The 65,543-nt window shown below is 47.9% G+C and overlaps 3 protein-coding genes across 5 annotated transcripts; all 3 read left to right on the forward strand.

The window, feature by feature from the left end:
- The first annotated feature begins 6,825 nt into the window (after positions 1 to 6,825).
- Positions 6,826 to 19,191, forward strand: ATP6AP1 (ATPase H+ transporting accessory protein 1). Its single transcript, XM_074199553.1, has 10 exons — positions 6,826 to 7,006; positions 7,152 to 7,278; positions 8,373 to 8,447; positions 9,007 to 9,200; positions 9,822 to 9,862; positions 10,424 to 10,509; positions 12,241 to 12,497; positions 17,002 to 17,049; positions 17,157 to 17,385; positions 18,407 to 19,191. Exons 1-10 carry the CDS (start codon positions 6,879 to 6,881, stop codon positions 18,614 to 18,616), a joined length of 1,395 nt encoding a protein of 464 aa, XP_074055654.1. The 5' UTR covers positions 6,826 to 6,878; the 3' UTR covers positions 18,617 to 19,191.
- Positions 19,192 to 20,288: 1,097 nt separating this feature from the next.
- GDI1 (GDP dissociation inhibitor 1) lies at positions 20,289 to 27,596 on the forward strand. Its single transcript, XM_074200746.1, has 11 exons — positions 20,289 to 20,506; positions 21,450 to 21,557; positions 21,709 to 21,808; positions 21,911 to 22,045; positions 23,510 to 23,708; positions 23,843 to 23,974; positions 24,480 to 24,579; positions 25,275 to 25,446; positions 25,923 to 26,067; positions 26,222 to 26,276; positions 26,438 to 27,596. The coding sequence occupies exons 1-11, from the start codon at positions 20,462 to 20,464 to the stop codon at positions 26,588 to 26,590; spliced, it is 1,344 nt and encodes a 447-aa protein (XP_074056847.1). The 5' UTR covers positions 20,289 to 20,461; the 3' UTR covers positions 26,591 to 27,596.
- A 246-nt stretch (positions 27,597 to 27,842) lies between these two features.
- FAM50A (family with sequence similarity 50 member A) lies at positions 27,843 to 40,457 on the forward strand. 3 transcript variants are annotated; one of them, XM_074208730.1, is made up of 15 exons: positions 27,889 to 27,976; positions 31,356 to 31,579; positions 34,119 to 34,202; positions 34,731 to 34,815; positions 34,934 to 35,033; positions 35,909 to 36,051; positions 36,798 to 36,874; positions 37,163 to 37,229; positions 37,441 to 37,502; positions 37,795 to 37,871; positions 38,259 to 38,313; positions 38,931 to 38,979; positions 39,199 to 39,269; positions 39,438 to 39,548; positions 40,144 to 40,457. In XM_074208730.1, exons 4-15 carry the CDS (start codon positions 34,740 to 34,742, stop codon positions 40,150 to 40,152), a joined length of 897 nt encoding a protein of 298 aa, XP_074064831.1. In that variant the 5' UTR covers positions 27,889 to 27,976; positions 31,356 to 31,579; positions 34,119 to 34,202; positions 34,731 to 34,739; the 3' UTR covers positions 40,153 to 40,457. The 3 variants fall into 3 exon arrangements, with proteins under 3 accessions (XP_074064829.1, XP_074064831.1, XP_074064830.1); XM_074208729.1 differs by lacking the exon at positions 34,119 to 34,202; XM_074208728.1 differs by lacking the exons at positions 31,356 to 31,579; positions 34,119 to 34,202 and having other exon boundaries at positions 27,843 to 27,976.
- Positions 40,458 to 65,543: the final 25,086 nt, after the last annotated feature.

The raw sequence follows: 65,543 nt of genomic DNA on the forward strand, positions 1-65,543 counted from the left end.
TCTTTCCTTCACATGCTTCCCAAGCAAATACAATAGGGCATTTCATTTTCCCTGTATGTGACAGAAATGGGTTGGAAAATGGAGTCCTCCATTGTAGAAGCTCTCCAAAGTGTATACTAGATAGGGTTTGCCTAGGGAAGTCCTCCCCCCCCCCCCCGCCCCCCTGGGGGAATAAAACCTGATGACCCGTAAGGATTGTTGTCACTTCTAGTAAATCACAGAGAGGAAGTGGGTCTACGTGTTGCGTATAGTTGTGTGTGTGTTGTTCTGTATTGTCACTGTGTCTCTGGCACTTGAAAAATCAATTCGGCATAAACTCTTGAATTCTGGAGGACTCGGCCTGGCAACCAACCACAGGTCCTGATAAATGTGGCACTGTGATTCAAGTGTCTAAAGCAATGGTTTGACTGAGAAACTCTAAGATCTTAGGAGAGAATAGGGATTTTTCCTTTTCCTTCCCTTTCCCACAGGCAAATGTTTGGTGGCTTCTTGTCCTTCCTTATAGAAGACCAAAATGACATCAGTATGTTCGAGACAAATGCCAGGGTGTCCGACTGTGACTGATCAGGCTCATTACAAGCTCAGAATGTTCTACCACAGGTTGGGCAAAAAGAATCCATGTGAACACCTGGGCTGGGTACTGTAAACTTAGGTATCTTACGCCTCCTTTGAGCTGCTTCAGTTCTGCCTTCCTCATGGAGTGCAGCCCCCTCTCTGATCAGGGCACATCATGCTGGCTGGTTCTGTGCCAGGGCCTCCCATGCTGTACAATCCATTCTAAAGTTCTTCAATGAGACCTTCAGAGTGTCTCTGTATCCCTTTTTCCAATCCCCTTGTGAGCACTTGCCCTGTGGAAGTTCTCTATGAAATTGTCTCTTTGGCAAGTGTACATTTGGCAAATAAGCAAGAGACTTTTATCATTGTTTCTTATCTGGCCACTATCTTGGTAGCCCTAGTCTGGTTCTGCTTAAAATTTCCTTAGTTCTTGGGGCGGCTAGGTGGCACAGTGGATAAAGCACCGGCCCTGGAGTCAGGAGTACCTGGGTTCAAATTCGGTCTCAGGCACTTAATAATTACCTAGCTGTGTGGCCTTGGGCAAGCCACTTAACCCCATTTGCCTTGCCAAAATCTAAAAAAAAAAAAAAATTCCTTAGTTCTTGTGTGGCCTTGGTCTGCTTCTGATGAATGAATATGGTCTTGGTGTGGCTAAAAAAATTGTCATGAAATTCTGATGTGAGTGTTTGTGGCTAATTACAGGGACTTCCTTTTTCACTCAGGTTTGATTACAAGAATACACATCTGGCACAAGGCTCAATCCTATATTGGAGGGAGGTCAGATATCATTTTTTTTTAGGTTTTTTGCAAGGCAAATGGGGTTAAGTGGCTTGCCCAAGGCCACACAGCTAGGTAATTATTAAGTGCCTGAGACCGAATTTGAACCCAGGTACTCCTGACTCCAGGGCCGGTGCTTTATCCACTGCGCCACCTAGCCGCCCCAGATATCATTTTTCTTTAGACATCTCTCGGGTTACTGTACTACTGCTTGCACTTTTCAATTTAATTGAATTCAAAAATCATTCATTAAGTGCCTATTATGTTTCAGACAATTTACTAAGCACTGAGGATACAAGAAGTGGCAAAAGATAGTTACTGTGATCACAAACAAATATTTTTTTTATTGGTCTGGTTTACGATTGACACAAACATTTTCTGATCAACAATCTTTTTTGGAGGGATTTCTCAAACTCTAGAGAGTCTGATCCCTCCAGTTCTGGCTTGAGAATTCTGGGTTAAATATATTCCCTAGGAAGGGATCTGGTTAGTCTGCTCCTACTTAAAGGCAGTCCTTTGGGTTGTCTCTTGGATGTCTACTATTCTGGTATGTGGTAATTACCTAGAGATTCCGAAATTCTGAATTTCTGTCAATCTCCTCTTGGTATGGAAGCTCCTGGTGGATTAAGTTCAAAGAAAGAAATATCCTTGTTAAACTGTGAGAAAAGACAAAATAGGACTTTCTTGATACCTGGAAGGATCTCTCAAAATCAAAATCTTGAGTATGCTCATTGTTGAAGCTTCGTATTTAAATTAACTGGGACTATGGTTACTTTGGATCTAATAACAACCATACTTTCCCCTTGTTTAATTTTTTTAAAGTGAGGTTTCAAGAACCTGAGGAATTTTTGGAGAAGGATGGAAATGAAGTAAGAGGAAGGGTTCCCTTCTGCAGAAAGTATCTGAAAGAAAACTGGTTCACCATGCCTTGATTATTTTTGAAAATATGGTTTGAAATCTTTCAAATGTCCCAGAGGGTTTGGGGATCAAAGGGAACCCTTTATTAAATGAAATCCTCACTGTCACACTCTTTATGCCCTAGAATCATCTTCAAAGGGGACTCTTCTGAGAAAAGGTAGGAAAAAATATTTTTAATCCATATCTGGTAAATGTTAAATTTGATTCTTGGAGGTATATTCTTTTGGGGGTGGGAATGGAGGGAGGCTGGTGTAAGTGATTTCACCAATTTGAAAAAGTGCATTTCTAAAAAGGTGGTCTAAAAATTTTGTCTTAAGTAGTTTCAAAAGCCAAAGGGAAAAGCAGCTTTACAGTTTGAAGTTTCAAAGTTTTATCAGGTGTTTAAGAATGGTCCAAAACAGGTAGTAACAAATCTCTGACAGAGATTTATTGTAAGTAAAAGGCAAATTTAGAAAAATGGGAAAATTGTGAAAGTAGACAGTTGTGATCTTTTGTGAATAATGTGGATTTAATTGCCTTGGTAAATTAGGTCACTTTGAAATTAAAATAGAAATTAAAGAAATTAAAATAATCTATTCATTTGCTGGTGCTTTCATAAGAAACCAAATTGGAAGCATTTTACCTGGGAATATAAGAAAGTGTCTCTAAATCTTAAAGTTCCAGAACAAGTAAAGCAAGAGTACAAGTTTTTGCAATAAATTTCACTTGTGTAATAAAACTAGTTCTGAAGTTGACTTAAGACATGAAGGAGGGGCAGCTAGGTAGCAGGGTAGATAGAGCAGCTGCCATGAAGTCAGGAGCACCAGAGTCCAAATTCCTCTTTGGGACCTTGAGCAAGTCACTTAATCCCATGGCCTTGCAAAAAAAAAAAAAAGACTTGAGGGATCAAGAAAGTAAAAGCAAAGAAAAAGACAGCATAGAATCAGTGTACAGAGAGGTGCAAAATCTATAGGAATGGTATGGACTATTTTTAACTGTTATGAGTCCTTTTTTTCCTTTTATTAAATTTTACTATTTGGAACTCTCTTAGATATTTGGTTAACTGCAAACTGTTCCCTTTTAATATTAAACTCACTTGGGTAAAACTCAACTCAAAGAATGATAGCATTAAGGGAAAATTTTTTGACATTCCTGAGATAAGAAGTCAAAAGGGAGTTAAGACTTCCCAAACTTGCTTTATTTGTGGAAGAATTCCCTCTGACTCCACCCTTTGGTTATCTTTCTGATAGGTAAATATTCCCTTCTCAAATTAGAGCATTGTAAAACTATTGCTATGTGTCAAAAATTATTCCTGTTTTTGATTTTTCACTTTGTCAAAAATCTCAATCTCTTTCCAGGGTTATTTTTCCTAATCTTAAACCTATGCCTCAATATAATTAAACATAATAAAAAAATTTAACCCCTAGAATGTCTGTGTTTTAATAGAGTTATTCAGCAGCAGCTATCTATGATATGAACTCAGTAGGAAATATGTTTCCTACCCATTTACAATGATACAACACGGACATGAAACTCAATTAGAGGGTAATAGGAAGAGCTGAATTTCCCCAAAAGGGCGAAAAGATAGGGGATAATAAAAAGTACCTATCTTAATCAATTATCAAAATAGGCCAAATGAAAAGCCTGGGAACTGAAGACATTTTACAGAAAGTTTGAAGAGTTTTAGATCTCAGGAAGACAAGAAAAAGATTTCTAGGTCTGCATATTTGTGAGGTTCATTTCATTTCTCTACAGCTAATTAAAGTTAGTTTTCTGATCTCTCATGATTTCGCTCTACGACATCAAGACATCAATTTTGATATTCTTGTTGATGTAGAAAAGTACTCAGAATCATGTAACAATATTTAAATTGAGGTTTTTAAAATGTGGACGCATGTTGAGTTTGCAGAATTCATAGCGTGGTCTGACTGATGCCATTCTTGTAATCCTAAGAGTAAAAACTCTACACAGGTATGCTCCTTTGTAAAATGAGGATATAGCACCTACCTTTCATGTTGTTGGGAGCAAATAAGGTAAGATTGATAAAGTACTTGGTACAGGGTCTGTCACATGCTAGGCACTTAGTGCTTTCCCTTACCCTCCTGGTCACTGAATGCAAGGAGTATAGAATGCCCCCAATTGGTAGTTGAATTCAATATTTCTGATGCATGCAACTGGATTGATGTCATTGAACTGGCAATACATCTGTTTTGTGTTGTGTCTGAAATCCATGATTCTGTTAGTATTGCATTTGTGAATTTGTGGCATTGTGATGTGTTTGTCCAAGAGTGCTGTTGAATTGTGGGGGTATTTTTATTTTGACAAATGCAGCATTAAGAGCATTTTGCCTTAAGTTAGCCAAATCTGAATGTTGTGATTTGACTAACTTAAGGCAAAATGCTCTTAATGACTATATTCAGTATTTAAAATGATTATACTCTGGTTTGTTAAAATTGACTTAGCACCTTGGAAAATCCTTGTCATTTAGAAGCTTAGTTCAACTTTGCCAGATTCCCTAGGTTTTTGCATTCTTACTAAGATAATAAACCTTCCCCAGCTCTGGAAAAAAAGCTACAGGAAGGGGGTCATATAAATGAGTCTTGTAAAATCTATTCTAAAGACCACAGATAAATTTGAGAATTTAGATTTAGCTCACCAAGGAAGTCAAAGCTCCCTAACAAACACTCACAGTCTGAGGGGACTGCTTCAAAATGATCTGATTATTGATTGTTATGAAATCTATGGAATCTCATTGGAGAAATTGTAACTCAATATATCAGCAATATAGGGAATAGTCCTTGGTCTTTGTTCAAACTCTACGGTTCTTTATCTGGATACAGATGGCACTCTCCTTTGCAGACAGCCCAAAATTGTTCCCGATTGTTGCAATGATGGAAGAGTGATTCCATCAAGGTTGAACATCACCCCCATGTTGCTGTTAGGGTATACAGTGTTTTCCTGGTTCTGCTCATCTCCCTCAGCATCAGTTCATGCAAATCCCTCCAAGTTTCCCTGAATTCCCCTCCCTCCTGGTTTCTAATAGAACAATAGTGTTCCATGACATACATAGACGACAGTTTGCTAAGCCATTCCCCAATTGAAGGACATTGACTTGATTTCCAATTCTTTGCCACCACAACCAGGGCTGCTATGAATATTTTTGTACAAGTGATGTTTTTACCCTTTTTCATCATCTCTTCAGGGTATAGACCCAGTAGTGGCATTGCTGGATCCAAGGGGATGCACTTTTTTGTTGCCCTTTGGACGTAGTTCCAAATTGCTCTCCAGAAGGCTGAATGAGTTCACAGTTTCAGGAACAATGTATCAGTGTCTCAGATTTGTCACATCCCTTTCAGCATGTTACTTCTTTAAGTGTTTTTGTTCCATCTGCTTATTGATAGTGTTACCATCGTAGCTAGCTAGTTACTTTGTTGGACCGGACTTGTACTTTTGATTTATAGCTGCGTACTATGGCTATGCGTGTGCCTGTCAAACTGGACCTGCTCTAAGTCCCATTTGTAGTTTAGGCATGCTGCAGCTCACATCCTTCCAGATGGTGCTCCTTACAGTGCCTCGGCTCCCGTGTATACTCTTTTTTTTGGGGGGGGTGCCTATACTCTGATCCTGCCTCTGGTTTATTTCAAAGTCGATGGTACCGAAGGTATCTGAGAGGCCAATAAAATCACACTATGTCGTAAACGTTCCAGCTTTTGGGTTTGCTCAGCTGAGGTTTGCAAAAGATGACAAAGAACCTTGGCCAGGGAGAGGATGGTATAGGATGGTCTGCTCTTTGGGGGCAGTGATTCCATAGTCAGAGCCTCTCGGCCTTGCAAGAGGAGAGTGGAGTTGCTAAGGGCTAGAGAGAGGAGACATGGAAGGTCTAAAGGCTTCCAACTGTTCTTCGGGTTGCTGAAAGGAGCGAGGAGGAGGCGAGGCTCGTCTCGTCCCTCTCCCCAGCTGGCTGCACTGGGGCTCTGTTGCCTTCTCTCCCAGTCTAAAAGAGGGGATGTGCCAGCGGGCTTCCGCGGGCCTCGGTGCTTGGGGAACTGCATCCGGGGCACTTGGATATCCACAAAGGAGGGGAACCCTAGGGCAGGGAAGGGTCGGGGAGGGTGGTGGCGCCAGACCCTCGGGGTCCAGCTGGTTCGGTCTGTCTCCCCCCCCACCCCCTTCCTTCCCTTCCCAGCAAGTTTGCGGGGGGGGGGGGGGGAGGGGGCCGCGCCCCAGGAGCCTGCCGCGCCCTGGCAGCGCGCGCGCATGCGTGAGCCGAGGGGCGCGGCCGGCGAACAAACCAAAGGTGGCGAGCAGCTCCCGGCGGGCCGTGCCCCGGAAGGGGATGTCGCGAGGGGCGCAGGGAGGGGGGAGCGGCGCGGCCGCCCGCGAGGCCTTTTCCTGTTTTCCTTTGGCGGCTGTTCGCTCCCGAGCTCCCCCTGCCGGGCTGAGGCGCTAGGGGCGGGGCGGGCCCGGGCGGCGGGCCTCAGCCAATGGGCGCGGGCCGGCGGGCGGTGGCGGGCGGGCCTGACCAACGGGCGGGCGCGGCGGCGGTAGCGGGGCGGGGCCGAGGCGGGGCGGCCCGGGAGTCATCTGAGCAGCCGCGGCAGCGGAGGAGGCCCAGCTGTCGCGCTCTCTCGGCCAGCCTGCCCGACGCCATGGCCCGGCCGCGGCCGCCTCTGGCACCGCTGCCGCCGCCGCTGCTGTTCCTCCTGCTGCTAGCGGCGGGCGCCGCGCCAGCTGCCTCGCAGCAGCAGGTGCCGCTGGTGCTCTGGTCCAGCGCTGGGTGAGCGGGGCCGGGGCTCCGGGGGGGGGGGGGGCGGGCGGGGGCGCGGGGGGGAGAGGGGCCGGGGGGGAGGGGGAGCGCTCCCGGGAGCCCCCCCCCCAAGCTCTGATGGCCGCCCTTTCGTCCTTCCCCGTCCTCTGGCCAGCGATCTGTGGGCTGCCGAGACCCAGGCTCACGAAGGTCACATCACCCCGGATTTGCAGCTCGCCTCCTATCTGGAGGCGGCCCTGCGGAAGGGCCCCCGCACCGTGCTTCTCTTCCTGCAGGACAAGGTAAGAGGAGGCCGCGGCAGCTGGCCCTAGAGGACTGGGGCTCTGTGACCCCGGGGGGGGGGAGCCAAGGGCAAGCCAGGCAGGCTGGGGGGAGCCCCCCACACACACACACACGATGATGATCGGCAGCTGCGCTGGGGGAAGGGAGAGGTGTGCCGACCGGCCTGGTTTGTATAGCAAACAGAGGAGCTTGGGAAAGTCACCCCTGGGCTAGCCTGGAAAAACCCCAAGCGGAGCCGGCTGGACAGGATAGGCTTGGGTGTCGGGATGACTTTGGGGCCGGGCCGCATTGGCCCACTGCACGGGTCTCATGGAGTAAAAACCAAGAAATGCTTGGGTAGGGAACACCCGCCCTGCTCGCTTGAAGCCTGCCTTTCCAGGCCTTATTAAATGGGATCTAGCCTCCTTCACAGAAACCCATTTCTGGCTCCCTCCTGAGAGAGTCCTTCCTCTGCCACACCTGGAATGTTCTCTGGTCTCACTTCTCCATCCCAGGAATTGGGGGGTGTGATGGGATCCCATCAGGAGTCTTAAGTGAGTGATGAACTTGGCAGAGCACACCACAGTAGGAGTCCAGAGCACCTTGGATGGGCTTAGCTAATAAAATGTGAGTTGCTCAACAGGGAGGCTTGCTTGACCTTCCTTTGAGTTACTCAAGACCCTCCCCTGATGGGTCTGCATTTGTCTCCCAACCCCTGGGCAGTCACTGAGCAAACTCAGACCTTCCGAGCAGAGCTCCCAGGGAGCAAAGATCAGTAGGCTTTCCACTGTCCTTCCATTTTAATTCAAACTTTGGGCACTTTCAAGGCCTCCCCAAAAGAAGTAAATTCCTGAGGAGCTCCCTTCCTCTTGGGTTTTCTTCCTCTCTCCCCTCCCCCCTCTTTCTCTTGCCTAGTCACATGCTCTACTGGATGATGCTTTGTGGTTGCCACAGCTCAGCTTGCTGCTCATTTCTTCCTGTTCTGATGACTGAAGCTCAGCCCCCTTCTTCCCAGGAATCTTTGCTTTGCAGGCTAAATAGGTTCTCCCTTCAGGACCCATACCTCATTGGCCTCTCCAGTCTGAAGGGGCTTCTTTCTCTGCCTCTCTTGTAGCTAAGCATCGAGGATTTCACGGCCTATGGTGGTGTGTTTGGCAACAAGCAAGACAGTGCTTTCTCTAACCTGGAGGTAAGACACCTGCCCCTTCCCTCTTATGGTCCTTTGTTCACATGATAGCAAGAATTCACATGATAGCAAGGACTCACATGATAGCAAGGACTCAGTCCTTATCTTTTCTTTTGTTGGTCTTTGTAAGGCAGTGAGGTTAAGTGACTTGCCCAGGGTCACACCCCCAGGTAATTATTAAGTGTCTGACACCTCATTTGAACTCAGGTCCTCCTGACTCCAGGGCTGGTACTCTATCCATTGCACCACTTAGCTGCCTCCTGTTTCTTCCTTATCTTTCAGCCCTCCAAGGACACCCCTCAGAACTACTGTAAAATGGCTTCCTGGATGACTGGGATTTGGGAATAGTGAGTCTGGAATGTGGAGTGTAGCTCCTAGCTAGCAATTCCTGCTAGAGTTTAAAGAGTGCTTTGAATTCTACACAGAGTTGTTGGAGAATCAAATGGTAGAGAGAGTGGGTGAAAGGAGGAAAAGCTAGGCTTTTAAAGGGAAATATTGAGGAAGTATATGAACGAACCAGGAAAGAAATTGGCCCTTTCTTACCTGACTTCTCAATCCTCAGACTGCTCTTCAAATGGCTCCCTCTTCCTTGATCCTGCCTTCAGTGGACTGGTATGCAGCCAGCACCTTGACTTCTTACCTGAAGGAGAAGTTGGGAGCTAGTCCCCTACATGTAGACCAGGCCACCCTCAGGGAGCTGAAGCTCAACGATACCCTCCCTGCTCTACTCCTCCTGAGACTGCCATACACCACCAGGTACTAAGGCCAGGGAACTATGCCCACGGCCCAGGCCAATATTTGTAGGTAAGCAAGGCTCCCCCTCCTCTAGGATCAGGATAACTGATCTCGGCCATCTCGTGCCCCACATCAAGTATCAGAGGAGAGCTCTCTTGGGCTGTGAACAGACCTTCCTTGTAGAATTGAGCTTTACCTTGAGGTAGATTGAAGAAAAAGTTGTATTCATCTCTAGTCTTAGTTCTACCTCCTCTTGCCTTCTCTATCCATCCAGTCAGCCCTCCATAGAATGGATGTTTCAAAACATGGTTGAAATGGAAATTCTCCCTTGATTTGTATACCTTTAGGGATCCTAGAACTTTTCTCAAAGAAACCTGAGGTGGATAGGATGAGAAATGGGGCCTTCCACTTGGAAGCAACAGGAAGCCAAGCTAGGATTGGGCCTGCCTGGAACCACTGTTGGAGTAGTGGGAGATGCAGCTGAAAAGGGAGACTGGACCAGTTTGGGGAGATTTCAGGCAAATGGTTTTTAAGGAAGTTTCCAGGGAGTCACCTCTGGCTGCTGAGAGCTGTTATCCAGAGTACCTTCAGCTCTGGGTGGTACCAGGCAAGTAAGAATGTCTCCATCTTTGTCTCTGACAGTTCTGGCTTGATGGCTCCCAAAGAAGTACTCACAGGCAATGGTAAGTTGGGGTAGAAGCCCCTTGCTCAGGTCCTCCACACATCCTGGTGGAGTTCTTCTATCTTCCCATCCCCCCAAGGTCTTCCTGCAGCCTGCCTGCCACTGGAAATGGAGAATATGAACTAGTAGAAAGAGGGCTGGGTTGGTGACCTTGAGGAGCTGCTATGAACCCCAGTTCTGCTTGCCTTTGTGGCTTTAGCCAAATGACTCCTTAATCTGAGCCTGAGTTTGCTTTGAAGGATGAGGGAGCTGGACTCAGTGTCCTCTGAAGGCCCTTCAGTTCAAAATCTAAGGACCTGTGAGATGCCCACCCAAGTGCCCCAATATAATTCCAGTGGCTTAAATCATGGTGAAATTCTCCAAGCAATCTGTCAGACTTGGGGATCAGGTCAGGGTGGGAGAAGGCTCTTGGCAAATTAATCCATTCACTGAAGCAGCAGGTGCCTCTGAACCTGACATCGAATTCCTGGCAAGGCCAAGGAGATGGGGAGAGTGTGGGGAGGAGAGAGCTACTGTCATGACCTAACCATCTTTTTCTCCCCCCCCCCCCCAAAAAAAAAAGATGAGATTATTGGGCAGGTGATGAGCACACTCAAGTCAGAAGGTGTACCCTATACAGCCATACTGACCGCTGTTCGGCCTTCCCGGGTAAGCTGCCCCACCAACTTTCACACACCTGCCCTCCAGGATTTGGTTTTGTCTGGGAGCATGTAAGAACAAGTTCAGTTTAGTTGGAGATTCAAGTCAGGAGAGGAGGGGAGTGGTGGAAAATCAGGAAGTTTGGGGCTAGATTGTAAGGCCTTCTGTCTCTTGACCTTTTTAGCCTCTAAACAGTGAGGAACCATTGGAAGGTTTTTAGGGGCAACGGGATCAGCATTTTGTCCTTGGGAAGGTTAATCTGGTAGTTTTTGTAAAGACTGGGGGGGTGGGGCTTAAATCAAGGAGACTGGTGAGCAAGCTTTTGCAATAATCCAGTTGGGAGGTGATTTGCAGGCATTGGAGAGGGCCTCGACCTGGAAGTTGGGGACAAATGGGAGAAAGTTTTCAGAAGGGTAAGGTCAACCACATTCAGTGGGGGCCAGACAGGATCAGAGATGTCTCCCAGGTCACATACTGCAAGAGTGCTGGGGGCAGTCACAAAAACAGACCAGTTAGGAGGAGACACTTGGAGGGGATGGGAGTTAGGGTTAGGGTAAGCTTCTGGGATAGGATGTATAGATCGTCTCCCACACAAGCCATGTCTTTTTTTTTGTGCCAAAAATATTTCATTTATTTCTTTTTTTAAAAAATTATTTATTTTGAATTTTACAATTTTCCCCCTAATACTGCTTCCCTTCCCCTATCCCCATAGAAGTCGGTCTGTTAGGCTTTACATTGTTTCCATGGTATGGATTGATCTCTGTTGAATGTGATGAGAGAGAAATCATATCCTTAAGAAGAAACAAAGTATAAGAGAGAAGCAAATTACAGAATAAGATAATGGGTTTTTTTTTAGTACACCAAATAGAAATTCAATTGTAAGAAGTTATCAAAGAACAAAAAAGAACTCACTGATCTAAATGGTTTTTTTTTTTGCAAGGCAATGGGGTTAAGTGGCTTGCCCAAGGCCACACACACAGCTAGATAATTAAGTGTCTGAGGCCGAATTTGAACTCAGGTACTACTGACTCCAGGGCCGGTGCGCTATCCACTGCGCCACCTAGCCACCCCGATCTAAATTGTTTTACAGGATAATTATTATCAAATGTTTCAAGGATAACTTTTTTTTTGTATATGTAAATTTTAAAAGTTTAAGTTTTAGTAGGAGAAATCTTTTCCTATATTGGTGAGAAATTGTAAACTCAGAAAATTTAATAACTTGATCATAGTCACACAGCTATTGAGTATCTGAGTCAAGGCTTGAAAGGCTTGAATACTCATCTCCAACAGTATTATCTGCTTTTTACATTTTTAATTTTTTTTTGGAAAGATTTTATTTATTTTGAGTTTTACAATTTTTCCCCCATTCTTGCTTCCCTCCCCCCATCCCCCACAGAAGACAGTCTGCTAGTTTTTACATTGTTTCCATGGTATACTTTGATCTAAGTTGAATGTGCTAAGAGAGAAAACATCCTTAAGGGAGAAACATAAAGTATAAGAGAGAACCAAATTACAGAATAAGATAATGGTTTTTTTTTCTAAACTGAAGGTAATAGTCTTTGGTCTTTGTTCTAACTCCATAGTCTCTGGATACAGATGTATTGCAGATGTCCTCAAATTGTCCCTGATTGTTGCACTTTTGGAATGAGCGAGTCCATTAAGATTGATACAGTGTTGCTCTGGTACTGCTCATCTCGCTCAACATCAGTTCATGCAAATCATAAACTATGTTTTTTGCAGATGGTTCGGGACCTGTCGCTGGTGTCTGGGGGTGTGGGGCGGCACCTCCTTGGGGAGGATTCTGAAGCTAAGACTCAGTCACCCCCACTGACTTCCTTGGCACCAGTGAGCTACAATGATACAGAGCCTCGCATCCTCTTCTGGGCCCGGAATTTCACGGTGACCTATAACAATGAGATGCGTGACCTAACTGAACTCACCTTTGGAACCCCAACGCTCAACATGACTGGCTCCAGTTGGAACAGTTCCTTTGCCCAGTAAGGAATCAGAGTGAAGAGTTCTGGGGGTGGGGGGGTGGGGAAGAGCATCATCCCAGACCTGGGCTGGGATAGCAAATGGAAGGGGATATATATGGACCAGGACAGGGAAAGAAGGTAGAGGAGAGGCTCAGGTCTTAAGCCTGGCTCTGATGTTGATTTCACCTAACCCTTCTGGGATGCTCCTTCCTGATTCAGTGGAGCATATATATTTAATGCAAGGTCATTGACAGCTGGAATTGTTTGGGGGGGGGCACTAGTATCAGTAGGGACCATCATGTCTCTAGTGGCACTCTGTGTCTATTATGCCCAGATAGCACTGGGCCAGGGGATGAGAGAGCCCTGCCTCCCAGATAGTGTGTTGCTGCTCCCTGTGAGGTAAGGAACTGTCTCCCAAACAAGCAAATGAAGATGCAATGAATCACAGGGTCTGAGAGCTGGAAGGGACCACAATGGCTACTCTGTAGGAAGGAAGGAGTCTGTACTGTATTGTCCCTTGAAGCCCTCCAAGCAGAAGGTAGCACCTCCCAAGGCTAGCTAAGCCCAGTTTTTCATAACTGTTGAGAAGAAAGCCTCAACTTCTGGCCCTCTCTTCCTGGTGCTTCTGCCTCCTTTCTTCTAGGGCCTAACAGAAAAGACTAGTCCTGGATGTCATCGACACAAGGGCCCCTCTCCAGCCAATCTGAGTTCAGAACCTTGAGGCCTAGAGTTGAGCACAGCATTCCGGACCCCACCGGGGCTACCTCTTCCCTATTCCTGGGAGTCTGGCCTCAATGCAACCATCCAAGGATTGTCTTTGCTTTGGGGCCCCCCACGGCATGTGTTGCTGGTGTCTCCCCCCCCCAGATTTATCATGTTGTAAAAGAAGAATTAAATCAGAATGGGCTGTGGGAGGGGGAACATTAGAGAGAAAAAAAACATACCTAAGAACTTCTTAAAATGGAAGATTAGTAAACTTTGGTGTGCCTCTAAACACCATAGTTCCTTCTTGGAATCTGGCTGGTTTTTTCCATCACAAATCTCTTAGACTTGTCTTTGCTTATTGTACTGCTGAAATGAGCAAGTCCATCAACATCACCCCACATTGCTGTTAAGGTGTACAATTGTTCTTCTGGTTCTGCTCATTTCCCTCAGCATCAATTCCTGCAAGTCTTCCCAGGCTTTTCTGAAATCCCCTCCTGATTTCTTATAGAATAGTAGTGCTTTGTCACTTCGTCATTCATCTACAACAGGCATTCCCCAATGGATGGGCAGCCCCTCAGTTTCCAATTCTTTACCAGGAAAAGAGCTGCTATAAATATTTTGGGATTTCTTCCCTCTGGTGTTTGGAGTTTGTCTGTGATACTTGGGAATTCATCCAGGGCAACTACATGTTCTTTTCCAAACTGCTTCTCTGTCTCTCCTCCTTTGAACTTGAAACAAACATTTGCTGGATTCCCCTAATATCCTCCCAACCCCCAAATTTCTGTCTTCTGTTTTTTTTTTTTGAATAAAGTATTCTGAGCAATTAACAAGACATGGGTTTCATTTCCCACCCCCTCCAAATTCCATTATACCTACCTTGGTGGTAGGATCTATAATTTTTAGTGTTTGTTTTGACCCTTTGGGTCATGGCTTCAGCACTGTCTCCTTTATTGGTCAACCTGTTCATGTGGAAGCAGTTCTCCAGATTGAGGTCAAGCTGGCCAGATCCATTCTCAAAAAAATCCCCCCTCTCCTCCAGTTGAGGACTAAAGAAAAACAAAACAAGGAAATAAATTCCTGTATTGGCAATGTTTCTGACAGAACCCTTGTCTCCTGCACTCTGAGGCCTTTCCCTTTATCAGGAGGTGACATGTGGCATACCCAGGCCTCTGGAGTCATGCTTGGACTTTACACTGATCCAAGTTCCTCTTCTTTGCAGTTGTCTTTGCTGTACTCCATAGAGTTTGTTTTGTTTAGGGTTGATCCTTTCCTTTATTCTTTCTCCCCCCCACCCAACCCTCTTTCTGTAGCCAAGTCTGTGGATGTCCATTCTCTGACCAGTTTAGCTGAGTGGGATTGAACAACATGTTGGCCTCTCCCCCCACTGCTAGCTTTGCACACCCCAATTTCCCCTTTCTTCAGCCTATGGTTCTTCCCTTCTGTTCAATTCATCGAGGCCTTACAGAACCATCCCCAGATTTTGTCAAATTAGACTCCTCATCAGGGCAGAGACATTTAGAAGATAACTATCATCCTCACCCCATATTTGAATCTATTAACATTAATCATAATTATTAGTTTTGATATAGTGTTTCCTACCTGCCAGGGACCAATGGAAGCTCTTTAGCAACACCCTCACCACATCCCTGGGAGGAAGGTGCTATTATGATTCCCATTTTTACAGGTGAGGAAACTGAGGCAGAGGTGTAGTGACCAGCCCAGAGGACATATTTGAATCCTGGCCTGGTGCTCTGTCCATTGGTACCTCCAGCTGCCCTTTATCATGTTAACTTTTGAGTTTTCTCTTAATTCTTGGACTTGAACTTCCAAGTTTCTTTGCAGTCCAGGTCTTTTCATCAGAATCCTTGGAAATGGGGTGGCTAGGTGGCTCAGTGGGTAAAAGCACCGGCCCTTGAGTCAGGAGTACCTGGTTTCAAATCCGGTCTCAGACACTTAATAATTACCTAGCTGTGTGGCCTTGGGCAAGTTACTTAACCCCATTTGCCTTGCAAAAACCTAAAAAAAAAAGAATCCTTGGAAATTCTCAATTCCCTTAGGCCTCTAGTTGATTTCCTTTTCCCTCCAGATCATTTTATAGCATTGGGAAAGAAACCAAGATCATTATTCTGTTTTGTTTTTCACTGGGAAATTGGGCAGGAGGCTTTTGGGGTGGGTTTAACAGCTCCTGATGAACTGTGGCATTCCAAAAAGTCGGTGACTGGATCTCAGTTGGAAGACAACCATTGAGGAGGATGGTCTCAGCGGAGCAGAGGCAATGGAAGAAGTCAAGGCTTCCTTCAGCGATGTAACAGAACATCCCAGAGTGATGTGGGCTGCCCAGAGAGGTGCCTAGCTGGCTCTTCTTGGGTCTATGGAAGCAGAGGCTTTATGCCATAAGAATTGGCCAATATAACTCTGGATCTCTCCTGGTTTGATCAGAAAGACCTTTGAAGCCTTTGGGTCCATCTGTACAATTCACATATTCTTTTGCTTCTGTATATTGTGTTCCTAACATACTGATCCTCAGAGTTGAGGTTCATTTGGATCACTGATGCTTGCTGGCAGAGTTTGAGATCTGATATTTCTTCCTCCCCTCCCCCCATTTTCAAAACATTGTTTCTTTAGAGATTCATTTTCATTATTTTTTCCAGCTCTTTGAAAATAATCTTTTTGAAAGTATGACCCAAAATTTTTCTCCATGTTGGATCTGGTGTTATTTCTGTCAGTGTTCGTAGTTTTGGTCAGTTCTTTGTGGCTCTTACTAGGCAGAGTCCAATATTTTCTATATTTGTAAGTTCTTTTGAATGGAATTTCTTTTTTTCTGTAGGATTTTGTTGGGAATTGGCAGAAATGCTGATTATTTGTGTGGTTTTATTTTCTATTCAACTTTGCTGAAGTTTGACTTTTGGGGGTTCTGTCATGTCATCTGTACAGTGATCCTTTTGTTTTCTCCGTCTTTCCTTGTTTTGTCTTCAGAATTTACCTGTTATTATGGTTGTTACTAATAGTGTAAGTTGACATCTCTGCCTAAATTCTGGTCTCTGGAAAAGCCTCCAGCCTTTTTCCTTTCCATAGTTTGAAACAGATACTACTAACTGTGTGGGCCAGGGCAAGCCACTTACCTTTGGTCTGCCCTCCATTTTGTCATCTGTAAAATGGGAATAATAACAGATATTTGTAAAGCACAATATGAACGTGCACTGTTGTTATCGTGGCCAGGACATGTTTTCTGAGGTCCTACTTGGACTTTAGGGGCTAACTCTCATAGGTTTGCTTCTTTATCCTACTTTGACCCAGGTAGGATGGTTGAGATGGGGCCCACCTTCTGTAATTTTTAGGCTTGGTCTCTTGGTGGCACAGCTTAGGTTTGAACCCCGAGTAGTCTTTGTCCTTTGCTCGGAACTGGACAGACCCAGTGTAGATGACATCTTGACTGGTGGTGGGCCTGAGCCCTGGGGCTTCTCAGGCTTCTCAGATGGTGTGCTGCCTCCTCTTGGTCTTCACTGTTTACATGCTTAGAGCTTTTTGTTTTCCTTATTACTATTTTTTTGGAGCTCTATTGGGGTGTCTGTAGGGAGGTGGGTTCCTCTGCTAGACTTAGTCCATCTTCACAAGGTTTTCTTTGAACAAGTGGGGTTCTGAAGCCTGGGTGTCATCCTCAGTTCCATTCTGCATTGCTGTGTGAGTGAGCTTGTTTGAATCCCTGCTCTGCAGCCGAGAACCATATGAAACTTTCAGTCTGTGTGGTATCTAAGACTTTGGGGGTCCTCTGTGTGGTAGAGAGGCCCTTTGACATCCAGCCCTTCCTTTAATTTTCCAGGCTTGTGATGACATATGACAATGTCTTTGGCTCCTTCCTGATGGTCAAGTAAGTGTTGAGGGCCCTGCTCAAGGTGGGCAGGTGGGGTGGGGGTGAGAGGGGAGTCCTTCCCACTATTGGACAGTCCCCACCGATCATTTGACTTTCTCTCCCAGATTTATCCTGAGCAGTCAATACTACCCAGTTTCAGCTCGAAGCTGGTTCACCATGGATCGAATCGAGATCTTCTCCAAAAACACACATGTTGTCTTCAATTCCTCACATGTCACAGCACCTAGCGCCTATTCCTTCCACTGCCAGTATGTTAGCTCTGAACTTTTCAACGAAGGCCTCCTGGTGGCTTCACCTGACTCTTCTTGGCATGTGTCTTTGCAGAATTTCCAGGTAGGGGGGGAGGATCAGGGCTGGTGCCCCCCCCCCCCAGTTGGGGTGTAGAGAGCCTATCTTACATTTTGGGGAGGAAGGAATTGCTTAGGACACAAATAGAAGGATTGGCTTTGGGGAGGATGATGAGAATGTAAGGAAAGTCAGGGATGGAAGTGAATCAGCTGAGGAAACAGAAAAGGGTTGCTATTGGGTAGCAAGAGTTCAGTTGAAATTAGAGACCATGAAGCTGAAATCCATACTGTTAGGGGGCTGGGGGGGGGGGGGTAAAAGGACTGATTCATCCATGGCCGAAATTTGGGAACAAGAGATGATCTGAGGGCTAAGAGGAACTCCAAAAATGGGGGGGGGGGGTGAGAGGTGGTGATGCAGTGGGAAAGCTGGAAGGAATGAATGAATGACTGGAAATTGAGTTGAAGAGGAAAACTAGGTAAGGGGAAGGGGGGGGGTATTTAGGCACAAGAAGAGGAGCACAGAGGCCAAGGGGAGGGATTTATTTGAATTGTAGATCATGGAAGTAAAACATTTAGGTGAGATAGTGGGGGGGGTAGAGGTGTTATAGGAGATGAAGTCATGATGTTAAGGTTAGAGGTTGGAGAAGGGGGAGATGTGAAGTAGGGTGGGGTATCTTGGTGGAGAACCTCAAAGGGAAAGAGACTGGTGAATGATAGCTACAATGACACAGAACTTGGCTGTCCAAACAATGGGTGGTAGCTCCATATTTGACCTAAGCTGGGAACACCTGGTTAAGATAATTGGGAACATAGAAAACTTTGGTTCTTTCTCAATCTACCTTCTTCCCTACCATGTTGGTCACTAATTGTAAAGACTAGGGCTCCTGGGCCTCCTCCAGAAGCCTTCTGCTGACCCTTGGCTCTGCTGGAGGGGAGGGGAGGGGAGGGGAGGGGAGAGGAGAGGAGAGGAGAGGAACACATGGCCCCCACATCTCCATTTGGATTCTATCATCCTGGGCTGTGGTCAGTAGTTCCTGTGTCTCATCTCAATTTTCTTTTCTTTCAAGATTCAGGCCTTCAACCTGTCTGGTGGAAACTTCTCCTATGCCAGTGACTGTGCTAGCTTTTTTTCCCCTGGCATCTGGATGGGGTTGGTAACGTCTGTCATCATGCTTTTCACCTTCACCTACGGGTTGCACATGATCCTCAACCTCAAGACCATGGATCGCTTTGATGATCACAAGGGGAGCACTCTGTCTGTGCCCCTGATGGAGTAAATCCACCTCCATCTTGGGGGGGGGCAGAAGGGGTTAGAGGTGGAATCACATTGTCTCCTCCCTTTGCAACAGCCACCAGGCTACTATTTTGTGTTAGACCTCTGGTCTATCTGTTTCCTTTTGCTCCCAAGTAGCCCAGAACTTCTTGTTTCTCTTCCGTACTTTGTCCATGGTGAGCCTCTGACCAATAAATACCCTCAGTGAAAACTATAAAGGCTAGAGTTTAGCTTGGCCTCTAGGACTCCTTGAGGCAACACATTCCATTTGGGAGCTTTCTCTGTGATTCCTGAGGGAAGGCAGCAGGTGGCCCTGGGCTCCCTATTTGTGTATATATGTGTATATATATCAACTTCATATGGGAGGGAGGAGTCTGGAGCACCATTTGTTTTCCTGCCTGCTGGTTGCCTACCCTTTATTTATTGTCCTTCAATCCCTCAAGTCTAGTGTTCTGGGGATTAGTCCAAATGTAGTCCTGGGAAGGGACCTTGGGGTGGGGAGGGCTTCTTGTTTTTGTGTTTTGGGGATGCTAAAGTTGAGTGTGATAAGAAATTGAAATAAACTTTCACTGACCTCCATGACAGTGCTGGCTATTTGGATCTCAGGAGTTTGATTGGCCCAGACCTTGGGGAGCTCCCCAGGGGTTGTGGGTCGAGTCTTCCTGCTCCACTTGGGATCTTCTGGGCCGAGATCCAGGAGTGGTTTGTCATTTCTTTAGCTCACGTTACAGCCGAGGAACTGAAGTTGAGTGTCTTACCTAGGGTCACAAAGGTTGTGTCTTTGGCCGATTTGAAGTGCAGATGAACCTTGTTTCCTGCACCACTTGGCTGCCCATGGGTTCTGGGGGGGGGGGGCATCAAACAAGGGTGCTTCAGCTGGGATCCTGGATAGACTGCAGGGAGCCCTTGGAATTGGATGGGATTTAAGGCCAGTCATTATCGTGCTCTCCCGTGGGTTTCCTTTGTAATATTTGGGGGCTTGAAAACCGTTTCCAGAAGGAAATTGGGAAAGCATTCTTGGCCTGGCATGGAAGCGGTGGAGAGCCAGAGCTGACTGGTGCCCCCCTCCCGGTCCGCCTGATGTGGGGGGCAATGCTGCGGGGGTCTTTGTGGGCCACTTGCTCTGCGCCACAGGCCTGGGTCACCCGGGTCCTTTCAGGATGGGGGGGGCGGGGTGGGCAAAGACAAAGCTGAGTCATAGGAGACCCGAGGTGCCGTGGCGTGATGGATGCCCCACCCAGGCTTGGAGCATCTCTTCCCCCTCCCCGCCTCCCCCCAGTGGGCCCGGGGTGGGGGGGGGCGGCTGGGGACGAAGCCCTCCACCCTCCCTCCCTCTTCCCTCCTGGGAGCAGCCCCTCCCGCAGCATCTCCGCGGGGGGGAAGATGCGGCCCGAAGATGCGGACAGGGACGCGGAGGGATCCGCGCCTCGGTCTCTTCACAGGCCCTCCGGACCTCCTGCCCCGCCCCTCCTGCCCCCCGCCCCCCAGCAAGGCCTTCCCAGAGTGGGGCCTTGCGCCCCTCAGCCAAGCCCCTTCCCCCCCGGCGGGCCGACGCTAGGCTCGGCCCGGGCGGGGCGGGGGGGGCAGCGGGGGCGGCGGCGGGCGCGAGTTAGGGCCGGGACTCTTTGGGGCGGCGGAGGGAGCGGGGAGGGCGGTGCTGAGTCCGCCATCTTTGGTCCATTCGAGCCGCGGCGAGCAGCGCGTCGGCAGCGGGCGTCGGCAGCAGGCGCGGGCGCGGGAAGGGGAGCGGCCCAGGCCCAGGCCAGGCCAGGCCAGGCGAGGCGAGGCGAGGCGAGGCCGGAGCGGGCCGGAGCAGGCTAGGCCAGCGGATCCCAGCGCAGCGGCAGCCATGGATGAGGAGTACGATGTGATCGTGCTGGGCACCGGCCTCACGGTGAGAGGGGGGGCGGGGAGGGTACTCCCTCCTGTCTGACCCCCGCGGACATGGGGGGGGCCTTCTTCGGCTCCGGGGCCTGTGAGCCCTGGATGCCTTCCTCTCCTCCCTCAAGGCCCCCCACCCTAAGGTTCCCAGATAGGTCCGCCCTCCCCCTCCCCCATCTTCTTGGCGTGTAGGGCCTCCGCCATCCCCACAGGACCTCATAGAATCCGGACCCCAGGAGCCGAGTGATTCTGTTCCCCAAGATTGGCTAAGGGACTTCACCCCTCTGACAGTCCCAGTAGCCCACCCCGAGGGAAGGGGCAGAAATGATCCTCTCCACTCGCCCTTCCTCTGGGTGGGAGTAAGAGACAGCTGGGGCAGGACCCCAGGAATAACGGGGCCACCCGCCAAGTCTGCGATTCATTGGTGCAACATCTGGAAAATTAGTAGCTCCCAGCTCTAGTGCTACTCGTCTCCAAGATGGTGGCTTGAGGGCACGGACTGCCAAAGAGTTGACTGTGCCCCTTCCGCGCCTTGTGGGAGGCTAGCTGACACCAGGAGACTGGGAAGAGCAGGCTTAGGGGAGGACCCTGGGAAGCCCTATCTCCGATGCCCATTGCAGGTGCACTGGAGTAGCCCGCATCCTTATTGCTTCCTGGATGGGGATGGTGGGGGGTCAGGAAAAGGGGGGTGTTGGCCCTCCGGGGCTCATCCAACGGCTTTCCCAGAAAGCTGCGCCATGAAGAGAATAACAGAGGTTTGGAAACCTACCTCGCCAACCTTTTGTGTGTCTGGCCTGGAAAAGGGGGGGAGGGGAGGGGCTCTCTGCTGCCCCTCCCCCCACTTTGATCTTAATGTAAAGGAATAGACCTGCTGAGATTTCAGCACCTCTCTTGGGGGAGGCTATATTCACTCCTCCTGTCTTGCTCCCTTCCCTTGCTCATCTCCTCCCCACCAGGAATGTATTCTCTCTGGCATCATGTCTGTGAATGGAAAGAAGGTGTTGCACATGGATCGCAATCCTTACTATGGAGGTGAAAGCTCCTCTATCACACCCCTGGAAGAGGTGAGGGGCCCTGTTCCATTTTCCCCAGACTCCATTATCCACCCTATGGCCCAATTGGTTGTTCAAGGTCTGGGGGGGGTAGTGTTTGGAGATAATGTTGCCATTGAATGAATCCTCCCTTTCGCTGTTCTCTGGCTCTCCTTGCTTGTAGTTGTTCAAACGGTTTGACCTCCCCGAAGGGCCTCCTGAAAGCTTGGGCAGGGGCCGAGATTGGAATGTGGACCTGATCCCCAAATTCCTCATGGCCAATGGTGAGTAAGTAAATCTGGGCAAAGGGATCAAGGGCAGACATAACTGGGTAAAGGCCATCCAAATGAAGATGCCTCTCTCTTCCTCTCCCCATGTTACCACAGGCCAGTTGGTGAAGATGTTGCTGTACACAGAAGTGACCCGCTACCTAGACTTTAAAGTGGTAGAAGGCAGCTTTGTCTACAAGGGGGGCAAGATCTACAAGGTGCCATCTACCGAGACGGAGGCCTTGGCCTCCAGTGAGTGTTCCTCCACCCCTTTTCATCCTAATTATCAGAGCCAAAGGGGAAAGCTCTAACCTTAACTAGACTCATGATGCAAATGAGGAAGAGGCCTTGTGGGAACATGGAGAAAAAGCTTGAGGGTATACCAGCAAGTCACAGGTAGGGTAGCCAGGGCTTGCCCATTGATGCTTTAGCTGGCACTGTCAAAAGCAACAAAATCAATTGAATTCCATAAGCATTTCTCTAGTACCTCCTTTTTATACTAAGCATGGTAGAAGAGATACAAAACCAAATGTAACTAGCCCTGTCCTCATGGACCCAATAATTCAACATTGAAGAAAATGGGCCTTATATAAATATATGCAGAATAAATATAAGGGAATTTAAGGAAGAAGGCTTGCCACCACCATGGGGGAATTCAATAAGGTTTCCTATATGTGTAAAGGCACAAAGAAAGAAGATATGGCAGGAAAGAGAGCAGTTTGGGGTTCTCAGCATTGTTCATCAATAAAGTAAGCTGGGGCCTGGCTGTAAAGCACTTTTTGAAAAAAAAAAATCTACCTTTGGGGCAGCTGAGTGGCACAGTGGTTAAGAGCACCAGCCCTGCAGTCAGGAGGACCTGAGTTCAAATCCAACCCCAGACACTTCATAATGACCTAGCTGTGTGATCTGGGGCAAATGACTTAACCCCACTGCCTTGCAAAAACAAACAAAAAAAATCAACCTTTTATTCTACAGGCAATAGGTATCCATTGCTGTGTGAATATGGGAATAATATGGTCACTCCCTATCTTAACGAATATCATTTTGGCCAAGAAACTGATTAGGAGGCTATCATTCACATAGTGCAGATGAGGCCATGAGTTCCTTGACATGAGAGATGTAGATGACTGACTTTGTGCACAGGCAGGGAATAAAGAGTTGGAGATAATTGGGTCTTTGAAGACTGGAAGGATAGTAGTGCCCCAGACAAAAAGAAACAACAGAATCATTTCTGAGAAGGGGACAAGGTTCTAATGCAGAGGGTGATTTGTTAACCACAGACTGAGAGTACCAGAAGGCATGATGAAAGGAGACGGTAGGGGTTACGGCTCAGGTTGATTTGATCATTGATACAATTCCTTGGCCCTAAATATAAGGTTAAGGTCAGGACTCAGTAGAGTCCCACAAACCAGTTACTAATAGAAGATCAAAGTGTTCTGCCCCACTAATTCTCAGTCAGGTCAGCTCTACCCAATGTTAGAACTCACTCCAGTGTTGAATAGACTAGCTTCCCCAGTATTGCAAAAGGATAAGATTTACAAATTAGGAAACTGAGGCCTGGAAGTCCCATGAGGACTAGCAGAACAAGACTAGACTTGGAGTTTCCTTCCTTCTAGTACTCTTTCTTTTTTTCCTCTAGTTCCTTAATAGTTTTTGACCCCCTACTCATGGTGTGAAAGAGGGTGGGTCAGTAAAGAAACTCTTTTCCATCTTTAGACCTGATGGGTATGTTCGAGAAACGCCGATTTAGAAAGTTCCTCGTGTTCGTAGCAAACTTTGATGAGAATGACCCCAAGAGCTTTGAGGGTGTTGACCCTCAGACCACAACCATGCGAGATGTGTATAAGAAGTTTGACTTGGGCCAAGATGTTATTGATTTCACTGGCCATGCTCTGGCGCTCTACCGAACCGATGAGTAAGAAGACATTTCTCTATTTCCCTCTGACCCTTTGTTTCACTTGAATTTTAACTGTGCAGGTTCTAGCACATTCCCACAACTTTTTTGTTTATTTGGCAAACTTCCTCTTTCTCTTTTCTTCCCCTTTTTAGCTACTTGGACCAGCCCTGCCTTGAGACCATCAACCGCATCAAACTGTATAGTGAGTCTCTGGCCCGGTATGGGAAGAGTCCATATCTGTACCCTCTCTATGGCCTGGGCGAGCTGCCCCAGGGATTTGCAAGGTGAGGGTGGAAGGAAAAGCAAGCAGAGGTGGGGGGAGGGTAACAATAGGCATGAGAAAGGAATTATTCTCTGATTTGGCTGTTGTCAGGCTGTTTTCTAGCTGAGGAGAACTGAGACTTAGCAAGCTTTGACACTATAGCCAAGGCGGTTACCGGTCCTGAACCTGGGGTGATCTCTCATTGCTACCTCTTGGCTTTGTTCTCAAAACTCAACTCCTTGTTTTTGTGCTGCTTTGAAGGCTCTTCCCGTTCCACAGTTTCCAGTTCAGAATTTTGTTGGTATGGATGAGCGAGAGTGAAGTTAACATAGCCTCATGAAAATATAACCCTGTTCAAAAGAAAACAAAGTAGTCAGTGTCCCTTTATTAGTTGAGGAAAGTAGAGCAGGAATGTGATTGAACCAAAGTCACACTTAGTCTGACAACTCTGGATCAAACTGGGAAAAGGGGATTCTTGCTGGGGACAGAGGGGCTCTCTCACCATTGGAACCCCCTCCCTGCCTCAGATTGAGCGCCATCTATGGTGGGACATACATGCTGAACAAACCTGTGGATGACATCATCATGGAGAATGGAAAGGTGGTAGGGGTGAAATCTGAGGGAGAGGTAAGCTCTCTCCCTTTTTCCTTATTCTTTCTCCCCCCCCCCCATTGCTATTAATAGGCCAAATGTGGTTTTGATAGGTTTGAAATGACAGGTGGTGCATTCAGAAGTTGAGATTCCCAAGGTTCTGTATGGAATGTTGAGCCTCATTTCATCTTGGATAGAAAGCTGGATCTGATCTTTTTTACCCCTTGGGCCAGCATGGCCCCTTTGGTTTTCGTGACAGCACCAATTCTAGGTTCTGACTGAGTGTTGAGCAGAGAGAAGGTAGAGACACTGTAGGGAGCCTGGCCTTCGAAGCCAAGCAGCCAAGAAGAATAAACCAGGATGCCAAGCTAGGTCCTCACATGGAGTTTCTAATTCTCCTCCATGTGATTTTGTGAGAATGTTGAAAGTTGCCCACTGAGTCTAGAGAACAGACGGTCTTCACTTTCACATGAATGAGAGGTTTCCTGGTTGTCTTATTAACTACATATTTTCTTAATTGGTTGGGGTCAGAGTTGGCTCTTGAGGCCAAAAGCTTAGGTTTGCTTCTTCTCTGAATTGACGTTATTTAGTTAGCCCCTTCTATGTAACACTTCTCAAGTCCTTGGCCAATGGGAGAGCCCTAATGAAGTAGGAAACTCGGTGAAGCTCCCCTACCTACTGCTGCAAACCATGATCAGCAGGTCAGGGTGCTGCTGTCCCTTTCCCCCAAGGTGGCCCGTTGTAAACAGCTGATCTGTGACCCCAGTTACATCCCTGACCGGGTTCGAAAGGCTGGCCAAGTCATCCGAGTCATCTGTATCCTTAGCCACCCCATCAAGAATACCAACGATGCCAACTCCTGCCAAATCATCATTCCTCAGAATCAAGTCAACAGGAAATCAGGTGGGCAGAGCTGATGCCAGTGAGTGATTGGATTGTTTTTTTCCGAGCTGAATCACTTGTAGTTTCTTTGCATCTGATTTCTCCCTCCATCAGACCAGAGATTTTTTCCCAACTGCCTCATGGGGGAGCTGCTATCCCTCACCAGATTCCTAGGAGGTAATATACATTCAGCCACTAGGGACAATCGACTCCTGGTTATCAATGGCATACCAATGAACTAGCTTGGATGCCCATAACAATGGCTGACAGGGAATATCTAGTGAAATAGGGGTTTTGTAGACTTAGGTGATTACAGACCAGAACTGCCAACAAACTCCTTCAAGGTGGTTTTCCTGGTTAGCCGTGACTTAGCTGATTTTTTTCCCCCTCTTGTATCTAGACAGAAATAGGTATGGCACATGTGGCTGTAAAATTAGCAGTAGCTGTACACAGGGTGTGGAAGGTTGAGTGCCATTAACTCACTCTTCTTTTCTAAGACATCTATGTGTGCATGATCTCCTATGCCCATAATGTGGCCGCCCAGGGAAAGTACATCGCTATTGTCAGCACCACGGTGGAGACGGTGGAACCTGAGAAGGAAATCGAGCCAGCGCTGGAGCTGTTGGAGCCCATTGACCAAAAGTGAGGCTTGGGGGAGTACCGGAGGTTGTGGTGACCAAGGGGGACCTTACCCTCTGCCAGAGTTGGGGTGGGTGGGGCATGAGGAGGTCTTGGAAGAAATGTAATGGAACAGAAGGGGACTTGGATGAACATACCTTCCTCCTCTGCTCCTTAGGTTTGTGGCCATCAGTGACTTGTATGAACCAACTGACAATGGGCTGGAAAGCCAGGTAAGCACCCTGCCGTGTGAAATTCCACTTTTCCAGGTTTCGTTTTTCCCTTTGGGGATTCTGGGATTAGTCCTGACTGGGCCCAAGGGCAAGGTGGGAGGGTGTAGTGAGGGAGCTGGGGTGAATAGCCTCCTCTTAGGCACATGTGTGGCTGCCTCTAGGTCTTCTGTTCCTGTTCTTATGATGCCACTACTCACTTTGAGACCACCTGCAATGACATCAAAGATATTTACAAGCGCATGGCTGGGACAGACTTTGACTTTGAAAACATGAAGCGTAAACAGAATGATGTCTTTGGAGAGGATGAGCAGTGATGGCAGGAAGTAATTCACCTCCCCGTAAGGCCCTCACCACCTTCTCCTGCCTCCCTCAGCACCAACTTTTCTTTTCTCCCTTTGTCTTTGTTTTCTTTTTGGGGGCTCCAGGGGAAGGTTTGGATGGGATCCCTAAGTCAGCAATGTGCCCCTGCCTGACCTTCTCCTCTGCACCTTCCCGTTAGGCCCCCCTTTCTAAGTCATTCCATTTGTTGACCAAACCCCTAGCTTAGCACGGAAAGGGAGGGGGGGGTGTCTCTCTCCCATTTTCTCCAATCTCTGTAGCTTCTTTCCCTCTGTCCCCAAGACATCCCACCTTATGGGGTCTGGGCTCTGTGTAACCCCTCCCCCCCACCCTGTTCTTCCCTTTCCCAAACTCCTTGCCTCTATGGTGCTTTTTTGGGGGGGAGGGGGGACCCTAGAGAATGAAAGCTAGAAGCAGATTTTTCCCTCCCGTGTCTCAGGTGTGGACTGCCCTGTCTGTCCCTGTGCTTCACTTCTCCCATGATCATGCCTCTAATTCCTGCCTCTTAACAGCCTAATAATCGGTTCCCCTTTGTCTCGCCTCTGTGCTGGGCTGGAATGCTGGGGGGGGGGGGACACCCAAAGCTGCTGCTGCATTTAATTGTATTTCCAGCCCTTTCTCCCTTAATTTATTTTAACTTATTAATATAGCTTTTCTGTAGTGATGCCCCCCTCTCCGTCTGTAGGGTGCAGAAGGAAGAAAGCTCATTTCCCGCTCCCCTCCACCCCCAGCCCTCGTCGATCCTGTAGTAACCTTCCTTTGGGGGTGGGAGAGGGAGCCCCTTCCTCAGTTCCACGGCCGCCTGCAGCGCCCCTTGGCAGGCCTCCCCCAGCCCATCCCCCAGGCCTGTGCCAGCCCCTCCCCACCCCCACCCCCCGCCCCCGCCCGGGGGCGGGAGCTAACGTCGACCAGTGATTGTGTGTGACTCCCGCTTATCGTGTATCGGACAGGAGAACCGAGTCCCCAATAAAAGCCTGTTGAAAAGTCTCCGGCTTCGCGGCCCTTTCTGCGGGGGGGGGGGGGGGGGGGGGGGGGAGGTGGAGACGGGGCGCGGTGGGCGGTGCTCGGGCCGTCACGGCCGCTGACGCCGACGCTGACGCTGACGCCGCCGCGGCGCCGGCGGCCACGTGGGGCGGGCGCGGCTGCGCAGTGGCGCCGCGCCAGCCCGACCTCCTACGCGGAGGAGACCAGCCCTTCCTCTAAAGCCCCGGCCGGGCCCCGAGCCCGCCGCCGCCGCCGCCGCCGCCGCCATGGCTCAGTACAAGGGGGCCGCCAGCGAGGCGGGCCGCGCCATGCACCTCATGAAGAAGCGGGAGAAGCAGCGGGAGCAGATGGAGCAGATGAAGCAACGCATCACCGAGGTCAGGGCGCCGCCGCCGGGGGGAGGGGAGGGGAGGGGAGGGGAGGGTGCCGCCGGCTCCTCGGAGCATGCGCGCCGGCCGGGGCGGGGGGGGGGGGGGCGGACCGACGTCGCCTCTGCGCCGGAACTCCGCCCGCCCCGCCCCTCGCTCCGCCCTCCGCGGCCTTCTCTTCTCCTCCGAGCTAGAGGGTGGGCCGATCCCCCGGGAAGGCTGGCGTCTCCTGCCTCGGCGCTGCCGAGCCTCCCCAGAAGCTTCGGGTTTCCGCTCCCAACATGCTTTGCCGGCTCGGCCCACGGGAGGCTCTATGTCCCCAGAAGCCCTCCCCCGGGCCGAGATGCCTTCCCCTCGGAACTCCGGGGCAGAACCTCGACTCAGGCCCCCCGACGGCAGTTGGGGAGCAAGTGAGCCAGTGGTTTTGCGGCCGTCCCATCCGCGGAAAAGCCCAAAAAACTCGCGCAGCCTCGGGGCCCACTGAAACAAGGCCATTCTCACTTTTTCAAACCTGGCAGAGGGGCTTTTGCTCCTTCGTCCCAACGTTGGCACCCCCCCCCGTACCTCAGTTTCTCCTTTCAAGAGATGACTGATGTGGAAATAAATCCTGACAGTCCGTGTATGAATAAGCTGTCAGTCACTGTCATGGGAATGGGGTGGGGGAAGAGGTGGAAACATGTGGAACCCAAAAGCTGAATGTAACTTGGAGCTGAGAAAAGAAAAATCACACTCGGAAAAGGAATTCATTTCTCCAGTTAGAGGTAAAGATGATTGGCTGAGCTTACTTTTGAAAAGTCTTCCCGCCCCCTTTCTTAATCACAGGTGGCAGTGAAATCTAAGGACAGTGCCTAGGCACACTACCCACACACTCATCCACACCCCTACACCCCTTTCTCTGGTCCAGTTTATTGCACAAAAGTCTCTGCTTCAGTCTCTGCTGGTCTACAGATGAAAGGACAAAAAGAAACAAACAATTCCTGTCTGCAGGAACAGCTATTCCATGAGGGGAGCAGGGAGACAGTCTCCACCCTCAAGGAACTTCTTCCTATAGGACAGCTGAACCCCCACACCATTGTTTTGACATGGAACTCTCCTGAGAAGGTGATCAAAACCCTGGGGGAAGTGGTTTGCACACCCTTTCTCAGAGCAGTAACTGTATCGATTGCATTCCAGCTCCCTGAAAAAGGGTGCAGAAGTACCCAGGTTTAGAAGCACCATGACCTGGCGAAGAAAATGGCTGCCCATTTTTCCAAACAGTCCCAAAATGGTCGACTGTTTCATCCACTCAGAGTCAAAGGTCATGTTCAGTTCTGTTCTCACCATATCACTGAGAACAGTGGCACATGTGACCCAGATCAGTTAAAGTCACTCAGTGACCTACCTTACTGATGTTTCTGTTATGACTAGTGATATATCAGATTAGTTCTCCCCCTCCCTCTATTTTATAGATGAGATACAGAGGATCAATATTGACTCTCTGGGAAAGCTGTAGTATCTTAGCATTTAAAAATTTTTTCTGTTCAAGAGTTTGAGGACATTCTTGGGGGCCACACTTTAAAGTAGGAGAAAAAGATCTGTTGTTTCTACTTTCTGCCAAGGAGCTGATTTGAATTTGCAGTATGAAACACCATAGGCATTCCAAGATAAGGTGCCTTTCTCATACATTGCTGACATATGATTTTGTATTTGGGATTTTGTGGGAATCATCATCCTCTTCTTCAAGCCATCTATCAATAAACATACACATCTATGCTTGTCCATGTGGTAACAGCCAAGGGTATCAGTCACTCTGGCTAAATTCTGCACACATGCTAGGGCCATCTCAGGTATGGATAGGAGTCATACTGGCTCAATGGAATCTTTCTATGATGCTAATCCCCTCTTGCTCCAAACTGGTACATTTTTGTGCCAGCCATGTGGCCTTGTGTGGTACTAAACTGAAACCATTGATTGGACTGAGGCAGGCCGTCCCAAACTTTTATGTTTGACTTTCTCCTAGCTGGTCCATGATAAGAGTTCACGCTTGATGAATCTGTTAGTAGGCATGATGTATCCATTTCTCAGACTCTAATTAAGAGGCATTTTAGACAGAATGGAGGCATAAACTTTCCTCACAGTATTGGCCAGGGAAATACACCTTATATGGAGTGCAGGTTACTAATGACCTGTTTTGTAAATTAAACTAGTTGGAGATGACTGCCACTTCTTTAGGATAGAACAATGTTTATGTGATATATTAAAAAGAGTTGCTAAAATATGGCCCTCTCTCATGGGTGAAGCAAGGAGGTCCATTAACCACCATTATTCAGTATCATACTAGAAATCTTAGCTTGAGCATGGAGAAAAGAAAAAGAATGCACAATGAGGAAATGAAATCATCCTTCTTTGCAGATGACAGGTTTACTTAATCAGCTACTAGTTGACAAAATTAACAATTACGGCAAAGTTGTAAACTATATATCCTCAGCATTTCCATATATTAGCAATGTCCAGCAGCAAGAGATAAAAAGAGAAATTCCATTTAAAATAACCGGACAGTATAAAACACTTGGGAGTCTACCTCCCAAAACAAACCTAGGAATGATAGGAATAGAATTAAAATTCATGCAAATAAAATCAGTTCTAAATAATTGGCGGGGGGAGGAAATGTGAAGGAAGGTGGCCTAGTAATACCAGATCTCAAACTGTATTACAAATCGATAATCATCAAATCTGGGACTGTCCAAGAATTAGAGTGGTGGATCAGCAGAATAGATGAAGTACCCAATATACAGTAACAGATGACTATGGTAATCTCGTATCTGACAAACCCAAGATCTTAGCTTTGGGGACAAGAACTCACTATTTGACAAAAACTGCTGGAAAAATTGGCAAATACCGAGATAGAAAGTACATATAGGGGCGGCTAGGTGGCTTAAGGGATAAAGCACCAGCCTTGGAGTCAGGAGTACCTGGGTTCAAATCCAGTCTCAGACACTTAATAATTACCTAGCTGTGTGGCCTTGGGCAAGCCACTTAACCCCATTTGCCTTGCAAAAAACCCTTAAAAAAAAGAAAGAAAGCACATATAGACCAACATTTTATACCATAGATCAATATATGGTCAAAATAGGTACGTGATTTAGACATAAAGGCTGATACCGTAAGCAAAGTAGGGGAGCTTGGAATAGTTTACCTGTCAGATTTATGGCTGAAGGAAGAATTTATAACCGAACAAGATAAGGAACATTAAGGAGATATAAAATGAATAAATGGTTACATTAAAAAGGTTTTGCTCAATCAAAAGCAGTGGATCCAAGGTCAGGTGGAAAGCAGGAAACAGGAGGGGAGGGGGTGGAATTCTACAGCAAGTTTCTGATAAAAGCCTTTTTTTTTTTCAAATATATAGAGAACCAAGTCAAATTTATAAGAATACAAGTCATTCTCCAATTGATAAATGGTCAAAGAATATGAACAGGCAGTTTTCAGAAGAAGAAATCAAAGTTAACTCTCATCATATACTCTACATCACTATTGATTAAAGAATTGCAAATTAAAACAACTGTGGAATACCACCTCATAACCATCAGATTGGCTAATATGCTAGAAAAGGAAAATGATCAATATTGCAAGGTATGTGGGAAAACTGGAATACTAATGCATTGTTGGTGAAATTGGGAATTGATCCAGTCATCCTGGAGAGCAATGCAAAACTATGCCCGGAGTTCTATCAAACTGTGCGTACTCTTTGACCCGGCAATATCACTCTTAGATCTGTATCCCATCAATTCGGGAATGGCTGAAGAAGCTGTGATACATGATTGTGATGGAATACTATTGTGCTATAAGAAATGAGAAGCAATATGCTTTCTTAACTCCATTCAGTGGTCATGGACAATTCTAAAAGACTTGTGATGGAAAATGCTACCCACATCCAGAGAAAAAACTATGGAGTCTGAATGTAGAGCAAAGCAGACTATTTTCATTTTTTAAAACTTGACTTTTTTTTTGCTTTCTCCTTTTTTTTCCCTCCCCTTTAGTTCTAATTCTTCTTTTACAACATGAGTATTATGAAAATATGTTAAACGTGATTGTACATGTATAAACATGTATCGGATTACTCTGTCACGGTGGGGGGAGGGAGAAAAATGGACTCAAAAGCTTACAAAAAGATGAATGTTGGACATTATTTTTATATGTAATTCAAAAAAATAAAATAACATTTAAAAAATCAAAAGAAAAATGTGCATAGGTTTACATGAACTGATGCAAAGTGAAGTGAGCAGAACCAGGAGCACATTGTACTCAGCAAAAGCAACATGGTGTGATGATTAGCTAAGAAAGACTTAAGTGTTCTCAGCAGTACAGTGGTCTAAACAGTTCCAAAGGAGCTATGGTAAAAAGTGCTATCCACTTCCAGAAAAAGAACTGATAGTCTGAATGCAAATTAAAGTATTAAATAAAGCAAATTAGCTTTATTTTTCTTGGGGGTTTTGTTTTGGTCTGTGTTTCCTTTCACAATATTACTAATATGGAAATGTGTTTTGCATAACTGCACATGTATAAACTATATCAAATTACAGAGGGAGAGGAAGGAGGAAGGAATTTGAAACTCAAAATTAAAAATAAAATAATATTAAAAATCGTTTTTACATGTAATTGAAAAAATGTTTTAAAAAGATTTCCTTAAAAATGTAAAACTGAAAAAAATGCCCCTTTACATAGTCCTTTTTTAGATACAGTATTTTCCCCCACTCTAAAAAAATTGTTTATTTTTAGTGTTCTTGTTTTAAAATTCCTTTTAAAAAAATTTATTGGGGTGTCTAGGTGACACACTGGATAGAGCACCGGCCCTGCTCTAGCCACTGCACCACTCAGCTGCCCCTATTTTAAAATTACTTGTTTCACATTTTCTCTCCCTTGAGCCCCTTACCTACCTTGAGAAAGCAAGCGCTATGATCTCAATTACACATGTGAAATCCTGCAAAACATTTCCATATTAGCCGTGCTGCCCTTACTCCTTCAGAAAAGGCAAGAAAAATAAAGTGAAGAATTATACTTCAATCTGCACATAGTTCATCAGTTGTCTCTGGAGGTAGATAGCTTTTTTTTTCATCATGGATCCTTTGGAATTGTTTTGAATCATTGTATTGATCAGAGGAGCAAGGTCATTCACAGCTGATCAGTGTACAATATTACCATGATCGTCTAAACTGTTCTCTTGGTTCTGCTCACTGGACTTTGTATCAGTTCATGGAGATCTTTCCAGGTTTTTCTGAAAGCATCCTGCTCAACATTTTCTTCTAGCACAGTAGTATTCCATCACAATTATATACCACAACAGTCTCAGGAGACCCGGGGACCCCAGGCATTATTATTGACACCTTATAAATTCAAAAACTGAGTCTTAGAGAGCTTAATTGACTTGTCTGTGCTTACATAGCTAGTAAGTATTCAAAGCAGAATTTGAAGCCAAGTCTTCCTAATTTCAGGTTCAGCACTCTACCTCCTAGGAACATACATAGAGAAGGTGATACAAAATAGCTCACAGAAGGAGAAATAACAAAACATTTGGGGGTGAGGAGTGTCAGAAAAGACTTTCCAGTGGAGGTAGGTGAGGGTTCTGAGAGGCAGGAAGGAGAAGAGAATCTGTTTCAGATCGATCAAAGGCACAAAGCAGCTGGGACGGGGAGTTCTAGGAACAATTAGTTCAGATTGTCTGGAATGGAGACTGAGATGGGGGGTGATCAGAAATCAGTTTGGAAGGGATTAAGTGATAGACTTGAGGAGTTCCTCTTTTAGCCTAGAGGAATTGGGGAGCTATCACAGATTTTTGACCATGAAAATTCACATAATCAGATTTGTTTTAGGCATAGTCATGGGAAACAAGGTGGCACAGTGGATAGAGCACTGACCTTGGAGCCAGGAGGCTGAGAGTTCAAATCTGGCTTCAGACACTTGACACTGACTAGCTGTGTGATGTTGGGCAAGTCCCTTAACCCGAATTGCCTTGCATCCAGGGATGTCTCCAGTCATCCTGGTTCATATCTGGTCACTGACCCAGATGGTCCTGGAGGAGAAAGTGAGACTGGGGACCTAGCACAGCACCCCCACTCTAATCCAATTCCTGTGTTTGTCATGACGTTACCTCTCTGATGTGGTCTTCTTCAAGGCATCGGTCCTCTTAGACGTAGTGATCTGGCAGCTGTGTGGAGAATGAAAGCAGGGAAAATAGGAAGCAAGTTCAGTAATCCAGGTGAGACGTGATCAGTCAACACCAGACAGCTGGCTTGAGAGGGGGAGAAGATGGATTTGGCTGGTGTTTTGGAAATAGAATCACCAGAACTAGGCAGCTAGAACCAGTTGCCTTTGGTCTCTGCCCCCTTTGCTTTTCCTTGACCCCATTTCATTGGAATGGGCCTATATGTAGGTATGAAGAAGGATACAAAAGACCTCAAGGAGTAGTGTTTGGTGCTCTTCGACAGAGAGTGGGCAACCAGAGGCTCCAGAGTTAGGGAAAGGGGGTTAGTGTTCCCTGGGATGTTTAGGTGTATATTCTTCTGGGGCAGAAACGAGGACTGTCAGAGGCTACCATCAAGGCAGTGGGAAAGAAATTCGTGTCTGGTGCCCCCTTTTTGCCTCTTTTTCCCTAGAAGGAAAAGGACTTGTCCAGGGCTTCCAATTCAGTCAGTGGCAGAGTTGAAATGAGAACTTCCTTCGGTCTCTTCCATTAATCCTTCTCATTGGCATCCCTAACTGCCTCTCCTTCCTTTCACCCTTGCAGGAGAACATCATGAAGTCAAACATTGACAAGAAATTCTCAGCTCATTATGATGCAGTCGAGGCTGAGCTCAAGTCCAGCACTGTGGGTGAGTAGGGTGTGTACCCTAAACCCCTAAAAGCTGATGCTACCGTTTGCTTTGTGACTCCAGCTAGCCTGGCATTTCCTGTCGCCTCAGTGACCAGACTCACTCATATGACTTGCAGGTCTTGTAACCCTGAATGACATGAAGGCCAAGCAGGAAGCCTTGGTGAAGGAGCGGGAAAAGCAGCTGGCTAAAAAGGAACAGTCCAAAGAACTTCAACTGTAGGTGTCCTGGCCTTCCACACACAGGCTTACCTTGGCTGGTAGAGGGAGAAAGGGGTAGGATGGGGACGCTGCCTTAGCAAACACTGAAGCTGCTCTCTCTCTCTCTCAAGAGGACCGTTTTCCTTCCTTTGGGACAAGTTGATAAAGGTTTAGCTAGGTACCTTAGGCTTGAAAAATTAACTTTGGCATTCAGCCTCTTTATACTCATAACATGCCTGTTAGCCATTCTTTCTCCTTCCCTCTTTTGAGTAAATGCTACCTTGAGTCCCTTTGTTTTGTTTTGTTTTTGCAAGGCAATGGGGTTAAGTGACTTGTCCAAGGTCACACAGCTAGGCAATTACTAAGTGTCTGAGGCTGGATCTGAACTCAGGTCCTCCTGACTCTAGGGTCAGTGCTCTATTCAGTGCCCTACCTTGAGTCCTTCTGTTTTGTTTTGTTTTTTTTTTGTTGTTGTTGTTGTTTTGTTTTTTAGGTTTTTTCAAGGCAAATGGGGTTAAGTGGCTTGCCCAAGGCCACACAGCTAGGTCATTATTAAGTGTCTGAGACCGGATTTGAACCCAGGTACTCCTGACTCCAAGGCCGGTGTTTTATCTACTGTGCTACCTAGCCGCCTACCTTGAGTCCTTCTCAAAAGATCAGTAGCTCCAAATTCTAGCTCCATAGACCCCTCTGACCCCCACAGCAACCCTTATCACAATTTTGAGGCAAAGAGCTGCACAAGGATTCCCTGACAATACCCTGGGTAGCATTTCTTATTAGTGCTCCCTTAGGAGACATTGCTGACAATAGAGGTAGAACCATGCAAGAAATGGTTCTACCAGTCAGGCCTGGAAGAGGTAACACTCGCCAAATCCTAGCGGTCTCCCCTCTAGAAAACTAGAGAAACTTCGAGAAAAGGAGCGCAAGAAGGAAGAGAAGCGGAAGATCTCTAGCCTGTCCTTCACCTTGGATGAGGAAGAGGAGCCTGAGGAAGAAGAGGAGGAAGATTTGGATGAAGAAGATCTTGAACGGGAAGGTGAGAGCAGGAATGATGGGAGGTTGAGCCAGGGAGCCAGGGAGATGCCCAAAGAGGGAGAGCTGAGTGAGTCCTCTCTGAGAAAGGAAAGAGAAGCAAGTTCCAAAGCCAAGAAGCAAATCAAATGAAAACACATTTCTGAACTTTGGCCCTGCCCTCTTAGAGTCATTGGTCTGTGGGACAGGACTCATCCCTTTGAAAAATCAACTAACCTTACAGAAGTTGGAATCATAGTTTAAGATCAAACAGTGTGATTAATTGCCAGACAAATGGTATGAGTTGGGTTCCAGTTGGGGTAGTCAAAGGAAGACTAAACAGCTAAAGAGAGATCTGAACTGGATTTTAAGAGCTTGCTAAAAGGCTCTTCTAGGCAGCAAAGAAGGGAAGGGCTCTCCTGGGGCTGTGAGCATGCCTAAGATGTAAACTGTTGGAGCAGATGCATAGGAGAGTGCTTGGAAGGGCAGACTGGAAGGGACCAGGTGGCAAAAGGGTCATCATGTATGACTAGGGAGGTTGGGCTGTATCCTATAGGCAATGTAGACATGAACAAGAACAGACATGGTCCCTCCCTTCAGAGAGTTAACAGTCTAAATGGAGGTCAGGAAGACATATAAATAGCATGTTGCCTTTGTTGACATGTTTTGTGGAACATGGATCTTCAAGGATTGTGCTGGCAGGTTTGTGACTCGAGGTAGAATGAACCAGATGGCAGCTGGCATGGGTGACATACATCTGTTTCCCTACAGAGATCCCCTCAAAGAAAAGAAAATTAGGAAAGAACCCAGATGTGGACACAAGCTTTCTTCCTGATCGTGACCGAGAGGTAACGCCAACCCAGTTATTCACATGTTCCCCTTGAATAAAACTTGTGGATGGAGTGGTTCATATCATTTTAAGGTATCGGGGGTATAATATGGAGGAATTGTCACGACTCCCTCTTTCTTTTGGAAGTACATTTTATCCATCACGTCTGTCTCTCCGTCAGTTTTCCCACCTACACAATGCAGTCCCTCAATGGAACCCTTTTTTGTGACAAAAACAAAGCACAAGTGAATCATATATTGACCATATCTGATAACACGCCGTCACCTTTTCCCATTTTCTCCCACAGGAAGAGGAAAATAGGCTCCGAGAAGAACTTCGGCAGGAATGGGAGGCCAAGCAGGAGAAGATCAAGAGTGAGATGTTGGGGGACCAAGCTGGGGGTGGGGAGGGGGGGAGTCCCTCCCCAGTCTTCATGGAGGGCACAATGTGCTGGGGATGATTTTGCCCATATGGGAAGGCACCTTTCTCCGGGTCTGACTGAGGGAGGTGAGCAAGATCTAGGTCTAGATATTTCCGGGCCTTTCTAAGTCTGGAGCTAAGGGGAACAATTTTTGCTACTTCTAGGTGAAGAGATTGAAATTACCTTTAGTTACTGGGATGGCTCTGGGCACCGAAGGACCGTCAAGGTGAGAGAGAGCTATGTGGGACGGGGTAAGGTCAGATTTAATCCTATCTATCTTAGTGGTCCCGTTTCTCAGGAGAGGCCCTGGTTTTAGCCTGGTTATAAAAGCCATCCTGGACTGTCTCTGAGTGGCTGTCCTTCAACCTGTCCCTTTCCTTAGCCTTCTGATCGTGACCCTTCAGGGCATCTGATTGGAGCTCAGCAGCCCACTGAAGAGTTAACTCTCAGTGTCTTATCCCTTTTTCTTTTTCCCTGATTGTTTTCACTTCTGGGGGCTTCCATGCTGCCTCTAGTAGATGAAGAAGGGGAACACAATGCAACAGTTTCTGCAAAAGGCCTTGGAGATCCTGCGCAAAGATTTCAGTGAGCTAAGGTCTGTTGGGCCCTGTATCAGGAGAAGGGGCCTCCTCTTGGGTCTCCTCACCTGCTCAGTGATGCTGATGCATTCATGGGAGATGGCTGGACCCCAGCATTCCTCTCTTAAGTAACATACATTTTAATAGGGGCATTCTGGAACCCATGCCCCTGCCTTGCCTTTTTTGTCCAACCCAAAGATGTGACTGGCTTTTGGTCTGGCTGGCTGGCTGGCTAGTCCGAGAGACTAGTTATCTGGAAGGCTGGCGGGGGGATCATTTGGACGCCTGGTTGTGTTGTCTCTACCTTCTGGCCAGCCTGCAATATGACTCTCTCACCTGGGGACGTAGAAAGCTGGGAAGGGCTTGGACGTGTTTCTGACTGCCTTCCCCTCCTTCATCTCCAGGTCTGCAGGAGTGGAGCAACTCATGTACATCAAGGAGGATCTGATTATCCCCCATGTGAGTGCCTCCTCTTGGCTCCCAGAGGTCCTTGGCAAAAGATAGCAGTTAGCTGGAAGCAAACTGGAAAATTCAAGGGTGGCAGCTCAGTTGCTCTCAAACCGGGGACAGTACCCCAGTTGGTTGTTTGCATGAGCTTTGGCTTGTTTAGATGTGTGTTAAAATCATGCTAATGGTACCTCACCTTAGTCTAGCCCGCCCCCCCCCCCCCCCATATTCAGTAAAACATCACTAGATCCTCAGAAATGGGATAGGAATTCTTGGCATTTTACGGATTAGGAACGGGAAGCTTCTGACATAACCCAGACCACATAACTAGTTTAGAAGCAGAAAGAGGCCTGGGATCCAGGTCTTAATCCATTAGGAAACTGATTGAACCCCTGCTCTTCACCAGACTCTGCTGAAGACTGAGGATTCAAAAGAGACAAAAGATGGGTCCTGCCCTCAAGAAATTTCCAAAAGCTTAGTCCCATGCTCTTTCAATTTGTTCCCTTAGGTCCCCACTCAGGGAGGGGTGAGTAGGGAAGGCTGCCTGGCCCTAGCAGGTAATGGGTTTCTGTCTGTGATGAGGAACCACCCAATGCTTTTGTCCCGCTGCCCCCCCCCTTGGCTTCTAGCATCACAGCTTCTATGACTTTATCGTCACCAAGGCCAGAGGGAAGAGTGGTGAGTGAACTTTTCCCCAGATGTGGTAAGTCCAGCTCCTTTGGATGCCTTGAGTCCCTGGACTGCTCTGAAGGGGTGGTTCGGTTTTGCATCCTAAGCCATAGATCCTGCTGTAGGGGACTGACCAAAGGCACCAAATTCCCCTCCCAGCCTTGCTCTGAGGCCTATGCTTTACAGGCTGGGAGAGGGCCTGACTTCCAGCTGCTGTTTCCCCACCAGGCCCACTCTTTAACTTTGATGTCCATGATGATGTTCGGCTGCTCAGTGATGCCACAGTAGAGAAAGATGAGGTGGGTGGGTAGGTAGTGCCAGAGGAGGTCTTTGGGGCCTGATGGGTAACTCGGACTGGGTGGGGAGGGGCTATCTCCTTGAAAGCTCTGAGTGTCTCATCTGGAGGGAGGGACTTAAGTGGGAAGTTGGGGAGACAGTGAGGCCTCAGTGGCATCTTTTCCTCTCAGTCACATGCAGGAAAGGTGGTGCTAAGGAGCTGGTATGAGAAGAACAAGCATATTTTCCCAGCCAGCCGCTGGGAACCCTATGACCCAGAGAAAAAGTGGGACAAGTACACGGTGAGGGCCTCGAAGTTTAAGATGAGGGTGGCGGGGAGGGGAGGGGGAGATTGAGAGCAAGTGGAAACCGTCAAACCTACATGCACCCTGTGAGCCACTCATATTCGCTTTAGGCTGGCATTGCCATCCTGCAGGGCAATCTAGAGGGCATGTTGGGCAAGGCCCGAGTGGGAGCTACTAGGAACAGGACCCTTTCAACCCTCACCAGAGTCATTCTAGCATTCCGGGTAGCCTGTATCATTGCAGGACATAAGTTGCTCCCCAGCCCCAAAAGAAAACTAGGTGTGGGCAGCTAGGTGGCCACAGTGGATAGAGCACCGGCCCTGGAGTCAGGAGTGTCTGGGTTCAAATCTGGTCGCAGACACTTCATAATGACCTAGCTGTGTAGCCTGGGGCAAATCACTTAACCCTGTTTGCCTTGCAAAAACCTTAAAACAAAAAAAAAAAGAAAAGAAAACTAGGTGTAATCTTGAAGTCGGAAGTATATTAATAATTTGTTTTCTGTCTCTTCCCCCCCCCCCCCACTCCTGATTCTTTCACTTGCCTGGCGCTCCCATCCCTCTGTTCACCACCCTCCTCCCCAAACCTCCTAAAGATTCGATAAGCACCTGTAAAAGACAGCATGTGAATTTTTTATCACCTCACCTTTCTTCCATCCCCCTCCCCTCCCTACTCTTGCTTATCTGTTTCTCTTTCCCTCCCCAATCTTGGGGCTTCACCCTTCCCATTTGCGTCTCCTAGGACTACACATACAACTGAAAGCATACCCTGGAACCAGTCCAGTTTGGGTGGGGCTGTTGCACAAATGGTCCCTGAATTTCTATTCCCTAATTCTACTGTTCCTTTCATGTTTCTTATTTTAAAATAAACTTTTACGTGATAACTGGAACTCTAGTATTCTGAGTCCTAGACTGGACTAGGGGCTGGGGGAAGGGAGGGAAAATAGTTTTTCTAGTCTCACAGAGGAACATTTTCACCATAGTCATTTATGCATCAGGCTTATTCCCCTGCCCCCACCCCACTGGGTCTCACCATTGACTTTTTCCTTGTAACAGATTCATTCAACCGCACATTAATGAGGCTCCTACTCTGTGTCAGTCTCTGCCCTGGAGGAGCCTATAGTCTAATGGGGAGACAATGTGCAAACAATTGTCTTGTAAGTCATAGATGGGGGCTACATGGAGATTACCAGCAGAGGGACAACACCAGTATTAAGGGGAAGTGGGAAAGGCTTCCTGGAGAAGATGGGATTTTAGCTAGGGCTTGAAGGAAGTCTGGGAAGCCAAGAGGTGAGGACGAAAAGGGAGAGCATTCCAGGCAAGGGGGAACAACAACCAAAGAAAAGGCCCAGAGATGGGAGATCTTACATGATGAACAGCCAGATGGCCAGTGTCCAGGGTGAGAGAAACGATTAAAGAAAAAGAAGCCAATGGCGGTGGCCACATCTGACAGTGTATGTAACAGTCTGTTTCCGTGGCCCCCCACCTCTCTGGCAAAAGGAGCATGGTGGAAATGAGTTCTATCATCCATTCTAGATTAGGATTAGTCATCGCAATTACTCTAAGCTGCTTCCTTTGAAAAAAAGTTTTATTTTTTTATCCCCTTCATTTTTAACTATATAACCCTCCCTCCAACACCCAGAAAACCATCCCTTATATTTAAAAACAGAATTAAAAAGAAAATAAACAACAGCCAAAGCTCAATGTGTTTAGTATAGGCAACCAACCCAACTGCACAGGGCTCCCTATTTCTTAGTTCTTCCCTAGGAGCCCAGCTGGGCCATCATCATAAAAGGAGTATTTGGCTATCCAGCTTCATTTTTTCTCCATTTATGTTTTGTTGATTGGTTCTTCAGTTCGATTTACGTGACTGTGCAGGCACTCCTATAAAGTTTTCTTGGGTTTCTCTTCATTGACATCCTTTCTTACAGTATGATAAGATATTATTACATTCAATTACCACGCTGTATTCAACCCTTTCCCAGTCAATGGACATCTACTGTGTTCCCAGTTCTTTCCTTCCCCAGAAAGTATGACTGTGGAGCTTTTGGTGACCATGGGACCTTTTTGTGTGCCTAGTACTGAGCATTGACTCAAGGAGGATGGATGCTTTTCCAAAATGGTTGGCATTCTTTCTTTGTGGTGATCTTCAGTTACTGTGTCCATTAAGTAGAGTGTTCTGGTTATTCTTAATTGACTGCATCAGTTACTACAATTTTTCTCACGGTTCTCTTAAATTTTTCATATTCATTTCCTACTACACAAAAATATTTCCATTCCAGGTTCATCATTCATTCATGAAGACACCCACTTTATTTCCAGTCATTTACTACCAAGAGTGTTGCTATTGATATTTTGGCATATGTGTGACTTCAAAAGCCCATCTCCTTACTCAGGCAACAAACATTTAAGTGCTTACTATGTTCTAAGTACTGTGCCTGGGGGTGGGGGTGGGGGGATACAAAGAAAGGCAAAAATCTAGGCCTTGTCCTCAAAAGCTCTAGTTCAGAGCTGAGTCAATATAAAAATAACTTTTTCAGACAAGATGTTACTACTGTAAGAAAGGAAATTTGAGAGAAGGCTTGAGCAGTTGGGACAGGGCACTGGGAAAAGTCCCTGTAGAAGGCCAGGGTAGTCCAAAGCAGTAGCCAGTATAAGAACAGGGAGTAGAGAGATGGTAGGAAGGAGAGAAAGGCAGCAAAAAACCAGTTTATAATGGGGAGCCAATGGGGATGACGGTGATGGTGATGGTGACAAGGTCAGGCCTACACTTCAGGATGACCACTTTGGCAGTTGAATGGAAGTTGGACTGGAGTGGACAGCAGGGAAACCAGCCAACAGTTACTGTGGCCTACACCAGTGTGGTGGCAGTTGTCAGAGGAGGAAGCATTCAGAGAGGTTCTGTAAAGGGAGGAAAGACAAGTTGTTTGGTCACATCCAACTCTTTGTGACTACATTTAGGGTTTTCTTAGCAAAGATTCAGAGTGGTTTGAGCTTTTCCAATGAGGAATTGAGACAAATAGGGTTAAGTGACTTATCCAGAGGTTAGATTTGAAGGCAGGCAGATTCTACCAGTGCTACCCCAGAAATGACACGACTTGGCAGTAGAGTAGATATGTGGAAGAGTTGAGCATGTCCCTAAAACTGCCCACCTGGGCAGTGTTACATTGAAATAAAGAAATCACATATCAGCCAACAATGACTAAGCAACATGTACCATTTGCTAACAAACCAGAACCGAAACTCTCCATAGCCAAGGACCCAGAACTTTGGAACATACAGTGTAGACAGAAGGCAAAACGGGATGAAATGGTTAAGACACCTAGTTTCTTATTGAAGGAAGGGATCAGGAGAAACTGAGAAGGAAAAAGGAATTAGTTGAATGCCTCTTGGGAGGAAACAGTCTTTTGACTTCTGCAAACACAAGTGACTTGCAGATTTAATTTCACAAAAGGATGGATAATGGCAAAATGGAGTCAATATTACAGTGACTAGGGGGATGGTGATGGTGCCCTAGAGAGTCATCAGAAAGTTGGGAAAGGGGAGAAAGAGTTATGTTTTGGCCATGTTGAATTTTGAGTTGCCCAAGAGGAGCTCAGGACCTAGGACTGGGAAATCATCTGCGTCAAGATGATTGTTAAATCTATGGGATCTGAACCAAGAAGAACCTAAAGAGTATGCTCTGGGACAAGAGCATGATCCAAGGTGTGGAAAAGGATGAGGTTGATAAAAAAAATGGCATCTGCTCTGGCACTTGGGTCACTGGTCAATTTGGAGGTGTTAATAATTTGAGCACTTTTTTTTTCCATTCAAGAAAGATTTGAGTTTTACAATTTTTCCCCTATCTTGCTCCCCCCCCACAGAAGTCAGTCTGTTAGCCTTGACATTGTCTCCAGGGTATACATTGATTTCAGTTGAATTTGATGAGAAAGAAATCAGAGCTTTAAGGAAGAAAAAGTATGAGAGAGAGCAAAATTACAGACTCGGTTTTTTTTTTTAAATTAAAGATAATCATCTTTGGTCTTTGTCAAACTCCACTGTTTTTTTCTCTGGATACAGATGGTACTCTCCATTGCAGATACCCACAAATTGTCTCTGATTGTTGCACTGATGAAATGAGTAAGTCCATCAAGGTTGATCACTGCCTCCATGTCACTGTTAGTGTGTACAGTGTTTTTCTGGTTCTGCTATTTGAACACTTAAGATTTGCAGAGTGTTTTACAGATATCTCATTTTATCTTCAAAACAACCCTAAGATGAGGACACAGGCCGAGGTCACTGAGCTAGTAAATGTCTGAAATGGGATTCAAACTCACTCTGCTGCATACAGTGGAATGATAAGGATAAAAGCCAAGTTGTGGGGTGTTTAGAAGAGACTGAGAGGTAGCAAGCTTAGATAGCTTTCTCAGGAATGAAAGTAGAATTGGTAAAATCGAATGGGGGTTTTTAGGGATGGAGGAGACATGAGAAGGTTAAGCAGCAAGGAAACGACCAGTAAGCAGAGATGGAAGTTTAGAGGGTGTGGAGTAGGGATGAGAGATAGGGTAACTGGTGCTACTGTCTGGTGTCAGGAAGAGATCGGAGTTCAAATCCAAGCCATGGGACCCTGGACAATTCATTTAACCTGTTTGCCTCATGTTCCTCAACTGTAAAATGAGAGCGATGTAGTATCTACTTCCCAGGGTTGTTGTGAGAATCAAATAAGATAATCTATGTAAAAAGTGCTGATATAGGTGCTATGAAGATGCTTATTACCTCCCCTGCTAGAGAAGAAAGGATGGGCTGGACTGACTTGGGCATTCCTGATTGGGCAAGAAGGCCTACCTTTTCACCAGAGATAGTGGGGGAAGACATCTGAGTGATGTGAAATGAGGAGGAAGTTAGTTCCCTGCTAATGATCTGTGCGAGAGACTCAACTGAGAGCAGCCCATGAAGAAGAGTTAAGGTGGCAGATGGCAGGAAAATTCTAAGGTTGGGGTTTGGCCAGACATCATAGGCAAGACAACAGTGGAGAGTTGAATTCATTCACCAAGGGGTTGCGATGGGGAAGGAGGGCATGGAGTCAGTGCAGAACTAATGGAGTGGCAAAGAAAACTAGTGAGGGGCCACAATGATCAGAAACAGAAATTTCAGAGTTCCTGAGCGTGGAAATAGGAAACTTGTGGGGGATGGCAAAATCAAGGGGCTAGAGTGGAGGCACAGTAGAGAAAGAAGTCCTGGGCCTGAAGGAGATTGAGGAGTGAGGCGAGGATTCCTTGGAGAATGGAGGATTCATTGGGAATGGAGAGTGAGAATCAGAGTGTGAGAACTGAGCAGACAGTTAGATGTAGGCTTAGGAGGGAAGAGCCTCTGGCATCTAGAGAAGATGAATCTCACTTGAGTGATGGTGACAAAGGGAGAGCCCGGAAGTGGCCATGACCAATGAGTTCTGAGGGAAAATGTCACCAGAGCTCAAAGGAGGGTGGGCAAGGGTCCAACTAAGCTCAGAAGGGGGTTAAGATGAAAATAGGCTCTAGAGGGCACCAGATAGCTCTTGGTAACTTTCTAGAAAGCTACCTGTCACTGCCTCCTGAAAGCTGCCCCCCTCCCCCCCCCCCCCCCCCCCCCCGAACTGGGAGATGAAGACCCAGTCCTGGGCCACAACTGCCCTGCTCTGCAGGCCATGGCCCTGAGCACTAAGGTTCCTGGACAGCCCAGTCCTAGACTCTGGTGCCCCTAGTTCCTGAAAGCCTACTTCTGGGGACCACTTGGAGACTCACGGTGCCCTTCCTGTCCTTCCCTGCTTGGGACTGGGGGCTACAAAGCAGCTCTTTTCCTTTCTGCTCTGTTACCTCCTAGAGATGAGGAGCTGGTTCAGCCCAACTGTCTCTGTCTTTTTGTCACCCACACACCCACCCACATCCCCCTCCCCCACATACACACACCCCACCATCACAATGATCTGGCTGTTCTTTTGGAAGGGCCCTACTTCCTGGAGAATGGCTCCTCCTCAACACTCTCCTCAGCTAGGAAAAGGCTCCTCTGTTTTAGCCCTTGCTCAGCCTTCACAGCCTGAGGCTGTTCCTAACCTCTTTGGGCAGAGTTGGGCTTTGAGGGCCAAGGGGGCCCCCCCACCAACAATAGGCCTTCAGAGAGCCCCTCTGGGGCTGGCCCCTTGCATTCTGTAGTAGACCTCCCTCAGTTGCAGGTCTCTCCTATCTGACCCCGCCATGTCACTAGTCAGAGCCTGGAATTCTGTAAAATCGGGAGCTTTGGAGTCTGACTGGCCTCCTTGGGGAGGATGGGAGGGACGGAAGAGGGAGAGCAGCAGGGATGGGGCATCCTACTTCCGAAGCCCCAGATGACAGCTAACCCAGGCCTTCCCTGAGGACCAGAAGTCAGACTGGGAGCAGACTTCGGTTGGAGGAGGGCAGTGTTCACTGGCCAACGAATCCCGTGATGTCCAAAGGCCCGGTGAGAGAGATGACCTCCAAGATCTAACCCTATTTTTAGGAAAAGCCATTGAGACCATGTCACCTTTCTTCTCTTAGCACATAGCAAGCCTTCCTTCACCCTTTTGGCATATACTCCCCAACTTTGGGTTGGTAAGACAACATGAAGTCTAGACCGAGAGGGGAATGGGGTGGAGAACATTAAAGGGCAGGGTGCTAGGGCAAGAGGGGAAAGGAGTAGGAGCTGTGCCTGTTCACGTTCTGGCCTCTCTGCCTGAGCAGCCATTACAGATCCCAAGCTCAGCCTTCCTCTCTCCAACACCACCCTGTGGCATATTACTGAAAAGAGATTGATGACTTTTTTTTCCCTCGGCAGAAGGGGAAAAGACCTTTGCATCTGTCTAGAGATCATTGAAATGGCAGCTGTTCCCATTTCTGCCCTCTCCGCCTCCACCCTTGCCCTCGCCTCCAGGCAGGGACCTACCAACCCCAGACTGCTCGTGGAGGCCATTTCATTTATAGCAGGGGGAGGGGAGGAACTGAAGATGTAACCCTCAGCACTACCATAAAGATGCCTGGGTCTTTGGGGGCAGCTGGGGGGGAGGGGCAGCAAAGGAGAGAGCTGTACTCTCCACTGAGACCTCAGGCCCCAGGAGCCCTGAGGATGTATGGACAGCTCCAGGCCCAGGGAGCAGAGAAAAGTCTGAGGACTTGAATGGGGTCTTTTGTGTGTCTCCTGACAACTCTAAGGGAAGAGGGCTCTACCCCCACTCCCATCCCCCAGCACCATGAAAATGCCCTTTGACCAGAGACCTTTCAACTGGAACAGCAGGCTGAGGTTGGCCAAATTCTTAGGCTTGGGCATTGTGGAGGGGTCTTAGGAGCCCCAGATGCCCCCAAATTTGATAGGATGGGAATTTTCTCCTATCTACCAAAGGATGTATGGCTGGTTATCCTTTATAGTAGCAGTCCTAAGCTCTCAAGCCAGCAGACGGTGAAGGTGTACCCTGCCCCAGCACTGGCAATCCAAAGATAGGCACCCCTAGCCCAAGGAGATAGCAAGCTGGGCACCCGTCTGAACATGGGAAGGAAGTTGAAAGTCATTTCAAGGGATCCTAGTCACTGGAGAGTTGAGAAAACATTGGAGGTAGGAGATAGGCCTTTAACCTGCCTTCTGAAGGTAAATGGGGATCATGCCTGGCCTCAGTTTTGTCATCTGAAAAATAAAGGGGTTGGCCCAGATAACCTTCAAGATCCGAATGGATGACCCTGTAAGTGCAGTTCAGGGATGGGAGCCAGTTTATGGTAGATTGTGCATGAAAGGGAGTCATGGGTAGTTGCTTCAGCCAGATTGCCCTGAAGAAGAATCTGTCAGGCGGCTATGTGGCACAGTGGATAAAGCACCGGCCTTGGAGTCAGGAGTACCTGGGTTCAAATCCAGTCTCAGACACTTAATAATTCCCTAGCTGTGTGGCCTTGGGCAAGCCACTTAACCCCATTTGCCTTGTAAAAAGTTAAAAAAAAAAAAAAAGAAGAATCTGTCCTTGAGTTTCCCGAGACCCTGAACCCAAGGTTCTGGGCCATTGGGTAGTTTGGAGCCCCTTTCCTCACCCCTTCCACATCTCTCATAGCCATTCCCTTCTTCCCACTCACATGGTCCCAAACCTAATCGAGGCCTTGATCCTGGGTTTAGGCCTACCTAAGACTGGGGAAGGGGGAAGGGAGGTATCCTGACAAGAGATTGGCAGGTTTGAAAGAGGGATGAATTTGGAGGGAAAGCTAATGAGTTGCTTGGGACCTAGTGAATTTGAGATGCTTTCTTTGGGAGCCAATAGAGGATCTGGAGTTTGGAGTCAGACGTAATCAAGGAAACCATGGAAACTTTCAGGTGTTTATTAACCCTAGGCAAGGCATGTAATCTTTCTGAATCTCAGTTTCCTCCTCTGGACAATGGGGAGCAAAATACCATCTACCTTGTAGGGTTGCTGTGAGGATCAAAAGAAATCTTTTCTGTAAAGGGTTTTTTCCAAGCCATTGTGCTGCAGAAGGGGACACAGCTCAGTCTTATTGTGATACAAATTCCCTTGAGGAATTCTTAAGGAACAGTCTTCAGAGACTAGAACCTCTCCTTGGCATGGCCTCCAAGGGGGCAAATCTTGACTCTCTGAAGGTCCCTTTGATTTTTGGAAAGGACCTCAGTTGTTTTGAAGGTCATATGGGGGGGGGAGTGTGAAGGCTGACTGAGAAGTAAGGCCATAGTATAGATGGGATGGGACTGGCTAGTGCTCTGGACAGGCCCGAACTCTCTGGACAAGGTAGCTGAAGGCTTCTGCTTGAAACTGCTCTCATGACTTTCCCAGTTCTCCTATCTAGTAGAGTTGTCTGGGCTGGCTCTTACATGGTGTGGGAAGACGAGACAAAAAGGGCTGACTAAGAAATTGAGCAAGTTGATGGCATCCCTGAAAAAGTAGAGCAAGGAGATGTTATTAACGTTCTTTGGCCTCTTGAAATGACTTTAGATGTCTGACTTGGAATTTGCTGAGTAGTCCACCAGTTGAATCTTCCCCCAGGCCCTCAGTAGAAGGTAGAAGAGTCCCAACTTAGCATCGGAAGCACTGACCAAAGGAGAGGTGGCTTGATGTTGGAAAATGAAGGGTTCTGCTTCGAAGTTAGAGTTCACATTTGCTAATGTTCAAGACTACCTCCTTGAAGCATACAACCTCTGGAAAGCATGAGAAGCTTCCAGATTCCTGCCTCTATACCCAAGCCCAAGGTAACATGAGCTAAGCAACCAATGGGAGGAAGCCAGTCTTTGGGTTTTGGGTTCTAGGACATAGGGGTACCCAGGACCTCGGGGATCCTTTATGCTTTTTCTTTTTTTAGGTTTTTGCAAAGCAAAATGGGGTTAAGTGGCTTGCCCAAGGCCACACAGCTAGGTAATTATTAAGTATCTGAAGCCACATTTGAACTCAGGTCCTCCTGACTCCAGGGCTGGTGCTCTATCCACTGTACCACCTAGCCACCCCATTCCTTTATGCTTTTTAAAAAAATAACCACATGCTTTCAACAATCATTTTTTTTTTACATTTTTCTCCCTTCCTCCCTTCCCTCCCCCCTCCCCCTGGAGAGAAAACAATCTAATCTGGATGCTACATGTGTCACTATGCCAAAGTAGATCTGTATAAATCATATTGGGAGAGAAGAATCAAAGCCAAATGGAAAAAAAAAAAGTAGAAAAATGACATAATGTCAGACTTTTCAAAATTGAAGATAGTGGGGGTGGCTAGGTGGCGCAGTGGATAGAGCACCAGGCCTGGAGTCAGGAGTACCTGAGTTCAAATCCGGCCTTACACACTTAATAATTACCTAGCTGTGTGGCCTTGGGCAAGCCACTTAACCCCATTGCCTTGCAAAAAAAAACAAACCAAAAAAAAACCTTAAAAAAAATATTTGAAGATAGTGAGTTTTGGTCTGCATTCAAACTCACAGTTCCTTCTCTGGATTTGGGTGACATTTCCTATCACAAATCTTTTAGAATTATCTTTGATTATTGCACTGATAGAATGAGTTAGTCCGTCATGGTTGATCATTACCTCATGTTGCTAGTGTGTATAATGTTCTTCTGGTGGGGTGTAGAGTATGTTCCAGGAAGACTAATGCCTTAGTGTGAGGGCTGCTGGGCCCTCTTCAGGTCTGCTTACCACCTTGGATGTCCACCTGAGCCACCTAATTCTCTCCTGTGGCTCCAAGAAGCTGTAGCAGGTGAAGCAGCCATAACCCAGTAAACCATTTCGGCAGGCAGGCTAAACTAGGTTGGGGATAACCGAGGGAGTCTCAAACTCATCAGTGAGTAGTGGGGGGGGGGGCGGTGTCTACCCCAAGCATGTGAAGTCTTCCATGTGGAATGGGCAGAAGAGAACAATTCATTTCAATGACCACAAAGCCAGCTGAAGCAGGTGTGATGGAACCCTTGATCAGACATCGAAGACACCAAGGTCATCCACTGCCCCTAGAGTCATCCCCAGTTGTCTTGACTCTGTCTTGCTATGCTGGATCATGATGAATTTGGAAGAGTGAGGATGACTTCCTGCAGCTTCTCCTCACTTAAATCCAATTTACACACACAACAAAAGATATCACCCATGCTTTAACCTTCCTCAAAGTCCTGAGGTGACAGGCTAGGGATGAAGCAGTAGGGGTGGATACACTGGGAGCTGCAGTCACAACCCTGCACACAGGAGACCCAGGCCATAGGGTTGTTTTTCCATTGAAAGCAGCAGTGGGATTCAGCAGCCTTCTGGGTGACTGAGCAGCCCTTTTAAAGGATTGCAGTGCTCACCTCCTAATGTGAGGAAGGGGCTAGAAAAGGTGCCCTAAAATTTGTCTGGCTATCCAACCCTGACCCTATTACCACAGCAGATGGGGATCCCACCGTATGGTCAAGACACAAAAAAATCTGCAAAAACTTTAAAGAAGATTCCACTTACCGTTGGTGCATGGACCACGCGCACACTCATAGATAACACAAGAGCCAATCTACATGAAAGACAAACAGCTTGGGGATGGTTTCCAATAGCAACCCTGAGTGAAGTAAGGCTGGCAAATGAAGGCCAGTTTACTGAAGTTGGAGCTAGATACACATTTTTCTGGAGTGGTCACAGTGAAGGGGAACACTGTGAAGTTGGGGGAGGTTTTGCATTCAAAAATTAATCTAGTCAACATTCTTGAATGCCCACCAAAAGGAGTGGGCAGGTTCATGACAATGAGATTGCCACTTCCAGGAAAACGCCATGCCACCATTGTCAAAGCCCATGTTCCCACCATGTTGTATAATGATGAGTTAAAGAAGAATTTTATGAAGACCTGGAGACCCTTATCCTCAATGTACCAAAAGAGGACAAGCTTGTAATTCTGGGTGCCTTTATTGCTAGAGTAGACTCAGATTACCAGTCCTTGAGAAGAATGGAGTTGGAAACACCACAGCAATGGTCACCCACTATTGAAGAGTTGTCTTTCTCATCACAAACACTGTCTTCCATTTACCTAAATGCAATCAAACTTCCTGGATGCACCCTTGTAGCAAACATTGGCATCTATTAGACTATGTGATTGTAAGGAGAAGAAACCGACACACTGTGAGTGACAAAGGTGATGTGTGGTGTAGAGTGCTGGACTGATCATAGACTCATCCTCTCTGAGCTAAATATTCATATTCAACAAAAGTGGTGGCCCCCCAGCCAAAATGAATACTAGAAGTAATGTCCAGAGATTAGTGTCTCTCTGAACGGGAACAGTTTTTTGCTCACTTGGAGGGACAGTTGAGTCAACACACAGTTGGCATCAGTGGAGCAGAAAAAAGAGTGGGCAATTGTCAGAGATCTGGTACTCATCTGGGCCAGAATACTCACAAACATCAAGACTGGTTTGTTGAAAATGATGGGGAAATACAGAAGCTGCTGAATGAAAAATGAGAATTTGACAGGGTTTAACCAGCAGGGTAGTTCATCCATTGGAAAGAAGGCAATGTTTAATTCCATCAAAAAGTAAAGTCCAAGCAAAGCTTAGAGAGATGCAGGACTCTTGGCTTAGTAAGAAGACAGATGAAATTCAATTTTATGCAGACAGCAACAAACCGAAATGCTTTTATGATGCCCTGAAGGCTATTTATGGGCCAAGATATATGGTGCATCTCAATTGCTCAGAGCTGATGGAGCCCCATTGATTAACAAGAGGGGCACGATCTTAGAGAGATAGGCTGAACACTTCCACACTGTTTTGTTAAAAATTTTATTTATGGAAATGAGGTTAAGTGACTTGCCCAAAGTCACCCAGCTAGGCAATTATTTAGTGTCTGAGGTCACATTTGAACTCAGATCCCCCTGACTCCAGAGCCTATGCTCTGTCTACTGCACCACCTAACTGCACCTTCCATACCATTCTTTTTTTTTAGGGGTTTTTTTTTTGCAAGGCAATGGGGTTAAGTGGCTAGCCCAAGGCCATACAGCCAGGTAATTATTTTTTTTTAAGAAAGATTTTATTTATTTTGAGTTTTACAATTTCCCCCCCTATTCTTGCTTCCCTTCCCCCACCCCCACAAAAGGCATTCTGCTAGTGTTTACATTGGTTCCATGTTATACATTGATCTCAGTTGAATGTGAGGAGAGAGAAATCATATCCTTAAGGAAGAAAAATAAAGTATGAGATAGTAAAATTACATAATAATATAACACTTTTTTTTCTAATTTGACAGTAATAGTCTTTGGTCTTTGTTCAAAATCCATAATTCTTTTTCTGGATACAGATGGTATTCTCCATCGCAGATAGCCCAAAATTGTCCCTGATTGTTGCACTGATGGAATGAGCAAGCCCACCAAGGTTGATCATCACCCCCATGTTGCTGTTAGGGTGGAAAATGTTTTTCTGGTTCTGCTCATCTCATTCAGCATCAGTTCATGTAAATCCCTCCAGGCTTCCCTGAATTCCCATCCCTCCTGGTTTCTAATAGAGCAATAGTGTTCCATGACATACATAGACCAGTTCGTTAAGCCATTCCCTAATTGAAGGACATTCACTTAATTTCCAATTCTTTGCCACCACAAACAGGGCTGCTATAAATATTTTTGTACAAGTGATGTTTTTACCCTTTTTTATCATCTCCTCAGGGTATAGATCTAGTAGTCAGCCAGGAGGCTGGATTGGAACTCAGGTACTCCTGACTCCAGGGCTGGTGCTCTATCCACTGCGCCACCTAGCCACCCCTTTCATACCATTCTTAACAGAGACTATCATCATTCAATGTGGAAGCCATTGACCATTTACCTCAAGTTGAAGTCAATCCATCCCTAGGTGAAGCTCCAACTGAAGAAGAGGTTTTGAATGCCTTTAGTCTCCTTTCAAGTGGCAAAGCACCTGGTGCTGATTCTATTCCAGCTGAGATCTACAAGGTGTGTGTGTGGGGGTCTATTGCTCATCCCCAAATTGACTGAAATGTTCCAGGTTAAATGGTATGAAGAGGTTATCCCCCAGGAATTCAAGGATGCCTCCATCATCCATCTCTATAAAGGTAAAGGGAATAGATTGTCCTGGGACAATCACAGGGGTATTGCTCTTTTAGTCATTGCTGATAAGATTCTTGCCAGAGTGCTTCTCAATAGGTTGATCCTTCTCCTGGAAGATGGTCACCCCTCTGAGAGCCAGAGTAACCTTGAAAAGGGAAGAGCAACAATCATTATGGTGTTTTCTGTCTGACAACTCCAAATGGCAGGAACAGAGCAGAGGTCTGGATCCGACATTTGTAGATCTAACCAAGGTCTTCGATACCATGAGGGTTTATAGAAAATGATGTCAAAATGTAGTTGCCCAGGGAAGTTCATCTGTATTCTATGTCAGTTTCATGATGGCATGCATGCTTGGGTTCTGGATAGAGGACGATACTCTCCAGATTTCCCAGTTACCAATGGAGTGAAACAAGGATATGTCCTTCCCCCCATACTTTTTAGCAGGATGTTTTCAGCCATGTTATCAAATGCTTTCCCTGAGGACAAACATGGCCTCAAGGTCAGTTACCGCACTGATGGCAAATTCTTCAAAATGAAAAGGCTACAAGTCAAAACCAAAGTGGAGGGAGTATTGGTGCAGGATCTTCCTCTTGCAGATGACAGTGCCCTCAATGCAGCCTCTGAAGCTGAGATGCAACAAAGCCTGGATTGATTCTCTGCTGCTTGTCCTCATTTTGGTCTAACCATGAACACCAAGAAAGCACAGGTGCTCCATCAGCCAACACCACAACCATCTAGATGTGGAACCATCAATGACAGCAAAAGGAGAAGTTTTGAGGACTGTGGACAAGTTCATGAACCTTGGCAGTGTCCTTTCCCAAGGAGGTTCACATTGACTGAGTTTGACACTCACATTGCTAGAGCTAGTTCAGTATTTCAGAGGCTCTGAAAGAAGAGAGAAACTGGGAGAGAAGAGGCATTAAACTGACTGCCCAACTGAAGGTCTATGGAGTCATTATGCTGACCTCATTGCTATATGGCTGTGAGACCTGGCCAGTCTACCAGCACCATATCAGGAAACTGAATGGCTTCCATTTCAATTGTCTTAGGATGATTCTGAAGATCACCTGGAAGAAGAAGATCCAGACACTGAGGGCCTTTCTCAAGTTAAACTGCCTGATAGAGAGGGCAACTATGATGGGTTGGACATGTTAGGATGCCAGATGGACAATTGTCCAAAAGACTATTTTATAGGAAACTCCCACAGGGTAAGCGCTCACAAGGGGGTCAGAAGAAACAATATCGAGACACCCTGAATGTCTCATTGGAGAACTTTAGAATTGATTATACAGTATAGGAGACACTGGCCCAGGACCACCCAGCATGACATGCCCTCATCAGTGAGGCAGCTCCACTCTATGAGGAAGGCAATGGAATCAGGGTAAACATGAGATACGTAAGTTCTAGTGCCCACCCCAGATGTTCCCATGGACTATTTGTGCCCAACCTGTGGTAGAGCATTCCTAGCTCCAACCACAGTCGGACACACTGTCATTTGTCTCAAACATAGTGATGTCATTTTGGTCTTCTTTGAAAACAGAGGACAAGAACCAGCAACCAACCAATGTTCTTCTGGTTCCGCTCATTTCACTCTGCATCAATTCATACAAGTCCCCAGGCTTCTCTGAAATCCCAACCCTCATGATTTCTTACAGAACAATACTGTTCCATCACATCCATATGCCACAATTTGTTCAGCCATTCCCCAATGGATGGGCATCCCCTCAATTTCCAATTCCTTGCCACTACAAAATGAGCTGCTATAAATATTTTTGTACAAGCGGGTTTTTGACCCTTTTTGGTGATAGATACATGCCTAGTAGTGGTATTGCTGGATCAAAGGGTGGGGATCCCTTATTCTAATTCCCATCTCCCCTCAAACAAGGGGATATTACTTATGACAGAGACAGGCTTCAAACCCAGGCTGCCTCTTTAAGGGTTAGCCATGAAGTCTAAGTCAATTCAGTAAACATTTGAACAGGCTATGTACTATGCAGGCCTTGTGCTAGGAGCTAGGAATCCAAGATGGAACGACCTAGCCTGTACCCTCCAGGAGGTCACTATGGCAGCTGCACAGAGAAGTAGAACACCAGATAGAACATACTAAGCAACAACAGGTAAGTGTGAACAAGTCCCTTCTACAGCAGTGCAGGGCAAGACCTCACTTTGGTGTCACCAAGGAAGGCAGTGGGGGTCATCCTGGAGACAGAACACAGCTGCCAAGATCATTGGTAACTGGACTGGTTCCCATGTGGACAATTTGGTGGTAGGGTGGAGCAAATAAAGGTTATCGATCTCCTTCCTTTTCCAAGAGGGTCAGTGACATTACTGACCATGTCTGGTGTCCATTCTGAATTGAATTAAAGTGAGGCAGAGTTGCAGTTTCTCTCTTCCAGAATTATCCAAGTCCAGGTCCGGATGACTGGTGATGACCTGGGATGCCACGGATGACCTTCTTCCAGCCTTCCCCAATGCCTGCTCTTGCTGCCTTCATGGCTATTAAGAACAGACTGTTCCCATCTGCCTATTCTGAACCAGGGGAAGTCTTCACAGGCTTGGGGTAGACACCCCCTCCAACTGGTTTAGCCCATCTACAGAGATCTTTTGACTTGGGTGTGGCTGCTGTACATCACATAGCTTCTTGAAAGGAAGACACCCAAGGTGGATGGGTGACCCCAAAAAGGGCTCAGCAGCTTTCACAGCAAAGATGCTAGTCCTCTTCAATGCCCCATATACCCCCAGTAAATAAGGGGGAGGGGAAGAAAGAGGGGAGGAAGGGAATGGGAGGAGGAGCTCTTTGAGCAGGGCTGGCTCTAAGATGTAGTAAATAACCTCTTGGCCTTGGAAGTCAGGACACCTGGGATCTCTAGTTGTAGCCCTGTCTCATGGAGACCTTGGGCAAGTCCTTCGCATTTCCTGAGCCTCGGTTTTCCCGTCCATAAGATATAGGTAGATCTCTAAATCCGATACTAAGGAATGGAACATAGAAATGAAATTTTCAAGTATCCTTTGAAATCAAGAGACATGTGGCAAGACAGTGTTCTAGTTTGTGTTAGGAGCTACAGATGGAGAGATAAGGGTGGGGGGATCCCTCCTTCATTTCTCACAAAAACCTCCCAGTAGAAAGGCCTTGTGACCAGAGAGTAGAGGCCAGCCCCTTGGTCCTCCCTCATACTCCCTTTCCCATTCTGGGAAGCTGAGGCCCAACACCCTGCCTAGGCATCTGACCCTGGGGAAGGAGGCAGCTGGGCCTCAAGCCTTCCCCACAAGGCCTGCCAACAGCTGTCTTACTTGCCTGCTCCCACCCTGACTGACCACAGGCCACCCCAAATTGGAGGGTGGAATTGCTTACCTCAGGGTTATTTCCAGCTTAGTTGTCCCAAGCCTCTGTCTCCTTCCTTTCGGGCCTCTCCTGGGCCTCAGTGCTCCAAGAGGGAGCTCACCCTATTTGCCCTTTGTCCTCTCTCAGCCCTGAGGCTGGGGCTTTGCCCTTATGAGGTCCAGGCTTTGCCCTAATTCTGTTTCCAAGGCGGAGTCTGTGCTCAGAGGGTCATGAAGCACCTATATCCTTGGCAACTTTTTCAAATTTTTATTTAAGGAGATGGAGTTGACTTGCCCAAGGTCACATAGCTAGGCAATTATGAAGTGTCTGAGGTTGGATTTGAACTCAGGTCCTCCTGACTCCAGGGTCGGAGCTCTATCTACCTAGCACCACCTGGCTGCCCCAGCCTTGACACTTTTCAAAGCTGATCTCATTTGATCTTCCCAGAAGCCCTGGGAGCCTAGGTGCTATTGTTACCCAACACAGGACTGGGGAAGTTCAATGACTTGCCCTGGGTCACACGCTCAGGGAACATCTGAGGGAGGGATGGCAGACTTCCTTCCACCAGGGGCCGTTGCACCTTCCACCCTACAGCACTTCTTTTAACTGGCCACAAGCATCTGGACAGATGAGACAGAGAGCTAGTTCTCTAGTCAGAGAGCTGTGATGGCTAATCCAGATGTGGCCAGGCCAGATGCTGGGCAAAGGTTTGAGATGGGGCAGAGGTGGCGGCGGCGGTGGTAGCAATGGCAGTAGTGGCATGGATTTTTGAGGCCTTTACGATTCTGCCAAGGTGTTTTTCCTCCTGAGGAGGAGAAGTAGGGAAGGACCAGAGGGGAGAACTGGAGGGCCTGGCTCTGGTGGTGTGGCTTGAGGGTGGAGGGTGGTTGCCTTTGTTTGGGTGCCAGTTTCCTGCTCCTCCTTCCCTAGCCAGCCACGTTTACTAAGCCCGGTAGCCCCTCCCTGCCATAGCCTATAATGAAAGGGCCACATACTTCAGTCACATGGGGTTTACCACCAAACCCTGGCCCAGCCATAGCTCCCAAAACCCAGGATTGAGGCCTGGTGAGTCAGGCAAGAGATCTGGGCCAGGCTGAGAAGGAGAGGGGAGGGTGAGGAGGACAGGAGAGAGGATGGCCAGGACAAATTCGGCCTCCTTCCTATCTTGTGGCTTCTCCAATTTGGTTGAGGAGGCAGCCCAACCCTTCCGAGACCAGGACCTGGCTTCCTGAGGCTGAGTTGCAGAGTCCTCAACTCGGAGGAAGGGAGAGAAAATCTGACAAGACTGGAAAGGAGCCGATGGGTAGAGGGGGAGAGGTTAGAAAAACGTGAGAGGTGGGCACCTAGGTGGGCACAGTGGACAGTCAGGAGGACCTGAGTTCAAATCTGGCCTCAGATACTTCAGAATGATCTAGCTGCATGACCTTGGGCAAGTCACTTAATCCTATTGCTTTGCAAAAACAAAAACAAAAAAAAGGGTGAGAGGGCTGCATCAACTCTTCACCAAGATCCTCTTTGACCTGTGGCTATGCCTAGGCCCTGTTCTGCCCAAGGAGAGGCAGCCAGGTGGCCTGGTGGCCAGAACCCTGTCTCACAGGGCAAGTAGCTACTACACCTGTTTGCCTCAGTTTCCTCAACTGTCTAATGGAGATCATTTTTGTATCTCCATGCAATTTTTTTCCCTATGCTCTGCCAAAACTCACCTGCTGAAGGCATGGCTATACTCTTTTCTTCTCAACCTTTGCATCTGACTCTGATTCCCAAGTTGGAGAAGGGAAGAAGCATTGAGGTAACACCTACTCAGGATGTGCCTTTCCCCAATAACCGGGAAGGGAGGTGTGGTATTATCCCTAGTTTACAGAGGTGAAATGATTTGCCCAGGGTCACCCAGACAGCCATGGCCTGAGGTTGGCCTGGACCTTTTCCTTTGTGGGCCCTGGCACGTGAAGCCCTTGGGCTTTGGTGGCAGCATCTTTAGTGTGTGCTCTGCAGCGCCGCCAGCCTGATGACAGCACCCCACACCCTCGTGGCCCTCCTCTGCACACTCAGCACATGCTTGGGAGCCAGGAGCTTGAGAGCCAGGAGCTCGGGCCACATCTGGAACCCATCAAGTCCTCTCGGAGGTGTTGAGTTTCAGCTGTTTGGAAAATTGGAGGGAAAGAGGGCTCCTTGGGGAGGGGGGGAGAGATAGGGGTCCCTCTCCCTCCTTGTCCTCTGGGAGGCAGCGGCTGGATGGGGTGAGGCCTGGACTGGGGAACAGCTGACTCCCCAGCTTCTGCCTGCTTCTTCCTGCCCCCCCCCACCCCCCAGCCCTCTGGGCCTGCTCTTCTCACCCTGCTCCTTCAGCTCTGCTTCTCACCCAACTCTCACACCCAAGCCTCCTGCTAAGGCAGGAGGGGAGGATGGGGGTGCTGGCTGACAAGAGCACCACCCATGAGGAGGCTATTTTGGGAAGCTTGGGCTCTGGGGCGAGGTTGGCGAAAGCTTTCAACACCTCACTTCCCCACCCCCCAGTGGCAACCTCACCCTCAGCCCCCCTGCCCTGGTGGGCAGTGCCAACTGGGACAGGAGATTTTTTGCTGCAAAGAGGACATGAGAACCACCCTCTCATCCCCTTGGCCGGTAGGCCTGAGGAGAAGGGCCAAGCAGGTAGGTTGTGAATTTGGGAGGGTCCAGAAAGGAAGGAAGAGGTGCAGAGCTCCCAAGACCCCTCAAAGACTCTGCCCCTCTTGCCCAATGGGGTTCCTCTTGTGGCAAGCTAGGGGTGGAAAATGCTCATAAAGGTCTCCTAGTGGGGTTCCAAGGCAAAAGCCAAGTCTTGTGTTCAAGAACCACCTATGTTCAAGCAAGAAATGGGCAATCACCAACAAGGGAAGGCACCAGCATTGGGGGGGGGGCACAGGAAAAGGTTCGTGGAGAAGGTGGGATTTGGGCTAGAACTTGAAGGAAGCCAGGAGGCTGGAATGGAAAGGGAGAGGCAAATGCTGAGAAGGGGGAGCATTGGGGTAGGGGTGGAGGCATCTTGTTCATGGAACAGGTTAGAGGCCAGTAGCAGGGGATCAAAGAATACAGGGAGAGGAGTAAGATAGAAGAAGATTGGAAAGGGGGAAGGCTAGGTTCTAAAGGGCTTTGAAGGCCAAGCAGAGCATTTGACATTTGATCCTTCAAGTGATCTGAGGCAGCTGCATAGAGGAGTCAGGAAGACAAACACAACCCTAGACACTTAGGAGTTGTGTGAACCTGGGCAAGTCATTTGATCTCTATTAGCTTTAACCTATTGGAGAAGAAAATATCCAGGCACTCCAGTCTATTTGCCAAGAAAACCACTGGCGACAGTCCACGGGGTCATGAAGAGTAGGCCACAACTGAACAGCAAAGAAGGTAATAAGAAACCACTGGAGTTTATGGAGTGGGTCACTGCATCAGTTCTCTGTTTGCTTTGGAGGTTGATTAGAGAATGGATCCCCAAACATGGTGGCCATGTTTCCAAGAGTCAACTTCCCATCTAACAGCTTGGTTATGAAAGATGAGAAAGAGTGAGCCTCCGGGAAGATATGAGGAGGTCAGTGCCCTCCATGGTGACGGGAAAGGTTAGAAAGGGAGAAGGTTTGGGGGGCAAAGACAAGGAATTGGATTTCAGAACCAAGATGAAGGTCAAGAGCCCAGCAGAGAAGTGAAGACTGGATGCCTAGATTTGGGGATGATGGTAGATTCCATGAGTTCCCTCAAGAAGGCTGAGGACAGAGCTCAGTGGGATCTCCCTAGTTAGCAGGCATGCCCCAATCAAGAGCCAGCAAAGGAGCCTGGGAGAGAGTGGTCAGAGGGGTGGGAGGGGAGCCAAGAGAGGAGATAAAGGAGAAGAGGGTCCTGGAGAAAGGAGGAGGAGCCTAGTTTTCCATCTTGCCTCCTTCTCCCCTTTACACTAAATTCTGGCTCCCAAGGCCCAAGAGGATTGTGGTAGAAGGCAGCATGGCTTCAGGCCTTCCCCTCCCTCCAGGCATGGGTGACCCAGAGAAATGGCTCTCCTAACTCCTCCCACAACTTTGACCCAGGGTGGTGATTAATCTTCCTCTGGGCTTGCTCTTTCTCCCCAGACACACCTCTTTGAAGAGCTGTGGTTAAGCGGGGGGGGGGGGGGGGGGGGGGGGGGGGGGAGGGCTCAGGAATTCCCTCCAGTAAATGGGGGGTGAGGAGAGCTGACCACAAAGGGTGGAGTGTGCTGGGAAAAGAAGTGAAGTTAAGGATTGGGGAGCCAAGAGGTTTGGCGGGGTGCAAGTGTGATCACAATGAGCACTAGACATCATCCAATCCAACCCCTTCAGTGTGCAGAAGTGGGCCACTGATGCCCAAGGGGGGAGGGGAGGTGTAAGGAGGGTGGTCACAGCTGCCGCATCAAGGGGCTTCCTGCTCTGGAGAGTAGATCAGGAAGCAGGACAAATTCTATTTGAGTTTTGCTGGAGGAGGCAGCTGCCAGTTGCCCTCCCCCCCAATAAGGAAAGTGCCCTCCCTTCAGGGAGGTGGCAGATGGGCCCCAGGTCCACTCCCCCAGGTACAACAGGCTCCCCCCCCCCCAAGCCTCTTGGTTGGAGCTACAGTACAAGGGACAATTCCCTCCTCCTCCTCTCTTCCTAGGCCTTTCCTCACTTTGGGGGGGGGGGGGGCTCCAGGGCAGCATTCAGCATCCCCAGAAACCATTCTAGAAGGATCCACCAAGAAGGATAAGGCCTTAACTCCCAGCTGCCCATTGGAGGGGCTCTTTGTAGTGGGGCCTGGGTTTGACTAAGCCTGGGGCTCTGTGGTTCATCTCAGTCACCATAGAAACCAGGCCTGGTACTGGGTGGCTGCTAATAGAGTGAGTTCCAGCCCTTATATGGGCTCCTCCCCCCATCTGTTGAGATGTTAGCATGTGGGGGGGGGGGTTTCATTGGGAGGAAAGCCCCCACCCCATCTCCAACATACTCAGTGATCACCTGAGGAAGGACCCAACCAACCGGTGCCTCTTTCAACCTGGGGCCCTCTTTGTCCCTGGCTCCTCCTTGCTAATCATTGGGTGGACTGGAGGCTGTATAGGGGGGTGGCAAGGGGAGGGGTCAAGAATAGAACTGGAGAGGGGACTTGTGTCTGTGTAAAATTCCTGAACCTTGGACAAAGGAGAACCTAGTCAGGTCATTTTGTCCAAATCTTCCATGATCTAAAGGAGGGAACAGGCCCAAAGAGGGCCCAGGACCTGCTCAGGGTCACATGTCCCAGGCACTATTGGACTGCCTCCTGTTGGGGGTGGGGATGGGGAATGGGTGGTTGTAGATCTGTGGTTGGGGGGAATGACATGAGGGTGTGCTGGCTGTGGGAAGGCTAAAATGGGGATGGATGTCAATGTGGATGGATGGATGTGGGGGAGGGGCTGTGAGGGTGTGGACCTGTGGCTGAGGGGTGTCTTTGGCTATGTGGCAGTAAAGGGTGGTGGATGTGGGGGTCTGTGGCTCTGGAGGAGGGAGGTGGGCTGTGTGGGGGTGGAATGTATTATGGGTAGGTATGTGGGGGGAGTATATGAATGTGTGCAGGGGAGATGTCTCAACTTCATCCCAGTGCCGATAGTTCCTACCTCTGACGGTCTAACGAATGGGGGTGGACTGGGCCAATAGGGATTTTATTTTTTTATTTATTTAAGGCAATGGGGTCAAGTGACTTGCCCAAGGTCACACAGCTAGGTAATTATGAAGTATCTGAGGCTGGATTTGAACTCAGGTCCTCTTGACTTCGGGGCTGGTGCTCTACTGTGCCATCTAGCTGCCCCTGGATTGGGTGGTTGTTGATGGAGTCTGGATGGCTGGGGGGGATGGGTTCAAATCCTGGGTTCAGGGGTCCAGTGAAGCTGCCATTGGCTATTCACAAAATTGCAGAGCCTTGGATTGAGGCTTATGGCCCCACCATATAGCCATAAGCCCCCCTCCCCCACCCCAGGTAGTCCCTTCCACTCTTGGGCAGCCAGCTCTTAATCAAGTTGAGGAAGCATTCCCACCCCTGGGTTCACTAGGTGGCAGCTAGAGTCAGGAAGAGTCAGTCACCTAGCCCTGAGACCCTGGGCAAGCCACTTCACCCCATCTGCCTCAGTTTGCTCCTCTGTCAAATGAGCTGAAGAAGGAAATGTCCAAGCAAACCCCAAATGGGATCCCAAAGAGTCAAACACAATGGAAAATGACTGAACCCCGATTCCTGTCCTCAGCTTGCCTCCATGCCCCTCTGTTGTGGTTCCTGGTCCTGCCTTTTGGGGTTCATCCCTTCTCTATGGCCTAGTCTTTCCAATACTTGAGCACAGCCCTCAGCCCCTTCATGGTATCTCATCTCCAGGCTCCCGGTCCCTGTCCCTTCAGCCCACTCTTCTAGGGCATGAAATTGAAACTTCCCATCATCATCACCCTGCCTTGTGAAACTGGGGTCCAGAATTCAACTTAGTCCTCCCAATGGAGTCTGAGGGGGCCACATGGTTGCTCCTTCGATGACTTCTCTCTTCCTGAAGGGCCCGTTGCCCATCCAAAGGCAGCCCTGAATTCCTGAAGGTCCTCTGCCTGCCATATTCTCCCTGGTAACCTCCTTTTGGGCAGGCCTCCCTGATCTCAAACTTGCGAAGCTGATTTTTCTTAACTCATTGATGACTTCATTTCTTCCTCTGCAACTTGACTAGCTTCAACCTGGCCCAAGGCTCCCCAAGTCTGGATCTTGACTTGGTTGGCCATTCCTCTACTTTGGGGTTGTCTGTTGTTTGGAGGACTAACCCAAACTAAGAGATTTCTTTTTTCCCAATTACATATAAAAGCAACCTTGCACCTGAGTTTTTTTCAATGTGGAGTGCCAAATTCCACCCCCTCCCCTTTTGCCCCTCCCTGAGAAGGCCAATCACTGGATTTTTTCATCTGAAATCATCAAATATATTCTTTGGAAAAAGAAATTGTATTGGTTTTTTCTTTCAAACTCACCTGCATTGCCCCCTCCCCCATCCTCCTCTTTCTTTTATAATGAGTGGGGGGAACAGTTCTGGCAGACTAAGCAGTGCACTGAAATGTGACAATCAGGTCTGTACCTCTGCACTACCAGGCCAAGTTTCTTAAACAAGGTATCATGGAGACAAAACCAATTCTGGAACCTTCCACTCTGGGCCTTCCCTCTATTACATGGCCCAAGCCATTAGTCCTCATCTTTTCCCCCAAAGCCTCTCCTCTTCCCTACCACCCTCCCCCCAACATCCTCCCAGTCCCCCAGGCTGGCCACCTTAGTGTCACGTCTGGTTCTACAGTCTCTCCCTATTGTATTGAGTCCATCCTTGGCATCCACTTGGCTAGCAAAATGATCTTTGTGAAGTTTAAGCATCTCCCCTTCCCACCCCCCCCATTCCATCCACTGACTGTTGCCTCTGTTTACCTTTTAAAGATGACCCCCTCTTACCTTTTTTCTTAACCCTTCTGAACTGCCCCCTCCAGCCACACTCTCATCTCTCCCTGATTCAGTAACTCCCATTGACCTCTAGACCCTGGCCTGGCCCTCATGGGGGGAGGCCCAGGCTCTCAGCTTCCCTGAAGTCTCTTCTCAAGTTGATCTCCTCCAGGAAGCCATTCCTGACCCCCATGCAGGCCAGGACCTGCCCTTGGCTGATGGACTCCGCTTTCTTCTGCCTCCTATTTGCTTACAGTTGGCATGGGACATGAGCTCCTGGGCCGTGGCTTTTGCCTGGTAGCAACCAGTCATTCCAGAAGGACTTGGCATAGATAGGGATGCCCTCAAGCAGTTGACAATCTCATGGGGGGGGGGGCAACATGCAAGGAGCCAGTAAAGAAGCAGAGGCTCTGCTTACTCCAATGGAGACACTGAGGAAGACTTTCTGGAAAAAGAGGATTTGAGTTGGTTCTTCAAAGAAGCCTGGGATGGTGATAGGCGGAGTTGAGGCTGGCCAGCCTGGACACTAGGGTCTGGAGGCATGAGACGGAATGGCTTATTCTGGGAATGGCGGGGTGGGTGGCATGGAAGAAGACTGGAAACATAGGAGGAGGGGGTCAGTTTGTGAAGGGCACTGAAAGCCAAATGACAGGGGCTAGGGAGACCTGGGACTTGATTGAATGGGGAGGGGAGAGACAGGGTCAAATGTTTTTCAGTGGCTTAATGGAGAATTTGAGAAGAGGCTGAAGGATGTTGGAGGCAGACGGCCAATATGGTGGAGAGGAAGGGGAGCAGAAGGGGGGGGTAGCTAGAGATGCCACAGGCTGTGTACTGCCAGGCCTTGGAACAGTGTGGCCCTGAGCTGCAGAGTTGGATGAAGGGGTTACCTTCCTTCATAATGGGGAGGGCAGAAGGTAGGCAAAGGGGAGGGAGAAAGAGAAAGAATTCTGTGGGGGACTTAGGGAGGTAAAGGGGATCTATGACATAGCCAGAGGCTGCCCCCCAAAAGATACATGCCTGAAACAGATAGTAACTGATGGGAGGGGGAGAGTGTGAAGGAGCCTCCTGGAAGGAGCCTCTGACCCTAGCAGGTGAACTTGGATTAGACCCCAGTAGCAGCAACAGGAGACTGGCCTGTTTCACTCCTCCCCAAGCAACTCTCTAGGATGCAAACCAGTGCTAGCCAGCCAGCCTTCTTCCCTCCTTTCTCTCTCTCTCTCTCTCTGTCTGTCTCTCTCTCTGTCTCTCTCTCTCTCTGTCTTTCTCTGTCTCTGTCTCTGTCTCTCTGTCTCTCTCTCTCTGTCTGTCTCTCTCTCTGTCTCTCTGTCTCTCTCTCCCTGTCCTTCCCTCTTCTCCCTCTCCTCTTCCTCTACCTCCTTCCCTTTTTCCGTCCCTCCTTGTCTCTCTCTGTCTCCTGTCTCTCTCTTTCTCTCTCTCCCTTTTCCCCTGTCTCCCTCCCTCCCTCCTCTCTCTCTCTTCTTCCTCTACCTCCTTCCCTCTCTCTTTCTCTCTCTTCCCCCCCCCCCTCCCCGCCTGCCTGCCTGCCTAAGGTTCAGGCTCCACCAAGGTGGAGGAGGGGGGGTGAGAGGGAGCAATTCAGCGAGGAGGACGCCACCACTGCAAGCTGGGGGGGGTGCGGGCTGAGGTCGTTCAGCGCTCGGGCCCAGAGGCCTCAGGGCGCCCCTCCCTGGGGATCCGCGCCGGGGGCCCCAAGCCCGCCTCTCGGGGCTCGACCCCGGGGGGGGGGCGCCGCGGCC

Source organism: Macrotis lagotis, chromosome X (genome assembly GCF_037893015.1).
Source record: "Macrotis lagotis isolate mMagLag1 chromosome X, bilby.v1.9.chrom.fasta, whole genome shotgun sequence".
In the NCBI taxonomy this organism is placed as follows: Eukaryota; Metazoa; Chordata; class Mammalia; order Peramelemorphia; family Peramelidae; genus Macrotis; species Macrotis lagotis.

Bases quoted from the DNA above. Each gene is read 5' to 3' on its own strand.
- ATP6AP1 (XM_074199553.1), top strand. From the start codon at position 6,879: ATGGCCCGGCCGCGGCCGCCTCTGGCACCGCTGCCGCCGCCGCTGCTG. The intron at 7,279-8,372 runs GTAAGAGGAGGC...CCTCTCTTGTAG, and splicing joins TTCTCTTCCTGCAGGACAAG to CTAAGCATCGAGGATTTCAC. The intron at 9,863-10,423 runs GTAAGTTGGGGT...CAAAAAAAAAAG, and splicing joins AGAAGTACTCACAGGCAATG to ATGAGATTATTGGGCAGGTG.
- GDI1 (XM_074200746.1), top strand. From the start codon at position 20,462: ATGGATGAGGAGTACGATGTGATCGTGCTGGGCACCGGCCTCACG. The intron at 21,558-21,708 runs GTGAGGGGCCCT...CCTTGCTTGTAG, and splicing joins CTATCACACCCCTGGAAGAG to TTGTTCAAACGGTTTGACCT. The intron at 23,975-24,479 runs GTGAGGGTGGAA...TCCCTGCCTCAG, and splicing joins CTGCCCCAGGGATTTGCAAG to ATTGAGCGCCATCTATGGTG.
- FAM50A (XM_074208728.1), top strand. From the start codon at position 27,866: ATGGCTCAGTACAAGGGGGCCGCCAGCGAGGCGGGCCGCGCCATGCAC. The intron at 37,503-37,794 runs GTGAGAGAGAGC...TGCCTCTAGTAG, and splicing joins GGCACCGAAGGACCGTCAAG to ATGAAGAAGGGGAACACAAT. The intron at 38,980-39,198 runs GTGAGTGAACTT...TTTCCCCACCAG, and splicing joins CAAGGCCAGAGGGAAGAGTG to GCCCACTCTTTAACTTTGAT.